This window comes from Lepidochelys kempii, chromosome 2 (genome assembly GCF_965140285.1).
Source record: "Lepidochelys kempii isolate rLepKem1 chromosome 2, rLepKem1.hap1, whole genome shotgun sequence".
In the NCBI taxonomy this organism is placed as follows: domain Eukaryota; kingdom Metazoa; phylum Chordata; order Testudines; family Cheloniidae; genus Lepidochelys; species Lepidochelys kempii.
Window position 1 is genome coordinate 165,588,587 of NC_136381.1, and position 72,089 is coordinate 165,660,675.

Consider the following 72,089-nt stretch of genomic DNA (forward strand, 5'->3'; position numbering starts at 1 on the left):
TATGAATCTATGGCTTTCTTACAACCACACGGCTGCTTAGCCTGACTGTGCTCTTCTCGGTAGAGTATATAATTCCACGATTCTGTAAGAACTGCAGTTTCTTTCAGTGGCTGTAATAATGCAACAGGTACTTTTCTTTTTGGCAATTTAACTGGCTTCATACTGGTCTGAATCTCTATTTTATAAAAATCCTTCATTTATGTCCCTGAAACACATCTGTAGACTCCCTGTGTATCATCTCCCAGTCCCAGGTAATATCAGACAATATTCAGTCACCCTGCTATCCACTTTCATTATGTTCCGGGCTGTACTTTTATTACATTCATGGCTTGCGTGGCCCTGCTGCCCAGAAATGGTATTACTGTCTTATTTCTGGCCACAAAGTCTGTATTCCTATTTCTTCCTTGGATTTCTTCTTTTGATTTTACATTTCCCCACAGGCTTTAATGTGGTACAATTGTATATTTTCAACAGCTGGTTAGTCTCTTCCACTTGTATGTCTGGATTCACCATCCTAATCAGCATGATGTTACAATTTGTGTCATAATCTGATTGAAATCATACCACTTTTTTAAACTTATGCCCATAACTGTTCGTTTTTAAGGTGCCACCAGACTCTTTGTTCTTAAGAAACATATCTCCATACAATTGGTTTTGATGCTCAGTAGGGTCTCCCTGCACTTCATTTACTATTTTGGTCACCCACATAATGTCCTCATATTCACTGTTGCTCTCTTCAGTTACTGTGTGTTCTTGTGATGTCTTTCTTCTCTCTGGACAAACACTTGGTTGCAAAATGACTAAATTTACCACAGAGATGGCATTTTTTCCATAACCTAGAAACTTGTCTTTCAGTCTTACATGTTCCACCAGTATTTGCATGTGTCTGAACCGTTATCCGTTGATGTTGAATCTGATTTTGTTTTCTCTTATATATTGCATGGATAGGTTTCAGAGTAACAGCCATGTTAGTCTGTATTCGCAAAAAGAAAAGGAGTACTTGTAGCACCTTAGAGACTAACCAATTTATTTGAGCATGAGCTTTCGTGAGCTACAGCTCACTTCATCGGATGCATACCGTGGAAACTGCAGCAGACTTTATATATACACAGAGAATATGAAACAATACCTCCTCCCACCCCACTGTCTTGCTGGTAATAGCTTATCTAAAGTGATCATCAGGTTGGGCCATTTCCAGCACAAATCCAGGTTTTCTTACCCTCCACCCCCCACACAAATTCACTCTCCTGCTGGTGATAGCCCATCCAAAGTGACAACTCTTTACACAATGTGCATGATAATCAAGTTGGGCCATTTCCTGCACAAATCCAGGTTTTCTCACACCCCCCCCCTACCCCCATACACACACAAACTCACTCTCCTGCTGGTAATAGCTCATCCAAACTGACCACTCTCCAAGTTTAAATCCAAGTTAACCAGAACATCCGGGGGGGGGGGGGGGGTAGGAAAAAACAAGAGGAAATAGGCTACCTTGCATAATGACTTAGCCAATCCCAGTCTCTATTTAAGCCTAAATTAATAGTATCCAATTTGCAAATGAATTCCAATTCAGCAGTTTCTCGCTGGAGTCTGGATTTGAAGTTTTTTTGTTTTAAGATAGCGATCTTCATGTCTGTGATTGCGTGACCAGAGAGATTGAAGTGTTCTCCGACTGGTTTATGAATGTTATAATTCTTGACATCTGATTTGTGTCCATTTATTCTTTTACGTAGAGACTGTCCAGTTTGACCAATGTACATTGCAGAGGGGCATTGCTGGCACATGATGGCATATATCACATTGGTGGATGTGCAGGTGAACGAGCCTCTGATAGTGTGGCTGATGTTATTAGGCCCTGTGATGGTGTCCCCTGAATAGATATGTGGGCACAATTGGCAACGGGCTTTGTTGCAAGGATAAGTTCCTGGGTTAGTGGTTCTGTTGTGTGGTATGTGGTTGTTGGTGAGTATTTGCTTCAGGTTGCGGGGCTGTCTGTAGGCAAGGACTGGCCTGTCTCCCAAGATTTGTGAGAGTGTTGGGTCATCCTTTAGGATAGGTTGTAGATCCTTAATAATGCGTTGGAGGGGTTTTAGTTGGGGGCTGAAGGTGACGGCTAGTGGCGTTCTGTTATTTTCTTTGTTAGGCCTGTCCTGTAGTAGGTAACTTCTGGGAACTCTTCTGGCTCTATCAATCTGTTTCTTTACTTCTGCAGGTGGGTATTGTAGTTGTAAGAAAGCTTGACAGAGATCTTGTAGGTGTTTGTCTCTGTCTGAGGGGTTGGAGCAAATGCGGTTGTATCGCAGAGCTTGGCTGTAGACGATGGATCGTGTGGTGTGGTCAGGGTGAAAGCTGGAGGCATGCAGGTAGGAATAGCGGTCAGTAGGTTTCCGGTATAGGGTGGTGTTTATGTGACCATTGTTTATTAGCACTGTAGTGTCCAGGAAGTGGATCTCTTGTGTGGACTGGACCAGGCTGAGGTTGGTGGTGGGAGAACACTTCAATCTCTCTGGTCACGCAATCACAGACATGAAGGTCGCTATCTTAAAACAAAAAAAACTTCAAATCCAGACTCCAGCGAGAAACTGCTGAATTGGAATTCATTTGCAAATTGGATACTATTAATTTAGGCTTAAATAGAGACTGGGAGTGGCTAAGTCATTATGCAAGGTAGCCTATTTCCTCTTGTTTTTTCCTACCCCTCCCCCCCCCCGGATGTTCTGGTTAACTTGGATTTGAACTTGGAGAGTGGTCAGTTTGGATGAGCTATTACCAGCAGGAGAGTGAATTTGTGTGGGGGGGTGGAGGGGATGTGAGAAAACCTGGATTTGTGCTGGAAATGGCCCAACCTGATGATCACTTTAGATAAGCTATTACCAGCAGGACAGTGGGGTGGGAGGAGGTATTGTTTCATATTCTCTGTGTATATATAAAGTCTGCTGCAGTTTCCACGGTATGCATCCGATGAAGTGAGCTGTAGCTCACGAAAGCTCATGCTCAAATAAATTGGTTAGTCTCTAAGGTGCCACAAGTACTCCTTTTCTTATTGCATGGATTGTTTCTGCTAACTGCCCTTCCAGAACCCTAATGTTCTCTTTCAGTAACTCTGCAGCCTTACATATATCTCCAAGCATTTTACAAAAGTAAAGTCAGCATCCCCCAGCAACCTGCATGCTATCCAGTCTTTTATCAATGAATCCGTAATATTTCCAAAATTGCCACTGGTTGCTAGTACTTTTAGACTCCCACCGCTTGATATTGAGTAAAGAAATTATCTTTACACTGTTTTGTTCTTCCTGTGGATACAGGGAGTAGCAAAAACAGCCCACTATTGCTTCTAATGTGCATTGAGCTTGGGGAATTTCCCCACAGAGCCTCATGTCTCTCCTTCTTTCTCCAATCGGGTAATAAAACAGTTGTATTTTCACAACATTCTCTTTATCTGCTATAACAAGATCTACATAAAGGTTAAATTCCTCTTTCCAACTCTTCCATGCCTGCACTGAATTCTTAGCATGCAAGTTTAATGTCTCTGAGGCTTCAACCCCTCCATTTTCTGTTATCCGCCTTGCACACACAGAAGTATTGTGCTCTCTCCAGTGCAGCTGTGAATGGTCTCTTCTGCTATCTAGGATTTGATTACCACTGCTACTGGTTATGCTCAGTGTCTGGATCATTTGCCATATAAGATCTCATTCTGACACAAGGTTAATTAACAAACTTCAGCTTTATTGTGGCTGTCCACAACAGGACTTCTTCAGCCTCATGGCTGTTCCTCAGGAGGTGTTCCTTCAGAAGAGTTCCGGAGAAAACAGTTGGCTGTCTGAAAGTGTCTGCTAGCAATTTCATATTGTTACAGAAAAAGTTAAATCCCATTAGTTAAAACAACTAGTCATTACTGTCTACAGACACTTCTGCTTTATTAAAGGAATACTGGGCATTGTTTCCTACCCCCCTCACTTTCCCTGATTTATTTCAGAGCATGTATTTGACAGGCTAGAAGAATTTTCTTGCCCCTTTTTTGTATGTTTTGGGTTTTCAGGCACTGGCCTAATCACAAAGGAATGTCTCCAAGATGAATACCTTCAATTTACACTTGGATGGAATGTTTTTAGAAAAATAGAATAGAGAATGTCAGAGGAAAACATTTTAGAGCAATTTGATTAATTTCTTTGGGTTTTTGGTTTTTGTTTTGCTCACATGATTGAGTGGTTGTATCACTCTACAGTTTGAATGTGGTCTAGGGAAAAGGTCATTGAGTAGGGCTCAGGAAATATTTGTTTTAATTCCGCCATTACCACTGTCCTTCTCACTGACTCTGGGCAAGTCACTTTCCTTCCCATTGCGCATCTGTCTTTGCTGTTTAGATAGCCATAAACTCTCCAGAGCAGGGATGGTCTCTTTGTTAGTGTAGCACTTAGCACAATGGGGTCCCAATCTCAGTCACCGCCTCTTGACACTACTGAAATACAAAGTAGTAATACAATAAAAACAAGTTGCAGAAACGAGCCATTTGAGAAATTGTTAAGGGATAAGGTTATTAATTAGAACCATGCAAAATTTTGAAAAATAAAAAACCAAGAAGTTACTGACACTCACTTGGTTTGGGGTTTCACCAAAAACTCAAATATCAGACCAGGTTCATAGAAAGAATCAGAAGGTGTTTGAACCCGAACCAGTTTCAGGTTGGCTCCACTCTCCGTTTCATCACGGACTGAATAGTTTACTCAAAACCATCCAAACTGTCTCACTGCTCTCGTCTGTTTCCTCATGGATTTCATTCTGATCTCATTTGAACTGGTTTTACAGTTATGAGGGCTGGAGTCGCTACTGCATTGCATTCAGTGTGGTCTTTTACATCTGTGCAAAGTGAGCCAGACAGACCCTTGACCCTGTTATGGCCCATTTGTCAGTCCAGTAATAGAGGCTGGGATGCCAGCTTGACCAGCTATCTGGGCCTTCTCCTCCCCCTTTGTGGGGAATCCCTTGCTGGTGTATACCCACCTTCTTCCAGCTCCTCAGTATGCTGTACAACTTACACATTGATGTAAAGGGGACTAATTCTTCTGACCTCCACCACTTTTTTTACATAAGTGTAACTCCCTTGAATTAGACAGGGTTACTCCTGATTACATTCTTGTGAGATCAGAATCAAGGCCATGAAGTCTAACTGAGCTTAAAGAGTCTGACAAACATCAACTTCAAATCTCTAAATCTGGCCTTCTTTCTTACTCCCAAGACCCCTCACCCTAAAGAGACAGGGAGTAAGATTCCAGAGTCACCAGTAGGAAGTTCTAGGGGCTGTTACCAGGTGGACAGACTAGATGATCACAATGGTCCCTTCTGGCCTTGGAGTCTATGAATCTATTATAAGGATTTTTCCCCTCCTTGAAACATTACCTGTTTAATAAAACCCCTGCCTGACATGACATACACAGCCTCAGAAACAACTCTGACATCATAATCAAAAAGGCTGACAAAGGAGGTGCTGTTGTCATCATGAATAGGTCGGAATATGAACAAGAGGCTGCTCGGCAGCTCTCCAACACCACTTTCTACAAGCCATTACCCTCTGATCCCACTGAGAGTTACCAAAAGCAACTACAGCATTTTCTCAAGAAACTTCCTGAAAAAGCACAAGATCAAATCCGCACAGACACACCCCTGGAACCCCGACCTGGGATATTCTATCTACTACCCAAGATCCATAAACCTGGAAATCCTGGGCTCCCCATCATCTCAGGCATTGGCACCCTGACAGCAGGATTGTCTGGCTATGTAGACTCCCTCCTCAGGCCCTACGCTACCAGCACTCCCAGCTACCTTCAAGACACCACTGACTTCCTGAGGAAACTTCAATCCATCGGTGATCTTCCTGATAACACCATCCTGGCCACTATGGATGTAGAAGCCCTCTACACCAACATTCCACACAAAGATGGACTACAAGGCGTCAAGAACACTATCCCCGATAATGTCACGGCTAACCTGGTGGCTGAACTTTGTGACTTTGTCCTTACCCATAACTACTTCACATTTGGGGACAATGTATACCTTCAGATCAGCGGCACTGCTATGGGTACCCGCAGGGCCCCACAGTATGCCAACATTTTTATGGCTGATTTAGAACAACGCTTCCTCAGCTCTCGTCCCCTAAAGCCCCTACTCTACTTGCGCTATATTGATGACATCTTCATCATCTGGACCCATGGAAAAGAAGCCCTTGAGGAATTCCACCATGATTTCAACAATTTCCATCCCACCACCAACCTCAGCCTGGTCCAGTCCACACAAGAGATCCACTTCCTGGACACTACAGTGCTAATAAACAATGGTCACATAAACACCACCCTATACCGGAAACCTACTGACCGCTATTCCTACCTGCATGCCTCCAGCTTTCACCCTGACCACACCACACGATCCATCGTCTACAGCCAAGCTCTGCGATACAACCACATTTGCTCCAACCCCTCAGACAGAGACAAACACCTACAAGATCTCTGTCAAGCTTTCTTACAACTACAATACCCACCTGCAGAAGTAAAGAAACAGATTGATAGAGCCAGAAGAGTTCCCAGAAGTTACCTACTACAGGACAGGCCTAACAAAGAAAATAACAGAACGCCACTAGCCGTCACCTTCAGCCCCCAACTAAAACCCCTCCAACGCATTATTAAGGATCTACAACCTATCCTAAAGGATGACCCAACACTCTCACAAATCTTGGGAGACAGGCCAGTCCTTGCCTACAGACAGCCCCGCAACCTGAAGCAAATACTCACCAACAACCACATACCACACAACAGAACCACTAACCCAGGAACTTATCCTTGCAACAAAGCCCGTTGCCAATTGTGCCCACATATCTATTCAGGGGACACCATCACAGGGCCTAATAACATCAGCCACACTATCAGAGGCTCATTCACCTGCACATCCACCAATGTGATATATGCCATCATGTGCCAGCAATGCCCCTCTGCCATGTACATTGGTCAAACTGGACAGTCTCTACGTAAAAGAATAAATGGACACAAATCAGATGTCAAGAATTATAACATTCATAAACCAGTCGGAGAACACTTCAATCTCTCTGGTCACGCAATCACAGACATGAAGGTCGCTATCTTAAAACAAAAAAACTTCAAATCCAGACTCCAGCGAGAAACTGCTGAATTGGAATTCATTTGCAAATTGGATACTATTAATTTAGGCTTAAATAGAGACTTGGAGTGGCTAAGTCATTATGCAGGGTAGCCTGTTTCCTCTTGTTTTTTCCTAACCCCCCCCCCCCCCCCCCAGATGTTCTGGTTTAACTTGGATTTAAACTTGAAGAGTGGTCAGTTTGGATGAGCTATTACCAGCAGGAGAGTGAGTTTGTGTGTGTATGGGGGTGGGGGGGATGTGAGAAAACCTGGATTTGTGCAGGAAATGGCCCAACTTGATTGTCATGCACATTGTGTAAAGAGTTGTCACTTTGGATGGGCTATCACCAGCAGGAGAGTGAAATTGTGGGGGGGGGTGGAGGGTGAGAAAACCTGGATTTGTGCTGGAAATGGCCCACCTGATGATCACTTTAGATAAGCTATTACCAGCAGGACAGTGGGGTGGGAGCAGGTATTGGTTCATATTCTCTCTGTATATATAAAGTCTGCTGCAGTTTCCACGATATGCATCTGAGGAAGTGAGCTGTAGCTCACGAAAGCTTATGCTCTAATAAATTGGTTAGGATCTAAGGTGCCACAAGTACTCCTTTTCTTACAGCTTACATAATTATTTTGATGTGATATCATGCTAGGTACAATTGTCCTTTACATCATTTGTTCTGCTGCTCCTGCAACAATACAAAGAGTACATGTAATTACTTTGAAATTTCCTGTTTAGCTAAAGAACACAGATATGAGTACACAGAACAATAACTGCTTGTTCGTTCTTAATATATTGTAATTTAATGAAGAAAATCAATGGTCTTGTGTGAAAATAATTTACTCATTAATCTTAGCCACAGTAACCTAAGTACAATATTTAGATCAAATTGCAGAATGGATAAAGCCAGTGGCAGCACAATATTTCGAATACTGATATCCAATCTGCATTTATTTTTGAGCATAATGTTCTTCAGAGCCTCATATGGGCTTTAGAAAAGGGAGAGTTACAAAGGCAGAAAGCTTTGCAAGCACATATGGTAAATGTATACTCTGACTAAGACAGGGAGAGTAAGGAAATGAGCTGAAACTCACTAGCTTATTAGAGCTAGCAAGTGAAATGCTGCTATTCTTTTAGTAAGTTCCCAGGGCAAAACTGAAACATTTATGTAAGTTTTCAAAAGCATGCTAAATTTCCTCTGGGTAAAATTCAAGGCGCTCAACCTTTTGTGAACAAAACTGAAACTGAAGTAAATGGGAACTCCAGCGATGGAGGGCATTAGGATCAAGCCCTTTAAAAATTAGTGTGGGTTCAGTGTGCTTAATTTAAGCTAGGTGAGTTTCCATCAAGACAGCCCAGAATTATAGGTATGTCCTCAGTGTAATTGGCTAGACCTAAGCTAGTTTGGGAAACCATAGTAATGAAACTGGCAGTATGGACATACATATGGACTAGCCCCCTACCCTTCACCCCCACCCTCACCCAGGACCCTAGGTATGTACTCGAGCTGCAATCACAACTCCTGATTGGACTGTAGACAACCTGTAACTGGGATAACCTACACATTCCTTATCGGACTCTTAATTTATTGGTCAAATCCTCAGCTGGTGTAAATCAGCATCATTTCATTGACTTATTCCACTCTCTATTTTCAGTATGTACATGCGCACATACACTCTCACACACCAGTTACGTGTCATTTGAATGAAATCAGTAGAACTGCACCAGCACAAAACTTGTATAATGTATTGGAAAATCAGGCCTAAAGCACCTGTAGATAGAGAATAAAATAAAATTAAGAATTGTCTGATCATGTACCCAGTGCCATAGAGCAAGACTTTTATCTTTTTCTGGCATTTTTTTGTTTTTCCATGTGATACATTCAAATAAAATACCCAAAAAATCTTTCTGGTAAATACTTGTACCATACTTTTTCCCTTGAATGAAACATCGGATGACAGCAACATCAATGGAGCTTCTTCTGTGTGTCATGTAGAGTGTTTTCACCATGGACTTGATGCAAACAAATCAACAAAAATCTTAAGTATTTAGAAATCGCTCCTTGAATAGTTACCCTATTCCTTGAAATATTGAGTAGCTAACCAGTCAGTGTGCCCAGAATGGGGCATGGGTCCCATGGAAAAGAAGTGATCACATCATAAATTATATTGAACATGTATAAGAGGACATAGGCAACCATAACTATGGTATTATCTTTGAGTGCTTGACTTTACAACCGTTATCATTCTTTCAACATAGTTGTTTCGGTTTTTTAATCTGACTTCCAAGATTAAAAAGAGAGCAAACTAGAAAACAAGAATTCCATTATGTGCAATCATATTGAGACCCACATGGGTCATTGATAGAGTTTATCAGAAAACTGATTTCCCCGCTAAGACAGAGGTTCTCCACTTTTCCAGACTACTGTACCCCTTTCAAGAGTCTGAAGCCTGAGCCCCGCCACCCAGGACTGAGGCATGTAACTTAGATTCACATGGCCCCCTGTGGTGTGGGGCACCAGACAATTCCCTTGCTTGCCACCCCATAATGCCAGCCCTTCATTTGCAACCACCCCCAAACCCATCCCAAGGGGGATCACGACCCCATGTTGATCAACATTGATTTAGTTGATGTACCCCCAAAAGACTTCTGCTTACCCCCAGGGGTATGCATACCCCTGGTTGAGAACCACTGTTTTAGACAAATTGTGAATGAATATCTCACCTGATTATTGGAACAATTACACAGATCTTAATTAAGATGACATTTTAATGTTAAATAGTCAATAAGAAAGTAGAACCTATATAATTATGACAGCAAAAATATAGATAGGGTAGGCTTAATTAAGTGGTGTTATAATAGACTATAAGAAGGGCTATATTCTAATTTTAGATCAGCATGCTCATTCGTCATCAAGATACCATCGGAGAGGATTATATACCCATTCTTCTCATCCAGGGATTCATCATTCTTGGATGCACCATCTCATCTTTGCAGGTATGTGTAAATGCAATGTACAGCTATATGGCAATCCCTGTTTGCTTTAACTAATATTAAATCATTAATTTTAATCTGGGTTTCATTACACAATGTAGCAATTGCATGCATATAAAAATTGAAAATCTTTTCAAACTTACTCCGAAAAACTGGATTAACTACTTCATTGGCTTCTTGTTGCAACACATAATTAACTTGTTTATTTCCAAACAGACCTTCCTGTACTGAACAATCCTAAAATAGATCTTTTTATTCCCAAAGTGTTTCATTCCTATCATTTTCTAGGGGACTAGAGAATATGAATGTGGTAAAGTCCTAAATTAGCCATATCTTGAACTTGTTGCTGATAAGTATTATCTTATCCACAAGGAGTACTGAAATGAATGTGGCTACCCTTGGTATTCTTGCAGTAGGAAAATTCTCTTATATTCCAGCTAAGAAACTTTAAAGCCACCAGAAAATGCATAAACGGAACCTTATTAGTCAACATTCCAGGGATTGAAGTGTAGATAAGTCCACTATTGGAACCTGTGTCCATTTGAGGACATTGATTCAGTTAGTTATAATCATATTCAACTAAAGGTAACTTGACCTTTACCCAAAATTGAATATTTATTTTGACAAGGTCTGGATGCCTAGTTTGAATCTCAGTCTTATGATTTCCTTCTCTCAATCTCTAATTGATTTAAAAGAGCATTCCACCTTTAACAGAATTTGCACATTGCTTTTGATCCTCCCAAGTACCACAGGAAATATCATTAGTCAGAACTTTTGCCCTTTCCCCTGACACATTTTGCAACCTTTCCCCTTAGTCATTGAAAAGAAGGAAAATTCTTTTCCAGTCTGCAAAAGGCAGTTCTGTTACTTCCATTATTTTGGAATGGAAGCTAAGTCTTCCACAAATTCTTCTAATTAGTTTGGAAGTATCACCCACCTTTTGACCTATGGTAGTGAACACTGGTAAAGGGAGTGATTCTTCCCCCCTGCTCTCCCCCACCCCCCTCCCAGGTTTCCAAATCATAGACTTTAAGGTCAGAAGAGACCGTTATGGTTGTCTAGCCTGACAACGCAGGCCACAGGATCTCACCCATCCACTCTTGTAACAAACCCCTGACCTATGTCTCAGCTATTGAAGTCCTCAAATCGTGGTTTAAAGACTTCAAGGTGCAGAGAATCCTCCAGCAAGTGACCCAGGCCCCATGCTACAGAGGAAGGCAAAAAAAACCCAGGGACTCTGCCAATCTGCCCTGGAGGAAAATTCCTTCCCAACCCCAAATATGGTGATCAGCTAAACCCTGAGCATGTGGGCAAGACTCACCAGCCAGACACCCAGGAAAGAAATCTCTGAAATAACTCAGATCCCACCCTAGTTAGCACCCATCACAGGCCATTGGGCATATTGTAATGTGTCTTTTTCAGAAATCCGTAGTGTATTGTGCATATCTCTGCAGCACAAATTTGTCAAATCTATCAAATCCCAATTTTACCCTAGGAAGCATGATGTGTAACCAAAATGGTCCATTACTCCAAGTTATAAAGGAAATTTTGGTTATTAAATGTCCCTTAGGTTTCGTGTATCTTATCAAGTACCCCATCTTAATATAGTCATTCTGATCTTGATGCTGCAAGAGACCATTGTCTGTTCCAAACTATGGAAATAATAGTCTATGAAGATACTCCTTTAACTGAAAATCTGCAACAAGTCCAAAACCACTGTTCTGACTTGCAGAGTACATTTTTTTTTCTGCTTCCTCCAGTTGTGGTTCAGTTTCTGAAGCTGGAGGCTACAAATTAGTCCATACACTAAGACTATTCAGCAGGAAGAGCAGGAGTGCCATCTGTTGCCGCATTTTGTACTGTGGCTGGTTCCTCCATAATTCCATTGGCACACTCTGGTTTGTGTACTTGCAACAAAAAAAATACACTCAATCTCTCCGCTTCTTTCCTTTGTACGTCTGAATCTTATATAAAGAGAAATTCAATTTATGAATATGGTAGGGACCATTATTTTATGACATAGGTTATGTGGTGGTTTAGCAACTGTCCATATGCCTATGTCCCATGTGTTCCCTCTAACCCTTAACAAAATAGGCTTAGCCTTTTTCCTGGCTTTCCCCAGTCTGCCTGCTTCTTGCAGATGCACCTGATGTAGGTGATCCTGCAGTAATTGCAGGTAAGTGTCCATTTTTACTCCCTCAATTTATGTTGGACTTCCTTGCCACATTAAGTGTTCAGAATGCCTTGTTTTCCTTCCAGTCATAGCTTTAAATTGGGAACAACCAGTAGAGGCTACTTGCAAATCCATGAGACTCACTGGCATCAATGCATCCCAGTTTTCCCCATTTGGTTCCATTAGTTTCCTCAACGTTATTTTAATGGTACAGTTTTAATGGTAATGGCCCAGGTGACTGAGGATGGTATGGGATGTGATGTTTGACTCTGAACAGAGCCATATAGGATTTCAAAAACTATCTTCAGTGAAGAAGGACCCCAGTCTGATTCCACCTGCACCAGTAATCCCCAGCAAGAAAACACATGTTCTACCAAGACTTTATCCATGGCTAGCGCTGTATTGGTTTGCTTGCAAATCCACCTTTTTAATAGCAGGCAAAGCAGTGTTAATAATGACCGGTGTGGCTGTGGTGGGTGCCCCTAGGGATTCCACTTGGAACTGGGATACCACTGAACTTGCCTGTTCCACCAGCCTGAGCTCCCTTATACTGTCCTGCTGAGCCAGGCCTTCATGCCTCCTGCAGCACATTCTGCAGCTGGGTGTGTCCCTACCTGTGTAAGACCAATACTGAGATCAGCTCCACATAGGAAAAGCTCAACTAGGGAACTACCCAACACTCAAGTGCACACCCCCTCTGGACTGTAAACCCAAAATTGTATTGTCTTGCGCTGCTCAGAGAACTGTACCATGTAAACTCATAAAATTCTTCCCCTCCCTCAGTGTGAAGGAAGATATGCACAGCTTTTTGCCCCCTGAGTTACGAATTCCACAGACTGGGTTTAGAGAAAACAAAAACAAGTTTATTAACTACAAATGATAGATTAAGTGATTATAAGGGTTAGCAAACACATCAAAGCAGGCTATCAAATGAAACACGCAAACTAAGCTTAAGATACTAAAGAAATAGTAATTTCTCCCCCCTAACTGTTTTAGGCAGATTGCGGAGTTTCTTGAAGGCAAGCTGCTCTTGCTTTCAGCTTAAAACTCCAGGCATTTTTCACAGTCCAGACACCTTCCCAGCCTGAGCTCAGTCCTTTTCCCCCCACCTTGGTCTTTGTTTCTTATGTTCACAGCAGTCACCTTGGGTGGGGATTCAGTGAAGAACAACCCCGATTGTTCCTCCCCAGCCTTAAATAAGCTTTTCATTTGGCAGGAATCCTTTGTTTTCCAGTGTGGTCCCCCCTCAACACAGTGGGAAAAATAGTGGTATTCTATCATAGAGTCAAGTACCAGGTGACATGATCACATGACCCTGCATTGTCAAAGCAGCCATGAGTCAACGTTTATTTGTAGTGTCCAGAGGAAGGCTTTCCAGGAAGATGATAAACATCTTCCAAGACCTATTGTTCTCTCTAATGGCCCATCCAGACTGATTGCATCCTGTCTGGTGGGCATTCCCCAGGTGCAAACATTTTCGTAGTACAGATGTATAGTCAATATTCCTAATTTCAGATACAAAAATGATACATGCATCCAAATAGGATAATTGTATTCAGCAAACCATAACCTTTCCAATGATATCTCACATGTCTTATCTTGCACAAAACATAAGTTATGCTATAATCAAATCATAACTATCTTTATGGAGTGTAGCATCACAATGGTCATGTTATGTTCTAAATCCACATTGAGGACAACTGACTTTTTGGACATTTTTTATGAAAAATGTTTTTTGAAGTGTGGAAAAAATGTGTATCATTTGAAAGTTTCAATTTTTCATCAAAATGAAATGAAAAATATTTTTTCATATAAAAATCTGAACATCTCCACAAGTTAACATAACCGAGTTATGTTTGGGCTAAATTGTGGCCCGGCTAGTTCAGTGGTGGAGATGAGTAAAAGGGCACACTGTACCCCCTTACACTCCCACACAAGCTACCTGCATTACAGGTAACAGCATTGAAGGAGGGGCCCAGACAGTGACAACACTCCACCCCCTCCCTCAACCCATCAACTGGAGTAATGGAGGGTAGACCCAGCACAGTTCACTCTCCTAGGAGATTTTGAGGAACCTTCTCTGAGTCTGTCTCCCTGCTCCTGGGGCAGGATAGGAATGCACTGCCCCTTATGCTGAGCTTGTGGCAAAGCTACGATTGAGCCCTAAGTGTACAGTCTAGTTTTATATTTTATTCTTCTATCAAGACTGTCACCTATTTAACTTAAAGATGGCACTAGACTTTTTCTATATAGTTAGGTTTCATTACCAACATTTACTCTAGCAAACATGCAGCACTGATGAACAAGCATCTTCTTTGCTCTGGAAGAGTTACATCTATGGATTTGTCTACACTGTGCTGCAGTGCAGACTACAATATAGTAGACTCCAACTATTATAACCACGACTATCTTAATGCCATTTGGTACCTTTCAGTTTGCACCAGCAGTGTCCACTTAGGGCAACACTTTGGTGCATGTTGCAGTTCACACCGTTATAGTCTGCCTTGAGACCCAGCATAGAGATATACCCTTTCTTAAACATAGGCTGTCTGCTTTCATTTGGTTGTGCCTAATAGGATGAGCCTGAAGCTCTATTAGCTGCTTTTTAGTACTCTAGAACAATTGCCTAATAGGCCAAAGGCCTGAGGTCTCTAGGCCTTGGTCTGAAAACTAAATTATAATTTTAAATATCAAATTGTCAAGTGAAAGAAAAAAATCAACATTTGTAACCATTATTTAGAAATTGTTTGACTATCTCTAGGTAACTAGGGAGTTAAGCACCTAAGCCATATTTTAGCATGCCTTTAAATATTATAAGATGGTTTTAAAATGGGTCTCTAAATTTAGGCTTTTAGATGCTTAGAGGCCTAAAAATCACTGATTTTAATAAAATACCTAGCTCTTATATCATGCTTTTCATCAGTGTCTCAACGTGCTTCACATAGGAGGTCAGTATCATTAACCCCAAAAGGTGACAAAGCTGCCACTCAGAGGATTTAAGGACCACATCTTCAAAGGTATTTAGACTCTTAACTTCTATTGATTTTCAGTAGAAGTTAGGCACCTAAATTCCTTTAAGGACCTGGGCCTAAGAGCCTGTCTTTAGGATCTAGGCATCTACAGTTGGATTTTCAGAAGTGCTCTGGGTTGGTTTAACTTCCATTCCACTGAAGTCAGTTTTATCATCGACTTCAATAGAAGCAGTTATGCCAACATTGTTCTTTAAAAGTTTGATCTAAGTTACAAAACAAACCATAAAATGCCTAAAAAAATTTTGGACACTTTGGACTCTAGCACACAGGGCAAACTATTAATTATCCTGACCCAGCCCTGAATATTTACACTACTTTGTGGGGTATTTTACCCTTAGTAGCCAAATACATACCTGCTATAACTCCAGGAAAACCAGTGGAGTTTGAATGGAAATATATATTATATACATTTGGGGGTGGGGGGAGTCAATGACCTTTTGATAAATTTGTAATCCTGAAACATTCTTGTTTTCAACAAGATTTGGTTGGAGCACAAAGTCAGAATCGTAAAGATTTTTCCTATTCCCACACTTATCTCCTTTCCATTTCTGTTTGGAACTTGCGTTTCCATTGCTTCAAGCAGAAGCTGTGTTTGACTTTGGGGAGCACTTTCCAATACTAGATTTTTATGAATGTCAGTTCAGACCCTGAGGCCCAGTCCTGATGCTCTTATTCAGGCAAAACACGCATTGACCTCAATAGGAGTTGGGGTGCTCATTCTGCGGAAAAGGACCTAGGGGTGACAGTGGATGAGAAGCTGGATATGAGTCAGCAGTGTGCCCTTGTTGCCAAGAAGGCCAATGGCATTTTGGGATGTATACGTAGGGGCATAGCGAGCAGATCGAGGGACGTGATCGTTCCCCTCTATTTGACATTGGTGAGGCCTCATCTGGAGTACTGTGTCCAGTTTTGGGCCCCACACTACAAGAAGGATGTGGATAAATTGGAGAGAGTCCAGCAAAGGGCAACAAAAATGATTAGGGGTCTAGAACACATGACTTATGAGGAGAGGCAGAGGGAGCTGGGATTGTTTAGTCTGCAGAAGAGAAGAATGAGGGGGGATTTGATAGCTGCTTTCAACTACCTGAAAGGGGGTTCCAAAGAGGATGGCTCTAGACTGTTCTCAATGGTAGCAGATGACAGAACGAGGAGTAATGGTCTCAAGTTGCAGTGGGGGAGGTTTAGATTGGATATTAGGAAAAACTTTTTCAATATGAGGGTGGTGAAACACTGGAATGCGTTACCTAGGGAGGTGGTAGAATCTCCTTCCTTAGAGGTTTTTAAGGTCAGGCTTGACAAAGCCCTGGCTGGGATGATTTAACTGGGAATTGGTCCTGCTTCGACCAGGGGGTTGGACTAGATGACCTTCTGGGGTCCCTTTCAACCCTGATATTCTATGATTCTATGTTGAATTTGGCGGTAACTGTTTCCCAAACAACAAACAAGGACAATTACAATCCTTGATATAAATAATATATGACATATGGAATTCCCTCCCCCAAATTCAATTGATAACAAATTTGCTTTCAGGCTTGATTCCCTAGCCTGCCCAGGCTCTGCCCAGGTGCAGTGGAGAAGGGCAGATGTCAGTCAGTTGCATAGGGAAGTTCACCAAGGACAATCTGCACCCATTGTAAATTCACTCTGTTCTGTGTGGCACAAAGCAAAGTTGGTGGTGTGGAGAATCCACAACTGTCTTCAATTTAAAGCCATGAGTGGCTGTGTGGAGAGAACTTTAAACTGCCTTTTGGGGGAAGTTTTTTCAGTCTGAGAATCTTGAATGACCTAGGCAATTAGTGGGCTGCTTTTCAAAAGATTTGATTGCCCACAAATCCTTTTGAAGGGAATGGAAGCTGCAGATACTCTGCACCTTGGAAATGCATGCCATTAAAAGGGCATCTTACTTTTTGTTGAGTGCACTGTGTTCTTGCTTCATGAATGACTACGCAAAATTAATGTTCAGAATGAGATTATAGTTGGTTTAGTGTCATTTGGGATTTATAATTCCCACCTGTTCTTTCAAAAGATTTTTGGTTTTTAGACTTGTCGTTCCTCCCCATGTAAAGAGGAACCCACAGAGCAGCTCACAGTGGAGTGTGGAGCTCTGATCTCTAGTGTTCAGCTCCAGTGAATTGATATTTGCTGATATTGAAAACTTGTCATTGTAATATTATTTAAGCATTTAGAAACTCTCAGGTCTCTTCTGGTAAACCCACACCCAAACCACATGCACTCAATAGCATTGACTTATGTTCCCACTAAAGCATATGCAATTTCAAAAATATGGATAAAAAGAGAACATCTCCTTTTACAAACCTAAATCCTTATCTCTGTAGCTTAAACTCAAGTGGCAGTAGGTTTCAGTATACAAAACTGTACTTTGAACACAATATCATTGGAAAAAGGACCATAGCTCCAAAAGATATGAAACATCCAAAAACAGCTAAACTTTCTACTAAGGGTAAAAAGACAATGGGAACACAAGTGATTAAACGTCTGTGAAAAAATTGAAGGGGACATTTTAGGATTAATTGAAAATGATGCTTTTATGGCTTCATGTACAACCAGGATAAATCCGGATGTAGCCCACTTAAGTCAATGGAATTACACTGCTGTAAAACTGAGAAGATTTAGGCATAGAGTTGTCAAATCAAATTAAGGCTTGAGGGGTTTTGTTTTTACATCTAGAACTTTTAAAAGTCTATAATGGACTTGACAGGTCTGTATTTAGATGCAGAGACTTTCACTTCTTTATTGGCTCAGCTATTGTCTGAGACTGCTTGGTGAGCTATGTGGAATAAGTCAATGATCTCATTGTGGGTTCCAGTAGATCAGTGTTCATGATCACAATAATTTATGAACAGTCTCACTGCTGGTAGTCTTAGCAGAGAGACCAGGTGCTAAATATGAGGGTGAACTATAATGCCAGCCCTAGAGTTGGTCCTCACAGATCAGGGTTGAGGCACCAAGGCTGAACAATATGGGGAAAGATTGTGCTGCTGCTGTCTGTGCATTATCAATTCCATAGCAGATGTCAGCCCCAGGACTGACAACCTGGCACTTTCTTGAGCACTAAATTCAAATAAAATAAGTGGATACATAGAGTATTGCTGCAATGATACAACTTCACAGTATACTAACTCTTTTACCACCTGCTGAAAAATATAAGTGTGTATGATTGCAAATGACTAAATATGGGCCTCTTATTCCCATAAATATTAGGACAGTACATAGACACTTGGGCTGTGCATTAATATTTTAGCACACCATGTGTCTTGGGTATAAATTCAAGCATAGCACTCCACCTCACAATCATGGAGGGAAATCTTTCCCTTAAGTAACCAGTGGACCCACCACAAACTGCATCTTCTCTAACCTTCTCAGAAGTACCTTCATCACCAGAAAGTGCTTGATAGAACATTATACCAGAATCAGAGTGACTAATGTTATGATAACTGTTCAACCTCTAAAGTGGTAGTTCTAGAAAAGGCATAATAAACACCAAGTTGTATTGATAGGTAATAAGGGAAGTTGTCAGATATTGTTCAATATTACATTTCGTGACCATTTATTTCAGCGCAACAGAGATCCGGAGGAAAAGTTTATAAATGGTAAAGTCAGGGTTTTTTCCCCCTCTGCCTGATTGCTGCTTGGAAAAACTAAGTTGCCAAGTCTGTCAGTGCATAGTCTATTTACTTCAAGGCACATTAGCATCCTATACCAAACACCAACAGATTCATACAGATGTGGGCCTTAATTGCAAAGTTAAGATCTGGATCTGGTGTTTTAGTTCAGGCCCACTGCCATAAATGTGCTGAAGACCTTAAATCGCTATTGATTTGATGGTTTTCTGGATCTCTTAGGAGGTACTCAGCACCTTCCAAACCAGGTTTCATTCTGAGGCACTTAAAGGTTTTATCTTTAGATAAACACTTCAGACTGTACAGCTGTATAGCATTCCTATAGCACAGTGGCAGCAGTGTGGTAATGCTGTGTGTCACAAAATATCCTGTGTTCTAGAAAATTCATACCAATGTCACGGTTTTTACTTGATATTTCCATTAAATTAAGTTACCTTGACAATACAATTTTTTTACAAGAGTTAATAGCTTACAAACCTTCCTAACCTGCTTTATTTTTTTAAACAATGGAAAAAATGCTGTCTGATTCATTGCAATGTTGTTTGCCACCATGGCATTTTCACTTTTCAATCATCCTTCATCACAGTAATTTGCTTGCCTTGACTCATTTACATTTTTATAGATTTTAAATATGTTCAATCCTTGCTCAGATATTTGATACTGAGATTACCTCCAGTGATAAGGTTGCAATTTGAACTCAGTCAGGTGGGAGGTGATGTGGGTCTCCAAGAGTCTCACTGGACCTTTTTCCTCCATATTTTTCAAGAATGCAATCAATGTCCCTGACATTCTGCTAAATCTACCATGATACATATTCCGATCACACAACCCAAACAGCTAAGCCAAATTATACAAACATTGCACTATTCCTGGAACTTTCATTCTACCTCCAATGCCTCCTATGACAACTGCAGTGTGTCTAAAAGTCTGTTTGGGATTGAAGGAACTAACTAGATTGAACAGCGCATGGCGTAATGTAACTGTTCACTTCTTCTATTCTCCCTGTTTTTTCATCTATCTTGCTGAGCTTCATTTGTTTGGCAACAGTGAGCCCATTTTAAACAGCAGATGTAAATGACTAATGCACAATTTTCTCTCCCATTTTCTGATGCCAAATCTGTTTTGCAGCTCTGGTCTAGTTCTGAGGACAAAGATTCCCATCCCTGCATTTTTTTTCAAGATGCTTTTTCTCTGTACAGCTTTGTAAATCCTTCATAATGTAGTATTAGATACTAGCTTGTGTGTGTAACGCTGACTCTCTCTACACTGTTGGTTGCAGCATCTGGAAATACCAGACAGCTATGGCATATTTATCCTACAGCTAAATTCCATTCTATTCTAATGACATTCCAGCAGTGTGTCAGGTTCAGTTCTACACCACCAAAATCAATGGAAGTTTGGTCATTGACTTCAGTGGAAGCAGGATCAGGCCCATTGCATGATTTGATACATATTCACTATGTAGCAAATGAACCACTAACTTCTTTCAAAATTGTTGGGAGTTAATGCACTGGTGAATCAGGCCCATTTAATGTGAATATCATTTCATTGAAATCATTAGAGTTACACATGGACAACAGACTGTAAAATAACCTGTAGTAATGGAGGAATGAATCAGGCCTATTGTTCATGTGATAGTGGCTTTCTGTAACTACCAGTGATATCATTGAATGGAAACAAGTAGAGGAACTATATGTCAGTTGTTTTCTTCTAGCTAATATCCCAGCTGCCCAATTTAATAAAAAATAAATAACACTTATCAATAGATCTTAAAGAACCTTACAAAGCTCAGCTAGGGAAACTGAGTTACAGAAGCTCTCCCAGCAGGCTAGGGGCTGAGGAATAGAGCCTAGGTCTTCTGAGTCCCAATTTAGTGCTGTAACCACTAGGAAACACTGCCTCCTCAATTAGCAGTTAAGGGATACCTTTTAGCCTGTAACTTTACCATATTATGTATATGTACACATCTAAGAGCAAAGCATTTACATTAATTAAAAGCTCAGTAAGAAATGATGATGACTTGCAAGTCAATTTCCAAGAAATGTTCTTCCGTATTATAAATGCAAATAATAAGCCATTATTATTACATCAATACTCAAAGAATAATGCACTCCGCCATGCACATTTGTACTTAGCAATGTGAATGCTAACCATTATTGCAATACCAGTATTAAAATTGGTACTGGGCTCTTTGCTAAAATTTCAAACTCAAGGGCAGTATCCAAGTTTTTGTATAGTACATAGGAGCTTAGTCATGAAACCATTTGAAAGTTAATAAGAATAGATTTCAGAGTAACAGCCGTGTTAGTCTGTATTCTCAAAAAGAAAAGGAGTACTTGTAGCACCTTAGAGACTAACCAATTTATTTGAGCATAAGCTTTCGTGAGCTACAGCATCCAATGAAGTGAGCTGTAGCTCACGAAAGCTTATGCTCAAATAAATTGGTTAGTCTCTAAAGTGCCACAAGTACTCCTTTTCTTAATAAGAATAGAATCTACCATCAATCCTCAGGTGTTGAACTGAAAATTTACTCCATGCTGTCAGAAATAATAAACAAAATATACAACAAATGTTTCTGGATAGATTTTTTTTCTGAACCAGCTTACTTATGACCTTGGACATTTATTCTAATATTTTCTGAAGAGAGACTTTCAGAGCATAGAAAATTATTTACTTTGAAGAGGCTCAGTATCACTGAAGATATCAAGCTCGGGGGAAAAAAAAACATAATTAAACATAGTTCATCACAATGCCTCCAAAAGTTTCTGGGCATGCAACCTATGAACGCTTCCTGCTATATCCCTTTATGTGGTGCAGTTTACTACCTCATAGTTGCCAGCCAGACTACCACACCCTTAGGGTGATGATCAGTTCTAGGCTGTGATTCAGCAAGGTATTTAAGCTTAAAGCATGTGCATAGTCCCATTCTACTCATGTGTTTAAGGTAGGCATGGGTTTAGGAATCTAGTTGAACTGAAAATAGAGGGAGTAGGGAGGGGACAGACCCTCCCCTCCCCCCCATGAAAGTAAGGGCTGGAAATTTGCCATTCCTGCACCTTCCTTAGGATGTGAAAGGTGGGAAGGGAGGCTCCAGATGACCTCCCACTGTGCACCTGGGTAAAAGCCAGGCAGATCATGACCCAAAGTTAGGGGGAGAGACTGCAATGAAACTTATGGCACAAGGGTAGGATGGCCAGCCTAATGTCAATGACAAAAGCTGGAAGCATCCATGCTAATATGTATATTATGGCAGGAAGCCCAGCTCTAGATGACAGATTGATTGACTATTTGTGTTGTTGCAGCCATGTTGGTCCCAGGATATGACAGAGATAAGTGGGTGAGATAATAGCTTTTATTAGTCAATCAATCTGAGAAAGACAAGGTGGGTGAGGTAATATCTTTTAATAGACCAACTTCTGCTGGTGAAAGAGAGAAGTGTTCGAGCTCCACAGCGGTCACCTGAAGAAGAGCTCTGTGGAGCTCCAAAGCTTGTCTCTTTCACCAGTAGAAGATAGATATTACCTCACCCACCTTGTGTCTCTCAGATTGATTTGCTACCAGAGTGATCTGAAAAGGGATTATATTGTTTATTAAAAATAAAACCCTATCCTGTCTGTTGCTAATATTTTATATTTCTCTAGCACTTTCGATCTGAAAATTAAAAAGACTCCTTGTAAGAAATGAGAAACTCAGACACAAATATGTAACCTGATTTGCCCAGGCAAATGAATAGAAGGTGTCTGGAAGAGCCAGATATAGAACTCCAATCTCCTAACTCCCAGTTCTGTCATTTAAACACACTGGGTCAGATCTTCTACTTGGGCAAGTCCATTAAATTCAGTGGAGCTTTGTTGCTTTGTGCCAGCACAGGATCTGGCCAAAGATGTTATCTTTGACTAATCATTCTCTATAGGTTATTTCTTTGTTAAAGAAACGATAATGCTTATTTTTCAGATTTTATACATGGTTCTAAAAATATTTTCAGAGATGATGAATGCCAATCAATTCATAAGAAAACAACCATGCTTTTAAAAAATCTTATAATTTTTGGGATATCTGGAAACTCAATTTTTCTACTAGTGTTCTGCTTTCATTGGGAAATACATTGGGTCATGTTTTTCAGAGTGCAGCTCACAGAAAATTGCAAGATGGTACATAACAAGGAGTTAACTAATTAACATTAACATTTTATTACTCACTAATGGCTTGAGTAAGGTAACATGAGGGTGAGATAAATTTAGAATAATGAAATCGCTAAATTAAGATAAAATGCAAGGCAGGTATTTTACTCTATGAATATTTCTTCTTTTATTGATCCCTCTTGTTCAAATCTAAGACCTTTTCAGCAGCACATTATGAGAGTGGTGTTTTCACAGGAACATAGGAGAACCATGCAAGGTAGACTGACACATCAAGTTTATACTGTCATTCCAGAAGTATAATCAACAGCTCAAGGAGATGTATTTTATGTATTTAGCACTGGTGTGACAAGGGCATGCCTCTTGAGCTGAAACACCTGTGTTGCTGTTGGCCTGCTGGGCCCCTTGTAACCCTTCAGTTAGTAGAAGTTGAGTTTCAATGGAGTTCTGTGCTGGGCTAGAAGTTTTATCAAGGGGCCAGTTGAAAGAGAACCCATCTCTGGTACCAAATTTTGCTGCTGCTTGTAGGGGCCCAGAATTGGAAACTAAAGTAGTTGGCAGGCCGGGGTTCCCCCACCAGCCCCTAACAAAGTGGTCCAAGTCCTGAGAACGGATCAAAACTCCCTTGGAAGCTGGAGGGAAGAGTGGAATTTAAAGGATCCAGAGATGTGGCTGAAGAGGTGAGTGCCCCACCCCCCCATCTTCAGCGACAACAAGCTTCTTTGTCCAGAGCTCCCCTCCACACCCCTCTAGCTCCAGCCAGGAACTGACCTGCTCAGGTTCTGTAGCTCCTTTTATCTGAGCCTGGCTGGCTGCTTCTGTGCAGCCTTTCTAGGAAGGCCTGGAGGATCCATCTTCACTTTTTCCTTCCTGGGGTATGATGTAGTCAGTCTGTAGGGCCTCCAGCAGGGGACCTGGTACACCCCATCACAATTGGTTGACTGTATTTTTATAGGGACAACCACACAATTTCCCATTTTCCTTCAACCCCATTTTCACTATACCCTCTCATCACTCCCAGAGTACTGGGAATCCAGGAAGATAAACAGCGTTGGGTTTACCTCATAGTCTTATTAAACATTTAATTTTATTATATTTACTGTAGGTTCCTTATTTCAGGCAAACAAGATTACACTCTATGACTTTTACATTTAAACTTTATTTTCCCCAATATGAAAGTCAGTAGATACAGAATATGGCCTAAGTCCCCCAGTCATACTGAGTTGTATTTGTTGCAACATCAAAGGTTGCAGAAAGCATCCAGGAGGGCCATGGAGGCTGCTTGGATCTGACGCTATTTCACTACTTCAAATATGGTAGGCCTGAGTCTTTTCTCACTGACACTGGTTTCACAGTTACATCTGTTTGATCTCAGTGGAGTTACTCAGATTTATACCAGGGTAACCTACATAAAGTCAGGGCTAGCATATTTAAACAGCATATAGGTTTAGGAAAATGGCCAGGGAATCCGAGCTTTTTTTTTTTTTCTATCCTCAAAAAAGAATCAGGTTTGCTTTCAGTTTTGTGGATGATTCTTCTTTTTCTCCCAGATGATTGAACTATACATTATTCAAAATGTCCTAAATTCTTTCAGGTCAACTATTATTTTTATGGCTATCACCTTCAAAGTCCTATAGAATTTAACAGGGAACTTTCCTATAGAATTTGTAACCAACTTATTCAATTCTATAGCAGGGATATCATTATCTATGATATTCTGTAGGTTTCTAAAATAAATTCTACAAATCCTATAGTCTTCATTCCTATTAAATTCTGTAGAACTTTGTCATAAGGCTATATACGGTATATAGTACCTAAAGAGTGCTTAAACATTTATGGAATGTTTAAATGGTATGGATTCCACCCTAGGAGCTTATATGGGGCTAGAGAGTATCTTGCTATGGCAAGATCATCTGATGGCTTTGGTGGTCATACATGCATTGTAATAGATCAGGTGGTTGTTTATTTTTTTTTATTGTACATTTTTTAGTTAAGTTTTTTTTTTTAATGCCAATCATGGGGGATTGAAATGAGGGGAGGGGATAGATTGTAGGAGATGGGAAGAAAGAAGGGGAAATTGAGGTAAGGGAAGGAAGGGCAAGGCAGAAAGAGGGAGACCCACAGTAGGTGAGGAGAATGAGGGTGGGTAGCTGAGGAGCTCTGAAAGTAAGAGAGAGGCAAGTAAGGGAGGTATTAACCACCAATGTTAAAATAGTATATATAAAACTCTGAAGTTATGGTACAAAACTTGAGAGAAAATCCAGAAGTTGTTGGGTTGTGCTGGTCCAGCTGTTAAAGGGGCTGGCTAGAAAGGCAAGAAGCTCCAGGGACCAGAGGTCCTTTTTATATCATTTTGATGCACCCCCTTCCCGCTGCTCCATTTGGGGCAAGGGGAAGACTGCTGGTCCTAGCACCTTGAACAACTCCTGCAGGGACTGATGAGGGGCAAGGGAGGCTGTCAGAACCTGCCTTTACTCCTCACACCACCTTTGCCTTCTATAGCTGGTGGTGGTCAGAGATATTCATATTGGGCTAGTGTTCAGTGGTACTGGGCACCCAGAACCCGAAAAGAGCTCAATGCGAGCTACATGTGCGGTTAAGCTAATTATTATATAGAACAATCATCTCCTTTATGAAAGTACACTAGAAACGTTTGAAACAGCACAATGGTAATGCGCACAAGGGAAATGTTAGTTCACACCAGTAGGGGCTACATGGACCAGTTAACACACCATATGTTGGTACAGTTTAGAAATCGGAGCCCTCTCGAGCACATTGCCGGGCCGTGCAGACAAGCCATTAGTTTGCATGCTTAGAGTGCAGCACAGGCATAGGAACATATTGTTTTTAATACTTCACTGTCAAAAGGCCACAGCAATTTAAAAATACTAAACCATAGCTAAATTTTGTATCAGAGGTTTATTATAGCCAGTCCCTGGTTTACAGTGGCACCGGGCCCATGCTCAGAAGGGGCCCTGGCCTGCTCCGCTTGCACTGTGCCCCAAGATCCCACCAGCCCTCTGGCTTCCCCCCACCCTGCCCACCACTTGTTCCTTTTGGCCTGCCAGCTGGCTGAGGACTCCTCTCTGGCCCCTGGCTGGACCCCAGTGCGCTTCTGGCTCTGGGCAATCTCTGCTTCCCACCACCTTTGGGGCCCCACCTGGAGCAGATCTGCCTGGGACTGGTGCAGAAGCCTGGCCAGTCTTGGTCGGTTTGGGGGGGGGAGGGGCTTGGCTGGGCCCCTCCAGGCAAATGGGTTCTGAGGGAGCCCAGCCAGGGCAGGCCCTGGGCTGGCTGATCATGGCACTCCAGAGGGGCTGGAGCGATTCCCCACCCCGAGACCAGCCCTGGCTGTGCTGCCCGCTCAGCCCAGCAGACAGTCACCTCCCCCTAGGCCTGGTGAGTGCAGTCGGGAGGCAGGGCGTGGGGGAGTGGATCTCTGGGGGAGTCTGGCGGGGGGAGGGGGATGCTGGGCTGTGAGGGGGCAGGGAAGATGTGTGTGTTGGGGCACTAGGGAGTGGGGGTTCTGTGTGGGGTGCTGGGCAGTTGTGGTGGAGCTGTGGGCAGGGGGCGCTGTGCATTTGTGCAGCGGGTGTGGGGGGGGTACTGGGCATAGTGGGTCCGGAGGGGCTCTGGCCATAGGGAGTTGGGGAGGGGGGCTATGTGGTGCAGCATGGGCCCGCCCCGAGGGGAAGGGGCACTCTGGCAGCACAGAGCCACTGTGCGTCTGGCAACTGCTGGTTTGTAAATAGTGCCCTTGCACTGGGCTGGGCAGAGTGGGGCCGCCCCTGCCATGCCATGCCATGCCCCTGGCTGGCCCCTCGCTCTGGGGACTGACCTCCCCGCACCATGTTCCATTGCCTCCATGGGGACCCACAAATATGTTTGGAGCCGGGCCCACAAAAGGTTAATCCGGCCCTGGGTTATAGCCATAGTGCTCTCAGTTGCAGGATACTGGAAGATTATAGCATCTGACAACTTTATACTCCCTCAGTTTCAAATGCATAACTAAAACTGAGAACAGGAGCAAATAGACATTATGAACCATAGATCTTATGCACCTGCACCAGGAAACTGCAACATATTGAAGGATAGGTTCAACAATGAACAGGCCACATAGAGTCTGCGCCCATTCAGCCACACCAGTTCAAGCTGCAATGGTGCAGTTCTCTAGGAGAGGTGCAGCCAGACTGTCATAAGGAGTGATCCACATCTTACTGAAAACAGTGACAAACTCTGGAAATGTCTGCCAGCAGTTAATGCACAGATTGCTTTTAAAAATGCATTTCTGATCCATTTAGTGTTAAAGTATTTAAAAGACAAGTTACAGAGATTGCTTTTTTTTTTTTTTTTTTAAGAGTGGCTTTATATTTTATACTGCTTGGTCTTCATTTCTAGGTGAAGAAAAAACTTAGAGCCAGACTTTTCAAGGTATTTAGGTGGCTAAAGATACAGATACATGCCTAGTGGGATTTCTAAAAGTGCCTAGGCACTAACTCCCATGGCACTTTTGAGAAGGGTGCGCATCTTCATCTTAAGGTGCCTAAATACCTTTAAAAGTCTGGCCATTAGTCCTGTTGCATGCGGTGTAATTTCCTATGTCATCTTACTTATTGCAGACAGGACTTGACAACTTAAGTGTTCACATCAGGAAGATTTTGAAAGAACTCACTTCTTCCCAATTAAAACAATGTTAGCAGAGCTCTTGTCTGAAAAGACTGTGACACAGTCATTCTTGGGAAGTTTTATCTTGAAATAATTTTATGTATTATAATATCTTCTTCAATAGCTGCCCTAAGGTCTTTTTCAGTTCAAATAGCTATAATCAGTCATGGGAGACAGACATACTCAGACACATAATTGCACTCAATGATTTACTAAATGTAACTTCTGAAACTGATTAACATTACAGATTAACTTCTAAATTATTTAGTAATTACCATTCAAAATATTTAACTGCATCCAGCTTAGTTTTAGGAACAGCAAAACATTTTTTTAAGGAATAATTGATCAGAGTACATAAGGATTTTGATTTTAGAAATTAATTCATTAGCAGTTGGCTAGTTTTTACTACGAGAATTTTTCCTAATTTAACCTTGAACCTGCAAACACTTATACACATGTTTATCTCTAAGCACATGTGTAGTCGCATTGACTTGAGTAACAAATGCTGCAACTGGATTTCCACAGAGCTTAATGTTTTTTTTATTATATAGTATCTGGTCTGTGTCCTTTCAGGGTCCTCCTATTTCATAGTTGTGAAAAGTTATGTACATAATGGAGATAAAAATCAGAACTATAACAGGCAGAGGAATGAGGGGGATTTTCAGTGTGACATCAATTTGTAGGGTCTTACTACAGAATGTCCACTGATTACCACTCTAGTGATTGGCACCTAATGAAGGTGGGATAATTAGTAGAGTTTGTAGGTGTCACTATCCAGAAGTGTTTACACTTTAAACTAATTAATTCTTCTTTGTTCCTATACTAGTGGAGCAGGGGAGACAATTGCTTCAGCAATGCCATTTGGAATATTTGTCCAAGCATGGACATTACTGATATATGTGACCAGATCATGGCCCCATTCTCTAGAAAATAAGAGCTGTCCTTCATTTTCAGGCTGCAAGTAACCCCAAGTCTCTTCTAGAATGCTCAGGAGAATCAGTGCTTAGGTAACCTGCACGGGGTGGAAGGAAGAACAGGGAGGTCCATGAAAAATGAGAAAAATTACTAACACATTCCACAGAAAGCAAAAATATTTTCCAATACTGTAGTAAAGATAACAGTTTGTATATGATAAAAAGCCAGGACTCCTTTGGGGTTTTATTTCTCTTTCTTGTCTGTGATATCCTACTGGTTATCATAGAAACTACAGACAGCTCCAGGAGCCTAATCACCTCAAATTTCCAAAACATTAAGCCTTTGACTGCCTGGGAAATGTTTAAATTCCCAAAGTTCTAGTACACTTCTCTCTAAACAGTTGGCACACTAGTTAATAGATATTATAATGTCCAAAATGAATCCAAACAAAGCTTAGGAGCACATCCCATAATTCTAGGGAATCTGTGCATAGTCCATAGGCCTTAGACCATTACAGTCTTTCGCCTGGAGGCAGGCTAAAATAGCAGGTGTGTTTCATGTCAATGCTGTCGCTACGCGTTTTTAGGTCCACCCAATGGGCTCTTCAGATCATGCCCACTAATGTGTTTCAGCAAATAGGAAAGTCTGAGAATGAACAGCAGTGTTCACTGGAAAGGTAATGTCCACTGGAAAATCAGGGAAGTGTTAAACTTAACAACTTTGGTTCATTTCTAAATTACTGCTTAAGTTCTACTCATTTCATATAATTTAAGCTATGCCTATAGGAGACAGTGTAGACTAGAGGATAGAACCCTGGACTGGAAATCAGGAGACCTGGGCCTTAAGCTTGGCTCTGCCCCGGCCTGCTGGGTGACTTTGGGCAAGTCACTTCACCTCTCTGTGCCTCAGTTTCCCCATCTGTAAAACGGACATAATGATATTGACCTACTTTGTAAAGTGTTTCTGGTCTATGGATGAAAAACACTATAGAAGAGCTGGGTACTATTATTGTGTTACAGCAAACTACAAAAATCAAAAACACATTTTTGCCTTTGCATTACATGACTGTTTCAAACTTGCTCAGTAAAACTAGGTGTTCATTATCTTCAGATTTAATGGAGTAAGTAGTTGTATACAAAGCAGGGTTAATGTACCCAATTAATACAATAACTAACCATAAAATCATTTATTAAAAGCCCTAAGGTCTTAAGTTAATTTGTCTGAGCCTGCCATTTTTTGGGTTGTACTGCATCTTCCTTTCATTGGGACTGCATACCAAGATTCAAAAGAGAATAATCTTTAAAAAAGGAATGAGGGAAATTTCAGTTTTACAGGTGATTGGTTTATTTAGTAGTGAACATACACCAACCAATTCTATCAGCAATGTGAATTCAAATAATACCAGGTCTGTTGCCAAATGGCAAAAATGTTAGTCTTTGGTAGCTGAACAAAGAAAACTTGATGTGGAAGTGTTGCGCCAAGAACAGACCCAGGGGTTCCAGAGTAGCCCTTCTGTTGCTTATTTCCTGTTCCCCAAATGTTAACCTATTAATCTGAAAGAAGGGGGCCCACTCTAGAGAAATTGACAGGGTTTACCAAGGATCTCCCCCTGCCATTCAGGAAACTCCCCAGAACAGACTAGCTCGGTTCACCTCTTGGAGGACATGGATACAGCCCTCTGCTCAAAGGATTGACACCCAGGCAGTCCTTCTCCAAAACAAAATATTCTCTTTATTTAGTGTAACCAACCTTTCCTAATACAATTAATCAAAACCTAAATTAAAACATAAAAATAAATCCTTTAGTACAGGTAGATAAGCTAAAGTACCCAATACTGTTGGAATGGCTTAGGTGATTATGTTCTGTACATGGTGATCAATCATATGGAGGACTGCAATTTTAATAAACCCTAAACTTTATTTATAGTAATAAACATACACACCACAGACACTCATCGTTATTAGCTCAAGCACACACATTCATTAACCCTACTTCTATTCTATATCCTATACTATAGCTAGCATACTTACTCTCCGTGGTCTTCTTTCCTTCTGCTCTGTCCCAGTAGCCTGCAGCTGCTGCTGTTTCTATTCTGCAGTTGCTTCTTCTGCTTCCTTCTAACGTCTTCTCCTGCTCCTAACTTGACTAACTTTTGCCTGCTTGCTCTCTGCCTTAAATAGAGTTTTCAGCCTGTTCTAATTGGCCTGTTTCCCAATCCTAGCATTAGCATACCTATCCTCCAATCATCTTTAAACCCCCTGATTGGTCCATATTTACAAGCCAATCACAACTGATCAATCTAACTGTCAGAGCTCTTATACAACAAGTTTTAGTATTATGGGCTGTTTACAATTATGATATGGTACCCTCACATAGTTTTGGCCTGAGCATGCCTGACTGACCCCTTCCTGCAGTGTTGGAGTGATCTTTACCTGACCTCAGTCTGCACTTGTCCACCTGCCAATATACCAGCTATAGACTGAGCTTAAACTTCCATCTCATTCTACTTGGCTGTGTACCAATACTTTACGCAAACCAAATTAACAAACTTTCCAACTGTAAACAATTATCTCATCCTTTTAATATAGTCTCCAGTAGTTAACTTATGCATCTTAATATTAAGCTCTACTGTTGCCACCCTATTTCTTGCCAATTTAGTTAATTTTATTTTAGTTGTCCCCCTATTTTCAGTCAGTGGTGGCAAAGCAATGTTTCCAGCACTTTGCTTAGGAAACAGAATAGAGCAGCTCAGTCTTTCACATCACAAGCATTTTCCAAGATCCATTCAGGCTCGTTTGTTTACAAAAACTAACCATTCTTTTATTAAGGTTTCTTACCAGCCATCGGCCACAGCACACAATGATACGAGGAGTATCCTCTGATACTAGGGGTGTTGCAAGTCAAACTTTGCAATCTTCAATATCACAAAGTTTTTTTTTATCAAATGTGGATTTTCTGGACATGCCTATTGTAAATATTGGACCTTTATGCATGTGTTTAATTGAGGCAGTAGGTACACATCCAGAGATTCTTGCCACTGGAGGAGGTTATCATTTTGATCTCAGTAGAATCTTGCCAGGTGCCTAAATTTAAAACAGGTTTGAATGTAAAGATACTCTATTTCCATGAATGAAATGTCTACAAGGGAGGTAATTTACTGTTGAAGGGAGTTTACAAAGAGGAGACTCCACCAATCTATGTTAAAAGGCAGATGCAACTGGATTAGATGTGGGGAATTAGCAGTAGCAATATCCAAGTAATCACATCCATGAATACTGAACAATAAATTCAGTGGAATCAGGTCAGCTCTGATCTTAGCTTTTTCACTTATTTTTACAAAATGCTCACTGGTTAAACACATAATTGATTGCATGTCTTATTTCCAAGCTTTGTGACTCAGAGTATTCAGCAAGTCCTACAAAAACTTTCCTGAGTCCTTCCTTACTTTTTTATATCTGCTGGACATTTCCTTAATATCTTTAAATCTTTCCTCTATTGCCTTGTCCTGTTTGTTCATTTTAATTTAGATGTATCCTATTTACTCCTCAATATTTGTTTCCTCTGATGATGGGGATTTGAAATGTGCATTTGTATACTTCCCTCTGCTGCAAGCTATATTAGCATAATGCTAGGATGGTGTCCCTCACACCAACAGGAATTCCCTGACTGATCTTGTGGGATTGAATAGAACTATTCGCAGAATGGTCATTTATACATTTCCTAACTGTAACAATTCAGCAGTAATCTTTTCTTTTATTTGAATCATACACCAGGAACATCATTCCTTATACTCCATCTTATATTTCCACCTAACCTTTTGTAACTTCAGGGTTTACCGACACAGACATATGGATATTAATTTAGTCTCTGTCATTAGGTATCCAGGCATATACTTCAAAATTAACCCTGACATAGGTTCTACAGCTGCAAGGTCTGGGTTGGTTCTGAATCATCGTCAAGTGGCTGTCAGTGTAAATACTGCTCCCAAAACTAGAGGTTTCTAAAAATAATATATCAAATTAATATCCTGATCACTTAACTCTTCTTGTTACAGCTGTTGTACCAATTCTCAAAAAATCTTAATCTTGCTGTGATTCTTTTCTAGGATAATGACCTCAATTCTTTATTCATTGGGTCACTCTCCAATTTCCTACTCAATATCAGCATCATAATAGGTGGAACCTTTCAATTTATTTGCATGCATTCACTTGAGGAGAACAGGATTTGCAGATTTTAATCCGGTACACCACCAATTACATTTTTTCCTATGATTTCTCCGATTTCATAGGGATATTTCCAATGACATCAGAACTTTCATGAGCCTGTCCTCTTTGTGTTATAATTAAAGTAAAAACATAAAATCTATCATTTTCCTTAGATGAGACTTTCTGGTCATAATAAGCTTTGTATTCTTTTGCTGGCCTTTCCATAATTTTGGTGAACAAAGGAAAACACTGCTTGCAAATGTTATTTTTGAAGTAGACATCATACTTTCTGTATGTATCTGATACAGTATGTGATATGGGGAGATTGGTCTAACTTCCTGTAATGACCTTGAAAGTCCTGTTAGGTATAAAGCAAATGGTCCAAAGGACTATAGGGAAATCTTGCATCTCATTTTCTTTGATGGTTGTGCAGATTTCCTAAAATTGGTAATAATCTGTTCATTTGCCTTTTCTATTAGCCAAGTGACTGTCAATTATATGCAATGTGTAGATTGTTTTTAAAAATTCCCAATGTATTGCACACATCTGGCATGACCTCAGAAGTGAAGGCTGAACTTCCATCTGACTTTGTTCTCAAAGATAAACACCTGTGACTGAAAATATGATTCACCAACAAATGCTATGTTTTAAACTGTGTATTTGGTGTGGGAATATATTCCAACCTTCTGGTAAATAAACTGGTGACAGCGTGTATTTATACTATTTCTTTGTGTCTACTTGCCTTATCCTCAAAGTTGCGGAACCCATTGTACCTCCAGGTGAGTAGACATACCACAAAGCTGTTCTGTGTGTAGCTCTAATCTGTACACAAAACAAAATAAGTCATGTTAGATTTTTACAACTTTGTCCTCTATAACCAAGTATCTATTCTTTCTGCATATTGGCTTCTAACACTATTAGTTGGTATATTTGCAATATTTCAGGATGGGTTTCCCAAAACACATCTATTGCTACATATTTCATTCCTTCCTAGTGGAAAGAACATCCTTCTGAATGCAGTGCAGATAAACTTTCATATGCAATATCATCATAGTATGCTAATGATGACATTCCTGCAGCAAAGGTAGACTCTCTATCTTCTCTACAATTGCCTCCTTCAACTTGCTAGCACAGGGGTGGCCAAATTTACTAATCCACATATGATACTCTTCAGAAGTTCAAGAGCCAGATGCACCTGATCGGGGCTTCTGCCCTGCGGCAGGGTACTGGGGCCCAGGGCTTCATCCCCATGGCTGGGAGGCACCTGCTGGTGCTCGGGGCTTCAGCAAGAGCGGGGATGAAGTCCTGATCTCTGACAGGCACCTCCTGTGGAGCTGAAGCCCCTAGACCTCCTCCCCACTGGGCAGAGGCCCCTAGCCCCACCACCCTACCCCAGGGCAGAAGTTCTGAGCTCCCCGCACCCCAGTCTGGTAGGTGGAGAATGGGGAAGTGTGGGGGGCTCTATGAGCCACACTTTAACTGTAAAAGATCTGCGTATGGCTCACGAGCCACAATTTGACCACTCCTTCTCCAGCAGTTTCCTGATACTGATGAAGTTCTGTCATTTCTTGAGACCTAAAAACTTCTTGTTTGGTACATAATGTATGTCCTCATTCATACCATCCAAATATAACATCCATGCAGGAAGTCTCAGCTTTACCCTCGCTTACTCGCTTAGTCTTCAGGTATGCAATGGAATAATGGTTAATCTGTCGTGTGTTGTCCACTAACAATGTATTTCAAATATTCTAAAACCTACATAGAAGCTAGCAGCACTCTCTCAGGGTTGGAGTATTTCTTTCAGTATTTCTTGGAGTGCTCACCCAAAACTGACAGTCTGTGTCACTGTTACCTCTTATTCCCTGTGAACACTTGGAACCCTAGAGCTTGGAATATTAACCTCAAAGAGGGAAAGATTCTACTACTTCCTGCACTCTCTCTCTCTGACACTTTCAGCTGAGATTTTACAACAAAGTTTAAGAAAGTGTTTTCTTTGCATCTTGTTTTCAGAGCTAAAGTTTCCTCCCCCCCCCAAAAAAAAAATCCTATCAGGGAATAAGCTGTTCATTCCAAATGAAGAAGTTCAGTATTATCTAGGACTTTTGGACATATCTGTTACTACAGAACCATGAACTCTTTTTTTTTTTTAAAGTTTCCACTTTGCATCTTGTTAAAGTCACAACGTAACTCTGAGCAGCTGTTCTATTTAGTTTAGTACTGTGTACAACTTACCAAAGGGCAAGGATGAAAACAAAGCTCCAAAGAGGAAGTTAAGTAAAATTCAAAACAATTTCACAAAGCAAACCAAACCAAGGACAAGCCACATTTCAATGGAGGTGTTAAAACCACACTGATTAAAAAGGCACATGTTTTAATCATTTCAGCTCCTTGTTCAGGCACAAATTTGTGTGGTTAAAGAATTATATAGGTATTATTTACAGCCTTCAGCAATAGTGTTGTGGTAAAGTTCCTTTAATTGGTCTCCAGACTAATTTCTCAATGATCACAGGATGTACACTTTCTACTTTATTAAACTAAGCACTTCAAGGAAAATTTAACCCACAAAATCAGCTTTGTTTCCTACACATATTTCATCATAGTAATAGGTTCATGATTATTATATTTAAGGTTCCAACAAAATGCTCTCAGTTCATATACAAAACTCTGATTTTGTGAAGTCAGTTTCTTTAGCCAAACACCAATAAAAGACTGGGTAGGGGGGAGAAATCTGAAAAAAGAAGATTTTTGTGTTACACTCAGATGAGACTGTAGAGTTGTTACATCAGGCCGAATGTGGCACTCTCTCAGTTAGCACTCTTGTCCATGGATATGCAGGTCAGGTTAAAGACCAGGAAGCTGGAGGCAAAGTCACTTTGCTAGGTGAAGTTTTCCTTTTTTCTTAGCAAAGGATCAGCAGAGACAGCATCAAACAAGCAGGCTGTGGCCACAGGATGGCTAGAATATGCTCTTAAAACCCATGGAACCCAGAGCCCAAGTTTGGAAAAGGCTAAGAACCTCTTAGATTCACAAAGTAGTGTGGAAAATAAGTAAAGGGAAGGGACAGGCACCAACAAACAAGATGACAAAAGCCACCCCTACAACCTGCCTAGGCGTCCTCTTGTGTTTTCTCACTTCGTTGTCCATGGTTTTCCATCAACCGTCATGACAACCATGCAAGGATCCAGGAGTCTTTCAACCAAAGTCCTCAATAATCTAAGACTTTGTCTGGAAAATGTCTATGATTTCAGAGTCCTGGTATTTGTAACTTTAAACAGTTTGTGCACCTGCCAATAGAAGGGGTAGGATCCCCAAATAATTCTAAACAGAGCTCCCTACTTTGTCAGATTTTTTCAGTACAATTCTGGTCAAAAGAGTAAAGAATACCCCAAATTCCAGGCAAATTGTCCAGTGTCTATGAGCCTTAAACCATTACAATCTCTTTCCTGGAGGCAGGCTATGTTAGCAGGTGGGTTCCATTGTCACAGTAATCCCACCCTGTTAGCAGATATTGATCCAGCTGGGAAGACATTAGGGTCTAATTGTAAACCCCTCATTCACAATTCATGAGCAGTTACTCAGAAGAGTAGTTCAATTGACTTCACTGGGATCATCCCTGTGAGTAAGCATTTCACATGGCTAGAATTGTTTTTTTTTTTTTTTCTGATTCACTGGTGCACATGCCTTGATATCCCATGAGGATATAGGAGATTTGAAAGTGTCTATCTAGAACAGGTTTCAGAGTAGCAGCTGTGTTAGTCTGTATTCGCAAAAAACTAGCATGTAGACTCCAATGAGAGACTGCTGAATTGGAATTAATTTGCAAACTGGATACAATTAACTTAGGCTTGAATAAAGACTGGGAGTGGATGGGTCATTACACAAAGTAAAACTATTTCCCCATGTTTATTCCTGCCCCTCCCCACCCCCCACTGTTCCTCAGATGTTCTTGTCAACTGCTGGAAATGGCCCACCTTGATTATCACTACAAAAGGTTTCCCCCTCCCCCTCCACTCTCCTGCTGAATAGCTCACCTTACGTGATCACTCTCATTACAGTGTGCATGGTAACACCCATTCTTTTATGCTCTCTCTGTATATAAATCTTCCCGCTGTATTTTCTACTGAATGCATCCGATGAAGTGAGTTGTAGCTCACGGAAGCTTACGCTCAAATAAATTTGTTAATCTCTAAGGTGCCACAAGTACTTCTTTTCTTTTATCTAGAATAGGGAGAACCTAGCATGTGGGTTGAGCAGGCCTCACTGAGAAGCCCAAGGAGCAGTCAGGTCTGGGCAGAAGCCTTGTGTTTCCAATTTCAGTTTATTGAGTGCGAGAGGGATAAGTTTTGACTCACGGCTGTTTGTGTTGACTGTGTTTAAAACTGGCTGAGAGAGACATCTGCTCACCGATACCATACTGAATAGAATGGAGTACATAATATCCTCTGGTTTGCTAGTGGGGCAGAATAATTTATTTCTCCATGGCATGCAGTACTTACTAATGTTTCAGCCCCAATCTGTAGCAGTGGCTCTTTCTACCTTCCACATGAGAGAATGACAGTATTTGAGATTTGTGGAGGTTTGTACATACCTAAAAACATTTGGATGTTTTAGTCTAGTTCAAACATTTGTCAAACAATTACAGCCTAGTCTGGCTGTTTGTTGGAGGGCTTATTCTCTTTGAAATATTGAATTTAGGGCCCAATGCTGAAGAACACTGAGCACTTCCTGAAAGATGCTGAGTGCCTTCCCATTGCATTGAAATCAATAGAAATCTTACAAGACTGAGTCCTGAGTGAACTGTAATAAACAAGCTGTTTTATTTCATGACTTGCATATCGAACCCGAGTCTTAAAATTTAATTAGCATTTGAAATGTTGGCATATTATTAGCAAAGTCTGGTTTTAATTAGATAGCATATATTTTCCAGCTGATGAGTGAGCAGGAAGATTTATGCACATAATTTTAATTAATACTAATAGGAACTACATACATAAGGCCCCTCTTCTTCCATGGGAAATTGAGCCAATATTTCTTGTAGCACGTGCTGATCACTAAAATAATAATATACAATGGTCATACAACCAATAACCAAATCTAATCTAATATAATGATCTGAGTACAGATATCAAAAATGGTGTTAGCGCAACGGAACAGTTGAGAAATCAAGCATTCAAATATCAAGGAATCACAATAGTTAAGGTTGAACATTCAGTGTTAAATACAAGTTACACTATTAAAAGTGACTGTAAAAATGGAACTATGGGGTTCCATGTTTATTATCTGTCCATAATCACATTTAAGTTTACAAGGTAAATGATGGTATCCCTGAGGCTGCATTTTGCCATGCCTGGAGGTTCAAGAGAAAAACTCAAGAGAGACAAAACAGAACTCTGAGCAACTCTAACCCAAAAGTTTGGGGACCGATAGAAAAGAATGCAACACTAGTTTTGTAAGATATCTCAACTTCCTAAAATGCCCTGCCTGAGAAGCTGAAGACTCTAGGTATCATAAAAAGGTCACTGCAGCATTTGAAAAAGTGAAGTGATACAGGACAAAAAAAGGTTCTGTAAGTACCTTGGGGCAGAAATTTTCTTTTACTATGTGTTTGTACAGTGCCCACCATCATGACATCCCAATTTTGATTAGAAGCTGGGACACTACCAGTCGAGTTGTGTGAAAACAGATGTTTGTTTGCTTGCAATTCTGAAAAATTGGTTGGGGAGGGGGGGAATACATTATTTTGGGTCAGGCCAAAAATATTTTTTTTTAAGAATGTTGCATTTTTGTTATTATGTGGGATTATTTTTTTTCAGCATCAACAATTTGGCAAAAACAATGTGAATTTGTGGAACATTTCAGTATTGCTGAATCTGCATCTTATGCCCAAAAAGTTTCAAACAAAACATTTTGCACAGCTCTTAACTACCATCATAGTAAATTATAAGCATTCAACCATGCTGTTGTCTATATTAAGAAATATACTTTTAAATGTCCTACCATTGATAACACATTCTAAAAATGATGCCAATCCTAGTGTAGAAAGTCAGTCAACAGCTAACCACCGCATCTAAAGCTTCTGAGACCAAGTCTATGCAATATGATGTTTATTGTACTGTCACAGACCTGGTCTACACTAGGACTTTAGGTTGAATTTAGCAGCGTTAAATCGATGTAAACCTGCACCCGTTCACATGATGAAGCCCTTTATTTCGACTTAAAGGGCTCTTAAAATTGATTTCCTTACTCCACCCCTGATAAGTGGATTAGCGCTTAAATCGGCCTTGCCGGGTTGAATTTGGGGTATTGTGGACACAATTCGACGGTATTGGCCTTCGGGAGCTATCCCAGAGTGCTCCGTTGTAACCGCTCTGGACAGCACTCTCAACTCAGATGCACTGGCCAGGTAGACAGGAAAAGAACTGCGAACTTTTGAATCTCATTTCCTGTTTGTCCAGCGTGGCAAGCTGCAGGTGACCATGCAGAGCTCATCAGCAGAGGTGACCATGATGGAGTTCCAGAATCGCAAAAGAGCTCCAGCATGGACTGAACGGGAGGTACGGGATCTGATCGCTGTATGGGGAGAGGAATCCATGCTATCAGAACTCTGTTCCAGTTTTCGAAATGCCAAAACCTTTGTCAAAATCTCCCAGGGCATGAAGGACAGAGGCCATAACAGGGACCCAAAGCAGTGCCGCGTGAAACTTAAGGAGCTGAGGCAAGCCTACCAGAAAACCAAAGAGGCGAACGGCCGCTCCGGGTCAGAGCCCCAAACATGCCGCTTCTATGATGAGCTGCATGCCATTTTAGGGGGTTCAGCCACCACTACCCCAGCCGTGTTTTTTGACTCCTTCAATGGAGATTGAGGCAACACGGAAGCAGGTTTTGGGGACGAAGAAGATGATGATGATGAGGAGGTTGTAGATAGCTCACAGCAAGCAGGCAGAGAAACCGCTTTTTCTGACAGCCAGGAACTGTTTCTCACCCTAGACCTGGAGCCAGTACCCCCCGAACCCACCCAAGGCTGCCTCCTGGACCCAGCAGGCGGAGAAAGGACCTCTGGTGAGTGTACCTTTTAAAATACTATACATGGTTTAAAAGCAAGCATGTGAAAGGATTACTTTGCCCTGGCATTCGCGGCTCTCCTGGATCTACTCCCAAAGCCTTTGCAAAAGGCTTCTGGGGAGGGCAGCCTTATTGCGTCCTTCATGGTAGGACACTTTACCACTCCAGGCCAGTAACACGTACTCGGGAATCATTGTACAACAAAGCATTGCAGTGTATGTTTGCTGGCGTTCAAACAACATCCATTCTTTATCTCTCTGTGTTATCCTCAGGAGCTATCATTCATGGTCACCTGGTTGAAATAGGGTGCTTTTCTTCAGGGGACACTCAGAGGAGCCCGTTCCTGCTGGGCTGTTTGCCTGTGGCTGAACAGAAATGTTCCCCACTGTTAGCCACGGGGAGGGTTGAGGGGGTAGCCATGCGGTGGGGGGAGGAAAAATGCGACCTTGTAACGAAAGCACATGTGCTATGTATGTAATGTTAACAGCAAGGTTTACCCTGAAAGAGTGTAGCCACTGTTTTATAAAATGTGTCTTTTTAAATACCGCTGTCCCTTTTTTTTTCTCCACCAGCTGCATGTGTTTCAATGATCACAGGATCTTCTCCTTCCCAGAGGCTAGTGAAGATTAGAAAGAAAAAAAAAAATGCACTCGTGATGAAATGTTCCCTGAGCTCATGCTGTCCTCCCACACTGACAGAGCACAGACGAATGCGTGGAGGCAAATAATGTCAGAGTGCAGGAAAGCACAAAATGACCGGGAGGAGAGGTGGCGGGCTGAAGAGAGTAAGTGGCGGGCTGAAGACAGGGCTGAAGCTCAAATGTGGCGGCAGCGTGATGAGAGGAGGCAGGATTCAATGCTGAGGCTGATGGAGGACCAAATCAATATGCTCCAGTGTATGGCTGAGCTGCAGCAAAGGCAGCTGGAGCACAGACTTCCATTACAGCCCCTGTGTAACCAACCGCCCTCCTCCCCAATTTCCATAGCCTCCACACCCACACGGCGAAGAACGCGGTGGGGGAGCCACCGGCCAACGAGCCACTCTGCCACAGAGGATTACCCCAAAAAAAAAGAAGGCTGGCATTCAATAAATTTTAAAGTTGTAAACTTTTAAAGTGCTGTGTGGCATTTTCCTTCCCTCCTCCACCACCCTTTCTGGGCTACCTTGGTAGTCATCCCCCTATTTGTGTGATGAATGAATAAAGAATGCATGAATGTGAAGCAACAATGACTTTATTGCCTCTGCAAGCAATGATCGAAGGGAGGAGGGGAGAGTGGTTAGCTTACAGGGAAGTAGAGTGAACCAAGGGGCGGGGGGTTTCATCAAGGAGAAACAAAGAGAACTTTCACACCGTAGCCTGGCCAGTCATGAAACTGGTTTTCAAAGCTTCTCTGATGCGTACTGCACCCTCCTGTGCTCTTCTAACTGCCCTGGTATCTGGCTGCGTGTAAGCAGCAGCCAGGTGATTTGCCTCAACCTCCCACCCCACCATAAACGTCTCCGCCTTACTCTCACAGATATTGTGGAGCACACAGCAAGCAGTAATAACAGTGGGAATATTGTTTTTGCTTCGCGAACCAGCTGAGCGGCGGAGAACCAGCTGAGCAGCGGGGACAGCAGAGCAGCACACAGCAGGAGTTTGCCTGGGACTGGTAAGTATCCGAGTCTGTGTTTGTTTGCTTGCTGAGGAAGTATCCGAGCGTGTGTTTGCTGGGGGGGCAGTGTGAGAGCCTGAGTGAGTGTCTGATTGGCTGCTAGCCTGCAGGGGGCGGGCAGTAGGGTGTCTGTTTGTGACAGGGAAGCCTGGCTGTTTAAAAATAGCCAGAGCTTCCGAACCAGCTGAGCGGCGGAGAACCAGCTGAGCAGCGGGGACAGCAGAGCAGCACACAGCAGGAGTTTGCCTGGGAGTTCGCCTGGAGGGAGCCCAGTGAGGCTTACGTCTTGCAAACTGCTCTGAGGAAGCTCATAGTAGGAAGGTGATATGGAAGCGGGGGGGTTCAGCTGTTGTGACCTGCACTGGATGTGCCATGTTTGTCTTTCTTCCACAGGACAGAAGCGACTTTGTCTGTACAAAGTGCAAGCTGGTCTCCATATTGGAAGAGAAGATTGAAGGTCTGGAGCAACAGATAACAACCCTGCGTTGCATACGGGAAACCGAGGATTTCCTGGACGAAACTCAGGATAGGCTTCTAGGGGCACAAAGCTCTACAGATATAGAGCAGGTTGCACAGAGGAGCCAAGAGACCAGTGAAGAAGCTTGGCAACATGTGACCTCCAGAAGAGGTAAGCGGAATGTCCGGGTTCCAGTAACACAGACACAGGTAACTAACCGCTTTCATGTTCTCTCCACAGGTATCGTTGCGGAGAGTGGACCAGATGATATGTCTGGGGCGAGAAAGCAGAAGGAGACTCCGCTGGTTGGAAGGCATGAGATGCGCTGTCCTGAGGTTGGGGGTTCCACGACCACCACCCCCAAGAGGAGAAGGCGGGTGGTGGTGGTCGGGGACTCTCTCCTCCGGGGGACTGAGTCATCTATCTGCCGCCCTGACCGGGAAAACCGAGAAGTCTGCTGCTTGCCAGGGGCTAAGATTCGTGATGTGACGGAGAGACTGCCGAGACTCATCAAGCCCTCGGATCGCTACCCCTTCCTGCTTCTCCACGTGGGCACCAATGATACTGCCAAGAATGACCTTGAGCGGATCACTGCGGACTATGTGGCTCTAGGAAGAAGAATAAAGGAGTTGGAGGCGCAAGTGGTGTTCTCGTCGATCCTTCCCGTGGAAGGAAAAGGCCTAGGTAGGGAGCGTCGAATCGTGGAAGTCAACGAATGGCTACGCAGATGGTGTCGGAGAGAAGGCTTTGGTTTCTTTGACCATGGGATGGTGTTCCATGAAGGAGGAGTGCTGGGTAGAGACGGGCTCCATCTTACGAAGAGTGGGAAGAGCATCTTTGCCAGCAGGCTGGCTAACCTAGTGAGGAGGGCTTTAAACTAGGTTCACCGGGGGAAGGAGACCAAAGCCCTGAGGTAAGTGGGAAAGCGGGATACCGGGAGGAAGCACAGGCAGGAATGTCTGTGAGGGGAGGGCTCCTGCCTCATACTGGCAATGAGGGGCGATCAACAGGTTATCTCAAGTGCTTATATACAAATGCACAAAGCCTTGGAAACAAGCAGGGAGAACTGGAGGTCCTGGTGATGTCAAGGAACTATGACGTGATCGGAATAACAGAGACTTGGTGGGATAACTCATATGACTGGAGTACTGTCATGGATGGTTATAAACTGTTCAGGAAGGACAGGCAGGGCAGAAAAGGTGGGGGAGTAGCACTGTATGTAAGGGAGCAGTATGACTGCTCAGAGCTCCGGTACGAAACTGCAGAAAAACCTGAGTGTCTCTGGATTAAGTTTAGAAGTGTGTGCAACAAGAGTGATGTAGTGGTGGGAGTCTGCTATAGACCACCGGACCAGGGGGATGAGGTGGATGAGGCTTTCTTCCGGCAGCTCACGGAAGCTACTAGATCGCATGCCCTGATTCTCATGGGTGACTTTAATTTTCCTGATATCTGCTGGGAGAGCAATACAGCGGTGCATAGACAATCCAGGAAGTTTTTGGAAAGCGTAGGGGACAATTTCCTGGCGCAAGTGCTAGAGGAGCCAACTAGGGGGGGTGCTTTTCTTGACCTGCTTCTCACAAACCGGGTAGAATTAGTGGGGGAAGCAAAAGTGGATGGGAATCTGGGAGGCAGTGACCATGAGTTGGTTGAGTTCAGGATCCTGACGCAGGGAAGAAAGGTAAGCAGCAGGATACGGACCCTGGACTTCAGGAAAGCAGACTTCGACTCCCTCAGGGAACGGATGGCCAGGATCCCCTGGGGGACTAACTTGAAGGGGAAAGGAGTCCAGGAGAGCTGGCTGTATTTCAAGGAATCCCTGTTGAGGTTACAGGGACAAACCATCCCGATGAGTCGAAAGAATAGTAAATATGGCAGGCGACCAACTTGGCTTAATGGTGAAATCCTAGCGGATCTTAAACATAAAAAAGAAGCTTACAAGAAGTGGAAGGTTGGACATATGACCAGGGAAGAGTATAAAAATATTGCTCGGGCATGTAGGAATGTTATCAGGAGGGCCAAATCGCACCTGGAGCTGCAGCTAGCCAGAGATGTCAAGAGTAACAAGAAGGGTTTCTTCAGGTATGTTGGCAACAAGAAGAAAGCCAAGGAATGTGTGGGCCCCTTACTGAATGAGGGAGGCAACCTAGTGACAGAGGATGTGGAAAAAGCTAATGTACTCAATGCTTTTTTTGCCTCTGTTTTCACTAACAAGGTCAGCTCCCAGACTGCTGCGCTGGGCATCACAAAATGCGGAAGAGATGGCCAGCCCTCTGTGGAGATAGAGGCGGTTAGGGACTATTTAGAAAAGCTGGACGTGCACAAGTCCATGGGGCTGGACGAGTTGCATCCGAGAGTGCTGAAGGAATTGGCGGCTGTGATTGCAGAGCCACTGGCCATTATCTTTGAAAACTCGTGGCGAACCGGGGAAGTCCCGGATGACTGGAAAAAGGCTAATGTAGTGCCAATCTTTAAAAAAGGGAAGAAGGAAGATCCTGGGAACTACAGGCCAGTCAGCCTCACCTCCGTCCCTGGAAAAATCATGGAGCAGGTCCTCAAAGAATCAATCCTGAAGCACTTGCATGAGAGGAAAGTGATCAGGAACAGCCAGCATGGATTCACCAAGGGAAGGTCATGCCTGACTAATCTAATCGCCTTTTATGATGAGATTACTGGTTCTGTGGATGAAGGGAAAGCAGTGGATGTATTGTTTCTTGACTTTAGCAAAGCTTTTGACACGGTCTCCCATAGTATTCTTGTCAGCAAGTTAAGGAAGTATGGGCTGGATGAATGCACTATAAGGTGGGTAGAAAGCTGGCTAAATTGTCGGGCTCAACGGGTAGTGATCAATGGCTCCATGTCTAGTTGGCAGCTGGTATCAAGTGGAGTGCCCCAAGGGTCGGTCCTGGGGCCGGTTTAATTCAATATCTTCATAAATGATCTGGAGGATGGTGTGGATTGCACTCTCAGCAAATTTGCGGATGATACTAAACTGGGAGGAGTGGTAGATACGCTGGAGGGGAGGGATAGGATACAGAAGGACCTAGACCAATTGGAAGATTGGGCCAAAAGGAATCTGATGAGGTTCAATAAGGATAAGTGCAGGGTCCTGCACTTAGGACGTAAGAACCCAATGCACAGCTACAGACTAGGGACCGAATGGCTAGGCAGCAGTTCTGCAGAAAAGGACCTAGGGGTGACAGTGGACGAGAAGCTGGATATGAGTCAGCAGTGTGCCCTTGTTGCCAAGAAGGCCAATGGCATTTTGGGATGTATAAGTAGGGGCATAGCGAGCAGATCGAGGGACGTGATCGTTCCCCTCTATTCGACATTGGTGAGGCCTCATCTGGAGTACTGTGTCCAGTTTTGGGCCCCACACTTCAAGAAGGATGTGGATAAATTGGAGAGAGTCCAGCGAAGTGCAACAAAAATGATTAGGGGACTGGAACACATGAGTTATGAGGAGAGGCTGAGGGAGCTGGGATTGTTTAACCTGCAGAAGAGAAGAATGAGGGGGGATTTGATAGCTGCTTTCAACTACCTGAAAGGGGGTTCCAAAGAGGATGGCTCTAGACTGTTCTCAATGGTAGCAGATGACAGAACGAGGAGTAATGGTCTCAAGTTGCAGTGGGGGAGGTTTAGATTGGATATTAGGAAAAACTTTTTCACTAAGAGGGTGGTGAAACACTGGAATGCGTTACCTAGGGAGGTGGTAGAATCTCCTTCCTTAGAGGTTTTTAAGGTCAGGCTTGACAAAGCCCTGGCTGGGATGATTTAACTGGGAATTGGTCCTGCTTTGAGCAGGGGGTTGGACTAGATGACCTTCTGGGGTCCCTTCCAACCCTGATATTCTATGATTCTATGAGGTCTAAGCGAGTCAGTAAACTGCGCCAGCGCACCTTTAAACGTCCAAATGCACATTCTACCACCATTCTGCACTTGCTCAGCCTGTAGTTGAACAGCTCCTGACTACTGTCCAGGCTGCCTGTGTACGGCTTCATGAGCCATAGCATTAAAGGGTAGGCTGGGTCCCCAAGGATACATATAGGCATTTCAACGTCCCCAACAGTTATTTTCTGGTCTGGGAATAAAGTCCCTTCGTGCAACTTTTGAAACAGACCAGAATTCCTGAAGATGCAAGCGTCATGTACCTTTCCCGGCCATCCCACGTTGATGTTGGTGAAACGTCCCTTGTGATCCACCAGAGCTTGCAGCACTATTGAAAAGTACCCCTTGCGGTTTATGTACTCGCCGGCTTGGTGTTCCGGTGCCAAGATAGGGATATGGGTTCCGTCTATGGCCCCACCACAGTTAGGGAATCCCATTGCAGCAAAGCCATCCACTATGACCTGCACATTTCCCAGGGTCATTACCCTTGATATCAGCAGATCTTTGATTGCATGGGCTACTTGCATCACAGCAGCCCCCACAGTAGATTTGCCCACTCCAAATTGATTCCCAACTGACCGGTAGCTGTCTGGCGTTGCAAGCTTCCACAGGGCTATCACCACTCGCTTCTCAGCTGTGAGGGCTGCTCTCATCTTGGTATTCATGCGCTTCAGGGCAGGGGAAATCAAGTCACAAAGTTCCATGAAGGTGCCCTTACGCATGCAAAAGTTTCGCAGCCACGGGGAATCGTCCCAGACCTGCAACACTATGTGGTCCCACCTGTCTGTGCTTGTTTCCCGAGCCCAGAATTGGCGTTCCACAGCATGAACCTGCCCCATTAGCATCATGATGCATGCATTGGCAGGGCCCATGCTTTCAGAGAAATCTGTGTCTATGTCCTGATCACTCACGTGATTGCGCTGACGTCGCCTCCTTGCCTGGTATCACTCTGCCAGGTTCTGGTGCTGCATATACTGCTGGATAATGCGTGTGGTGTTTAATGTGCTCCTAATTTCCAAAGTGAGCTGAGCGGCCTCCATGCTTGCCTTGGTATGGCATCCGCACAGAAAAAAGGCGCGGAACGATTGTCTGCCGTTGCTCTGGCAGAGGGAGGGGCGACTGACGACACGACTTACAGGGTTGGCTTCAGGGAGCTAAAATCAACAAAGTGGGTGGCTTTACATCAAGGATTATTTCAGGCAGGACCTCATGGAGGGTTCCAATAAGAAATGGTGCACCTACGTTATTGTTCTTATTGGAACAAGGAGGTTAGTCTGGCCTCTGATTGATACATTGCTAGATTTACCTCGCTGCACCTTCTCTGTGAGTGACTACAGTGTGATCTAGAGGAATGAGTCCCCTAGACGGGGGCGGGGGGGAAGCAAATGAGTACAAAACAAATCTGGTCTATTTCTTGTTTTGATCCACTCCATCTATCTTTTACATCTTTGGCTGGCAGCAGACGGTGCAGAAGGACTGCATGCCATCCACATCTCATAGCTGCCCGGCAGAAGATGGTACAATACGACTGCTAGCCATCCTCATCTCTAGCCTGCCTGGCAGAAGATGGTACAGTATGACTGCTGGCAATCCGTATCGCCTGCTTGCTCACCATAAGACGGTTCAATAGGACTGACTGCAGGACTAAAGAGAAAGACCTGGTCAAGTCACTCCAAATTTAGTCCCTGCACCCATGTTTGCCCAGGTGCTCCTGGCCAACGTGGCCAGGAGCACCTAGGACATGACGATGACAGCTACCAGTCATATTGCATCGTCTGCTGCCACAAGGCAATGGGTTGCAGTACCACGTCTGCCAGCACCCAGGAGACATACGGTGACGGTTACCTGAGCAGGCTCCATGCTTTCCGTGGTATGGCATCTGCACAGGTAACTCAGGAAAAAAGGCGCAAAATGATTGTCTGCCCTTGCTTTCACAGAGGGAGGGAGGGAACGGGGGCCTGACGATATGTACCCAGAACCACACGCAACAATGTTTTAGCCCCATCAGGCATTGGGATCTCAACCCAGAATTCCAATGGGCAGCGGAGACTGCAGGAACTGTGGGATAGCCACCCACAGTGCAACGCTCCAGAAGTCGACGCTTGCCTCGGTACTGTGGAAGCACTCCGCCGAGTTAATGCACTTAATGCACTTAGAGCATTTTCTGTGGGGACACACACACTTGAATATATAAACCCGATTTCTAAAAAAACGACTTCTATAAATTCAACCTAATTCCATAGTGTAGACATACCCACACTCTCAATGTTAGCGCTCCTACCCTTGGTAACACTGGTGAAACTTTGTAACACTAGTAGAGCTGAACTAGTGTTAGTAACATTGGGAACATTTAGTGCCTGTAGTAAACAAGATCCATGAGAATGAAGCTGAGGTGGTTCGGGCCATTGAGATAAGAATAAAACTATGTCTACAGTTGAGACAGTTTATTTTTTAAAATATTCAGGCCCCAAAGTCACCAAATGGAGACTTTTATCTTCTTCAGCCAGTCCAACATTAGCCTTCTACTGTCATTTGGTTAATCTTTTATAATGGTTTATTTTCATTCTTCAGAGATAATGGCATTCCAGGGAGTTTTGTGGACAATTTGTTCCACTTTAATATGTAAAAACATATTTTTTAAAAGTGTTCACAATGACATATGACTTAATAATGCCATCATGGGTGAGGTTGTGCCCTCAGTCACTGCTGAAGTCAGTGGGGTTACACAGGTGTAACAGAGCACTGAATGCAGCCTAATTTATCATGGCAAAGGCAAGAGGCCACAGTGTAAGAAATCGTAGGCTTTGAAAGTCTGTAATTCATATGAACCAGATCCTCCTGCCAAGACCAAAGCCAGGTTAAATGAGACAATTTCAATACTGGTGTAAGCAGATAGAACTCTATTGTCCGCAACAGAGTTGCAACCATTTAGCCTAAGCCTGAATTTTCCTCGGCCGGCTTGGTGCAGGCAAGTTCTGTGCAGAAGTCAGGGATGGAATCCTCCCCATGATTCCACAGAGCTCTTAGGAAGCATTTCTTTGGCCACCCCTTAGGTTGTAGTAGTCCTTGGTTGTTGATCCCCCACCCTCATGCTGAGGATTTTGGCCTGTGGCTCCATCTACTCTCATAAATAATAACAAGATGCCACTTCTCCCTTGGTCTGTCCCCACCCTACTCACCTCTTACCCTGTGTGGTGGTATGGAGACACCTCCATTAAGACAGCTTGAGGTGCTAGAAATGGAGGGGGGATTCTCTCTCTCTCTCTCTCTCTCTCTCTCTCTCTCTCACACACACACACACACACACATATTAAACAGAGGGGACCATGCTCCCCCTTTCCAGAACCTGAACTTGTCTGGGGCACAATGGGGGTGTGTGAGGCCCAGCCCAACCTCACCCTCTGGCCCTTGACTGGAGCTGGCTAGCACAAGGGCAGAGCCTCTTCTCTCCTGACATGACAGGTGGATAGCTGGACCAAATCTGAGTGTTTGGCATTGTGATGTCATGCACAGGGTCGCAACACCACTCAAATTTGGCCCATTTTTGGTTGCTTCCCCCTGTCCCCATACAGACACTTCTGCAGTCCTTCCAGCACCTTGGGATATGCAGTTCTCCTGCTCCTCATGCCCTTTGCAGTGGAACAGCAGAAGCTCTGCTGATTGGTGTGTCCTACAGAGGCTGTGGGGGAACATGTTCCTGCACAAGGCTGTATCAGATATCCAAGTATTACCATATATCATGGTATAATTCATCAGCAAGCTAAATGATCTGCAGCATGAATGGGTGGACATGCTTTGGGCTTTTTTCCTCTTTTTATTTTTCTTTACTTTTTTTGGGTGGAATTCCTCTTTGCACAGAGAAGGTGCTAGAGATATTGGGGAAGAGATTATGCTTTCAGTGTAGCCATTGCAAGGCAGCTCAAATGGGATTGTGAATCTGATGCAAAACAAAGTAATCAGCAATGCATTGATTTTGTTATTTTTAACTTCTTTCCTCACCACACTAAACTCCAAATAGACAATTTTTCAACCTTACATCTTTTTTATTGCCTGTGATTAAAATCTGAATAAGCAGGTAGTTTGCCCTGATAAGAGTTTTCTGCTGCAGTAAGGGAAGCCCCAGTGAGCTTGCTTCATTAACTGTTAAATGTAAGCTGCAGAATGTTCTTTGTCATTGTCACTCCTCTGGAAAGGAGATATTTCATCTGTCTGTGGAAGGGACATGAACAGTATGGGCCTCTGCTAACCATAGTTAAGCACTGTTCATAATGTAGTTATGTCATAGGGTCCACTCACTGCTGAGGTTGCCTGCTCCTGGCTGCTCTATGGATTAGCTCCTGCCTGGTGCTGCACACTCCTCTGGTGGTCTATCCACCCATGATCCTCTTTCATCCTGAAGCTTCTTTCGCTCCATAAGCTGCAACTTCATCTTCACAAATGAAACAAGCTTACTCAAACAGAGGGATGTCATTTGAGGCTTAATCCGAACACATACACTCAGCCTTTCATTAACATTTCGAAGCACAGAAGAGCAGCTTTTGTGTCCACAAGCGAAACGCAGAAAAGCAGCTTTTGTGATCAAAATAATCATCCCAATAAGCACTAATTAGCACCTTTGGACTCAATTATGGCCCTGCTGAAGTCAAGGCCTAAAATACATCCATTTTAATTTGCGTAGGATTGGGCTTTTGATCAATAATGTCAGAGGAGTCAAAGGAGACTAGACTACCTTCTCCTATCTAGAGTCTTCTCTACAGTCTACCATTGCTATCATCAGTTCAGCTCTACCAGTACCAACAGTTGCAATGTTGGGATCCCTAGTGGTTTAGCTGTTACTGGCATTTTAAGGACCAGGAATAACATTTTCAGTAAGTGCTGAAGGCACCGAAGTCACAATGACTTTTGTGAATTACTGGCAATATCCTGTAATATCTTGAACAAATCTTAAGGAATAAAGATATACCCCCTTGGTTGGCAGTGGGGGAGGGAGGTTGAAGGACTGCTCTTGCCAGAATCCAGGTTAGGGTTGGGGTGAACTCTGCTATGCTAATTAGCATGTATGCAGGTTCTTTTATTGTTTTGAATATGTTTTCTCTGTAGTACTTTTTACCTTAAGAATAAAGTAGGCTTGCATAGGAAGTGTGGTGTGTACCTTATAACTGTAGGAATTACACCTGTTAACCATATCTGAAGAGAAAACAAGCAGGCAGGGGTAACATAATGGAGGCAGGAACTGTGCAGCCTGGAAACACCCTGGTGGGAAGGGAGAGAGACGCATGTCTCCACCCTGAAAGGCAACAGCTGGAGAGCTGGAAGCCAAGACTGGGTGCCCTTGCTGGACACTGAGGGGCAATACATTGCAATTTCCCTGAACTGTGACACACCTAAGTCTCAACTACTTTCAGTGAGACTTACGTTCCTAAAGTTCAAACCTCAAAGATCTTTTGAGGATCAGGGGACCAAGTCATCTGAATCACTCAGGCCCAGATCCTCAAAGGTATTTAGGTCCTTAGCTCTCACTGATTTAAAAGGAAGTTAAGCATCTAAATACCATTGAGGATTTGGGCCTTAGGTCTTGCAATTCTGAGTGGAACAATGCCTAAATACTTTTTTTTAAAAATGGGCCTAAATCTCATTGAAAGTCAAAGGGATGTTAGGCTCCTGAAGGCCAGATTTTTAAAGGTATGTAGTGGCCTAAAGATGCACTTTTGAAAATTTTACCCAGGTCAATTGGATGGGCTGTGAGCAGGCTGGGTAATACAATGCTTAAAAATGCTGGTAGTAGCCAATGCCTATCTACATGAGGCAGTGCTTAATTTGTAATGAGAGAGGTGCCAGAGCTCAAGCAATTTTTTTACATTCATAACTGATGCAGCAAGCCCAGAGGTGCCAGGGCTATGAACTGCTGAGCCTAGAAGTACCGGGGCTCCGGTACTGGCAAGCCCTGGCACAAATTAAGCACTGATATGAGGTCTCCCAACTTTACTACTTGAGTTGAGCTGAACCCAAGGGCAAAAATGTACAATATTTCCCTAGTGGGTGCAAGGTTTAGAGATGCCCTCTCTAAAACATATTAGCAAAATGGGATAGAGAAGTCTGGACTGCTGCCACCAATGTTGTACCTGTTCTTTGAATAAGTAAAAGGCTATAGTAAATCTCCAGCACTAGGGATAAAAACAAAATCTTTTTTTTTAAGTTTAGCTTTTTAAAAACATCTTTTAAAATGTAGTGTGGCATATTTCCAAAAGTTTAAAATATTCACTTCTTCCTTCTACCGATGCTGGATTGAATTACTCAACGGAAGCCTCATCAATGGGTAATAAATGCTGTCATTCTCTCTACTCCTTTGGAAGAAACAATAATTAAAAGTTTTTGCTTAAGGTTCTGATTCACACAACAAAAAGATTCATGGTCTATTAAAATACATGCATTAAGGCAGTATTTCAACAGGCTCTGCCCTCTTTTCTTTAATTGCATAACCTTGGGAGTTTTGAGAGAGAGAAAATTTTGTGCTGAAATCACTACTAGTATACTGTACAGACTCAACAATTAAAAGATACTTTATTACACTGTGTTTATAATAGCTGGGTGAGCTATTTACAGCAAATAATTTATATAACAGATTTAGGCATATTCTTTCTCTTGGTGAATTGTCCACAAACAGACAATTTGATATTTGTGGATTTGCCCATTATTTGGAAATGTCTGATGAACGCTTCTTTGGGACAGCTTGTGCCATTTTGGAACAGGTGTGAACTGGGAATGCCATGGAGCTGCGCTATTCCACACAGCTTCACAATTCTTCCTGGAGCTTGCAGAGCACTGCTTGCCTGCTGCTCTGTGATTGGCTAGCTCTGCAGGTTGATGCACAGCAGGGGAGGGCCTACTTCCTTCCTGTTTCTTTCCACCTCCTCCTTGAGAAGTGATATGAGCACCCAGGGAATCTAGGAGGAAGGAGTCCCAGATCTCCCCCAAGGACAAAATACTATAGGTAGAAAACTCGATAGGCAGAAAAGCTTTGATGGGATCCCGTAAAAAAGTTGTGGATTCCACAGAGCTGCTCTATGCCTCCCACTCCACATCTTCCTCTCCTCCATGCATGATAGCTGAGGGTATGATTGACACAATAATTAGCTACATTCAGCAAATCTACATAAATTACCTGAATGTGTAAATTTATGTGGTTTATAACTAAAATATGGGCAAAACTCTCTTCTCTGATCCTCAGCATGGGTCTCTATTATGTGTTCTGCACTACTTTAGCATGCAGAACCACTCTTGTCAGGACTGTGAGTTCCACCCAGTGAATGAGCACAGGGTATGCAACAGAGAAACAAAGGGTAAGTGGCCTGATTTTCAGAAGTGCTCAGCATCTGCACATCCCACTAAGCTCAATCAGAGTAGGGATTTTTTATCAACTTTGAAAATCAGGCCACTTGTCGAGGTACTTCAGGTGGGATTTAGGAGCCTAATTTTAGCCACCCATTTCTGATAATTTTGGCCAATTTATTTTTGCATAAATTACTTACCGTATTTAGCTTTTGAAATACTATCTTGTGGGCTAAAGTTTTAAGAGTAACTCACATTTTTAAGATTTACGATATTTGGATAGGAGCTTTTTAACATTAAATAGATTATCAGAGACTATATATATTTTTTTATTTTATATAGTGCCTTTCAGTGCCAAGGCTATTCAGAACCATTGACAGTATCGTGACTTAGAAGCTGATAGTATAGCCAAATACAGCAGCTTTTATACCTGTAGTAATAGTTCAGCTTTAGACATAAAGAAAATCTAAAGTATTGATTATCTTCAGAAGGAATGAACACTACTTAAAACACCAGCAGTATCCCCGACTTATTTCAAAATGTGCTAAAGAATCTTTAACTCACACAGCAATAATGACAAAGGGTCACATTTTAGAGGGCTGGCCTTACCATGAGGCAAACTGAGGCGGCTGCCTCAGGTGCCAGCCTGTGGGCGGGGCGCCACTAGGACCCAGAGTGTAGAAAATTGTGTCTGCTGCTGGTGCATATGTATTCTCTCTGCTCGAGATACACAGACATGGTGGAATGCTGTGCTGGAGGAAGGAAGGCACAAGAGACATAACAGGCAGGCAGGAGAAAAGGTGAGAGGGAATAACAGAAAGCAGCAGGAGCTGCAGGGAGAGAGAGGAGGAGGAGCCTTGTATGTAACTCTCTAACACCCCCAGGAGCCCGGACTGATTAACACCAGCTTCTCAGGGAGCTTCCTGTTTCCTGCTGCTTCCCTGAACCCACTTGAGGCGAACAGGCAGTCAACTGAAGTAGTAGGAGCCAGTTAGGCCCTTAGGATGCTGATATCTTCCCTCACTCAGGCCCTGCTACCAGCCTGCTTATTTGTCCCCCTCAGCTGAGTGTTGACAGCCACTATAACTGGCACAGAACAGCAGTCATGAGTGAAAGAAGAAAACACCCCTCTGGGGCAGCATTCAGAAAAAGAAAGAAAGCAAAGGAAGCTTTTCTATCTAAGCAGAAAGGAGCTCTCCTGAGATACATAGACATGCATACATATCTCCTGAGATACACAGATACATGTTCATGGTGAGCTCTTCGGCCCCAGTGAGGATGTGAGTGGTGAGGAGATGCCTGATCTTCCAGTTAGTCAGAGTGCAGGTGACCTGGCAGCTACTGCAGCATCCATATCTCCATCTCAAATGGATGTAACCATGCACGTTCCTGATGAAAAGTGTAGATCAGAGAAGAGTGTGGTGGAGGTGCAAGAAACAGCTGCTGCTGAGTTTAGTTCCTTAAGTCTAGATGATCCAGGACTGTGTCCCACTTGAGCAGTAGCCTGAGGGACTTCATGGGCCACAGCAAGTGAAAAACATCATGTTCCCCAAATACAATGAAAATAGAAGTTTCCGTCCAACACATTACTGGTGTGAAATCCCCAATGGTGACAAAGTGGAGAGGCCATGGCTTTATTTACTCAAAAACCCAGAATGCTGCATACTGTTTTTGTTGCAAACTCTTCCAATCTAATGTTCCAGCCACATTGGGTTCTACAGGAACAAAGGACTGGGAAAAATCTGGTTAGAAATCTGGCATGCCATGAGAAGGCAGCAAATCACCAGAGAGCTTGAGATGAGACTAAGGCTAAAGGCCACCATAGATTATCAGAATCAAGAGAAGATTGCATCAGAGTCTCTTTACTGGCAAAATGTTCTGAAAAGACTCATTGCCATTGTGAGAATGCTTGCTACCCAAAGCCTAGCACTGTGTTGCACTTCAGATCACCTGTATGTGCCAAACAATGGAAACTTCCTTAAAACTGTGGAGCTGATGGCTGAGTTTGATGCTGTACTCCAGGAGCATCTAAGAGTCGCCACCGAAGAAATGTACACACATCACTACCTTGGAAAAACAATTCAAAACGAAATCATACAGTTACTGGCAACAAAAGTCAAACAGAAGATTGTGGCAGATATGAAGTCAGCAAGATATTACTCTTATTCTGGACTGCACACCTGACATCAGCCATACAGAACAAATGACTTTAATGGTGTGTTTTGTAACAACAGAACCTAGTGAAAATGTCCCTGCAATGATGACTGTCAGAGAGCATTTTCTAGAATTTATTGAGATTGATGATGTGGTATGACAAATGTGCTTTTTAATAAAGCTGGAAGATACAGGAATTGCGAAAGCTGAAATGAGAGGTCATGGCTACGATAATTGTGCCAACATGAGAGGAAAGAACAGGGGAGTGCAGACACGGATCCAAGAGTTAAACCCTCAAGCTTTTTTTGTCCCATGCAGTTCTAATTCATTGAACTTGGTGGTCAGTGATGCAGCATCAGCTGCTAGTGAGACTGCTGAATTTTGTAATGTAACGCAGAGAAAAATACATAGATGCTTTGCATCAACTCATTGATGGCAAATTTTGAAGCAACATCTGGGAACATCCTCTCTGACACTGAAACCACTGAGTGCCATACGATGGGAAAGTCGAGTGGAAGCAATAAAGTCTATCAAACACCAAATTGGGAAGATAGATGATGCCATAGTTGCCATTATGGAGGATAATGCTATGACAGGAACTGTTCGTGGGAGAACAGTGGCAGAGGGAAATGGAATCACCAGAAACATACATAACTTCACATTTCTTTGTGGCTTAGTGTTTGGCATGACATACTGTTTGAAATAAAAGTTGTAAGCAAGAGACTCCAAGGGTTGACCTTGATATATCTGGAGCAATGGAACAACTGGACAAAGCAAAGTCATACCTACAGTCTTTCCGGTCAGATGAGGGATTTCAAAACATTCTGAAGAGTGCACAGAAATTGGCAGAGGAACTTCACACTGAAGCTATTTTCCCACTGATTCAATAATACAAGAGTCACCGAAGAAGACGACATTCTGATTATGAGGCATGGGATAATCCCATAAGAGACCCCAAACAACAATTCAAAGTTGAATTCTTGAACCAGGTGCTAGATTGTGCAATACAGTCAGTTGAAGAAGGTTTCATGCAGCTCAAGGAACACAGCAGTATATTTGGGATGTTGTATGATATTCCAAAACTCCTCACTATACCTGAAGAAGACCTACACTAGCAATGCAGGGCACTAGAGACAGTGTTGACACAAGATAACATGTGTGATATTGATGCGAGTGATTTAGGTGGTGAACTGAAAGCCCTTTCAAGATACATTTCAGCAGGATCAACTCCAAAGGCATTTCTGGAATATGTGTGCACAAATAAGATGGCCACCCTCTTTCCAAATGCTTTTGTTGCTCTGTGCATGCTTCTAACACTTCCTGTAACAGTTGCCAATGGAGAACACAGCTTCTCCAAGCTGAAGTTAATAAAAACACATCTACTCTCCGCAATGACACAGGAGAGGCTGGTCGGCCTTGCAACCATTTCAATAGAGCATGAGCTGGCCCAGACTGTGGACCTTCAGCAGGAAGCAGTTCCAATCTTTGCAACCAAGCAGGCACGGAAAGCACCACTTTGATTATTCAAACAGATAAAAATGCCAATATTTACTATGCAGACAAGAAAAGTTACATTTGCTGTTCAGGCGTCTGAAAGTTAAGTGTTCTTTAATTTTTTTGAACAAGGCATTTTAAATTGTTTGTTCTCCTTTATTGGGGTAGGTACAGAGCAGTACCATGAGAGGAGGAGAACAGAAAAAAGGCAGAATTGAGACCTTTCAAAGTTTTGGCACAAGCGAGGGAGCATGGGGGCGTCATTTGAGCTCCCCGCCTCAGGTGCCAAAATGTTGTGGGCTGGCCCCAACATTTACCAACATGTATGAACAATGACACACAGAAGAACATAGCACTGCCCAGTAGTCTTAACAATGTGTATAAGCTCAAATTCTGGGCCTTGTAGATAAGTCCTGAGTTATATGGTAGAGTAGTATGCTCTACAGGGATGTGATTTCTAAAGCACACTAACATGTTGCATATTAATTGGTCCATGTAGACCCTGCTGGTGCACACTAAAGATTCTCTTGTATCAGGGCCGGATTAAAGTTATGAGGGACCTAAGGCTAATGATAGTGAAGGGCCTAAGTGTGAATTACATATTGCAAAAGAAATTATGAAGTCATCATTTATCTACATACATATTTACACATTATCTATGTAAAATTAACAAGTTTATTCTACTCTCACTACACTCAATTCTTCAAACAGATACTTCTGAGTCAGAAGTAACATGAAGGATGCTATGCTATCCTTCTCTTAGGCTTCCTTCCTCCTAGGTAGTGGAGTGCTTATCTTCATGAGGATGAACACTGCAACATTTCCCATCCTGCTCACCTCTCTCCACCTTGTGCTTCTACCCTCAGTTCTCCACATGGCACAGTGCAAAACCAAGCCCTGCAGGTGTTTCCTCCAAGCTATGGGACTCTACATCACATGCCCTGTCTCACTCTGACTGCAGTCTGGGAGGCAGCCAGCTTTTATTGTGTAAAAGAAAACCACTCAGGTGTAAAATTTACTGAAGTAGAGGAAGCAGTAGTGGGGAAACTACATTGGGTGGCATTGTAGTTTAGGCTGTCTTGCTCTGAAAGCTGCCTCCCAGTGTTGCACTGGCTGAGGACAATTTAATTACTGTTTTGACATTGAACCCAAATATTATTTGTGGGATGATATCTGGTTTGTGTAGTTAATCTCCAGGGATTCACCACATCAGGCCATTCTGTCACCAATCTCTTCCACAATTAGAATCATAGAATAGAATCATAGGACTGGAAGGGACCTTGAGAGGTCATCTAGTCCAGTCCCCTGCACTCACGGCAGGACTAAGTATTATCTAGTCTAGAATGTGTGATCAGCAGGTCTGACATGAGGTTTTTTAAGCATGTGTTCTGTGTGCACCAGTTCCCTATGGTTTAATTTTATTTGTTTTAAACTTTCCGTAAGAAAAAGGTAACAGCTAGAAGTGACACAGATCTTTAGATGGTTGCCCAGTCATAATATTTAGCACTTCTGTACTATGTTAGCTTTTCAAAATCACTGTACAAGCATTAAACAAGCTTAATCTAAAGCCTTTCAGCTTTTGAATGACTAGGAGTTGACAAAACAGAGCTATTCCCTGTTGTATTCTCTGACCCCCTGAACAAAATGACTTCACTGAAAAATCAACATCTTAAAAGAACCATTAATGATCTTTCAAAAGAACAGTCCAACTAAGACTGCTGTAGTGACACCCTTGTTACATCAGGTCTGATGTTTGTTTAAGGCTGGTGTTCCTGTTTTATTTGCATGTGTAAATCAAGCAGACCTTGCTTATTTTTTCCCCCTTAAAGTGCTCAGAGTTTAGGGGAGGCAAGTGAATGAGATTCTGCTCATACCAGCTATGAAAAAGCAGAAGGGACCAAAATCTATTCTTGTGCAAAAATCTGTTCTCCCTGAAGTCAATAAAGCTGCACAAGTGTAACTGTCAGCAGGAATTGGCCTGTGTTCTCATTCCCTGGACTAACTTCAGGTTTATTTAGGTTTAAGTTTTTGGAATGACACTCCAAAGAAATCAAGTGTGAGGTACTTTTATGATGGATTGAACTGCTAGAGTACCAGCAAATGGACAGAACCCGCCTTTTGCTTATTTCACCAATCTTTCTATCATAGCCTGTTCAGGGAAAGTCCGTGGCAGGTCAGACCGGTTTGTTTACCTGCCACATCCGCAGGTTTGGCCAATCACGGCTCCCACTGGCCTCAGTTTGCTGCACCAGGCCAATGGGGACTGCGGGAAGCGGCGCGGGCCAAGGGACTTGCTGGCCGCCATTCCCGCAGCTCCTATTGGTCTGGAGCGGCGAACTGCGGCCAGTGGGAGCTGCAATCAGCCAAACCTGCAGACACGGCAGGTGAACAAACTAGCCCAGCCCACCAAGGGCTTTCCCTGAACAAGCGGCGGACCAGCTTTGAGAACCACTGCCATAGAGCACGTTATGCCATCATATAAGTAAGCCCTCTCAGATTGGAGAGTGGTGCCAATTGAACCATACTGGTTTTAGATAATGTTTTTATATTATTGTCACTCTTTTGGAGTAATCTACACATCTGCAGTTGCTTTATAATATTCTATTTGCCTTGGAATCTGCAAATCTCTTAAATCAGAGACAATGAGTTACATTTGAATGTGACCTTTATTTACTGGTGAACAATGTTCAAATTAATATATTCACAATAGAAAGTTTAGAATGTAAGCTCCAAAACAGTCTGCCTACTTCATGCCTTGTCACAACCCATTCTATGGCTGGTTCAAAATGTCTTGCTCTATCTACTAATCCATAACAAAGTAACAAGAGATCAAAACATTCCAAAGGTGGTTTTCTAAAGACATTAGAATTTAAATAGGAATTTAAAACATATGTAAATCCTGAAGGGAACATTCAACTATCAGCATCCAGCTTATTTACCCTCATGATTCCATGGAGAGGAACAATATAAAAGTGTATGTGTGTGTGTGTGTAACACTGAAAATCACCTCATAATCTGATGTAAGTGTTTGACACCTTGCCTTTTACACCCCAGTGGAAAACTAAAGATTTAGATGCTAAAGGCACATTAGAGGACTGACTGATTTGAGAAGACTTTGGCAGCTGACAGGATCTGTGGATCAGAAAGGCCAGGGCACAAAACAAGATTAAACTAGCTAAAGTAACAGAGAAACAAGAAAACTTCTACAAATACATTAGAACTTAGGCGCCATCTTCCTCTCTGCCAGGTGGGTGCTCAAACCCCCCCCCCCCAACCCCTGGGCCCGCCTCTGCCCAGCCTCTTCCTGCCCCTGCACCACCCTTACCCCACCCCCCATTCCATTCCTTTCCCAAAGTCCCCACCCCACCCTGCCTTTTCCCACCCCAGGCTTGCCCCCTTCCCACCCTCTTCCCTCAAGTCCCTGCCCCTGCCCTGCCTCTTCTCCGCCTCCTCCCCTGAGCACACCATGTCCCGTTCCTCCCAGAAAGTCCTAAGTGCCGCCAAACAGCTGTTAGGTGGCGGGGTGTGTGTGTATAGCGGGAAACGCTGTGAGGGACGGGGAGGAGCGGGAACACGGTGTGCAGACGGATGTGAGGAGGGGGAAGCTTGGCTTCCAGTGGGTGCAGAGCACGAGCTAATTTTTCCCCATGGGCACTCCAGCCCCGGAGGACCCACGGAGTTGGTGCCTATGCACTAGAAGCAAGAGGAAAACCAAGGACAGTGTAGGCCTGTTACTCAATGAGGGGTGAAAAACATTAACAGAAAATGTGAAAATGGCAGAAGTACTAAATGACTTTTTTGTTTCAATTTTCACCAAAAAGGTTAGTAGCAATTAGATGTATAACAGAGTGAATGCCAATGAAAAGGAGGTAAGATTAGAGGTTAAAATAGGGAAAGAACAAGTTAACAAATACTTAGATACCTTAGATGTCTTCAAGTCACCAGAGCCTGATGAAATACATCCAAAAATACTCAAGAGATGAGGCGATATGAGCCATTAGCAATTATCTTTGAAAAGTCATGGAAGATGGGAGTGATTCCCAGAGGACTGGAAAAGGGAAAATATAGTGCCTATCCATAAAAAGGGAAATAAGGACAACACAGGAAATTACAGACCAGTCAGCTTAATTTCAGTGCCCAGAAATATAATGGAGCAAATACTTAAGCAATCAATTTGCAAACACCTAGAAGGTAATAAAGTGATAAGTGACAGTCAACATGGATTTGCCAAAAAACAAATTACGTCAGACCAACCTAGTAGCTTTCTTTAACAGGTAACAAGACTTGTGGATGGGTGGGAAGCAATAGATGTGGTATAATCTTGACTTTAGTAAGGCTTTTGATACTGTCTCATGTGACCTTCACATAAAGAAACTAGGGAAATACAGCCTAGATGGAGTTACTATAAACTGGGTGCATACATGGTTGAAAAACCATTCCCAGAGAGTAATTATCAGTGGTTCACAATCAAGCTGGACGGGCATAGCAAGTGCGGTCCCTCAAGGATCAGTTCTGGGTTTGGTTCTGTTCAATATCTTCATCTGTGATTTAGATAATGGCATAGAGAGTACACTTATAAAGTTTACAAATGATACCAAGCTAGGAAGGGTTGCAAGTGCTTTGAAGGATAGGATTATAATTCAGAATGATCTGGACAAACTGGAGAAATGGTCTGAAGTAAATAGGATGAAATTCAATAAGGACAAATGCAAAGTACACCTTTTAGAAAGGAACAATCAGTTGCACACATACAAAATGGGAAATGACTGCCTAGGAAGGAGTACTGCAGAAAGGGATCTAGTGGTCATAGTGGCTCACAAGCTAAATATCAGTCAACAGTGTAACACTGTGGCAAAAAAAACAAACAAACACCGTAACATTATTCTGGGATGTATTAGCAGGAGTGTTGTAAGAAAGACACGAGAAGTAATTCTTCTGCTCTACTCCACACCACTTAGGTCTCAACTGGAGTACTGACCCCAGTTCTGGGTGCCACATTTCAGGAAAGATGTGGACAAATTGGAGAAAGTCCAGAGAAGAGCAACAAAAATGATTCAAGGTCTAGAAACATGACCTATGAAGGAAGATTGAAAAAAAATGGGTTGCTTTTGTCAGGAGAAGAGAAAACTGAGGGGGGGGGGGCACGATAACAGTTTTCAAGTACATAAAAGTTTGTTACAAGGAGGAGGGAGGTAAATTGTTTTCATTAACCTCTGAGGATAGGACAAGAAGCAAGGGGCTTAAATTGCAGCAAGGGCAGTTTAGTTCGGATATTAGAAAGAACTTCCTAGCTGTCAAGGTAGATAAGTACTGGAATAAACTGCTTAGGGAGGTTATGGGATCTCTATCATTGGAGATTTTTTAAGAGCAGGTTAGATAAACTCCTGCCAGGTGTTGTCTAGATAATACTGACTCCTGCCATGAGTGCAGAGGCCTGGACTGGATGACTCTCAATGTCCTTTCCAGTCCTAATGATTCTATGATAATGCAGAATTACACCAAACTATACAAGGTTTTTTGTTTTGTTTTTCCCCATTACTGAATGCTTTTTAGGGAATGGGCACACAACCATCTTTTCAGAGCATGGTCTCCCGAATCCATTATCCCTCCTGCCTGACTGATTTGTGGGTTTACACTCGCTAAATACAGGAGATCATTTTTAAATAAATACAAAAATTCCTCTAGGCTCCATTACTTTCCCAGGATTAACAAAAGTATAAAAGTGATAATTCACAAATGTATGATAGGTATGTCTGTTTAAATCTCTGTGTGTCTATCTATCCATCTCATTTCAGTGGGAGCTTCGGGATGCCTCAACACTTTTGAAAATCAGAGTACAGTAAACCTCATAATTACCAAAAGCAGAGTTATGAACTGACCGCTAAACCACACACCTCATCTGGAGCCAGAACTACACAATGAGGCAGCAGCAGAGACACTTCCCCTCACCCCCAAAAGCAAATACAGTACAATACTGTGTTAAAAGTAAACGTCTAATAAAATAAAGAGAAAGTAAAAAAAAAAATGGACAAGATAAGGAAACTTTCTGTACTTGTTTCATTTAAATTAAGAAGGTTAAAATGCAGTTCTTCTGCAAAGTAAAGTTTCCAAGATCTATTAAGTCATTGTTCATTTGTAAACTTTTGAAAGAACAACCATAATGTTCTGTTCAGAGTTACAAACGTTTCAGAGTTATGAACAAGCTCCATTCCCAAGGTGTTTGGAACTCTGAGGTTCAACTGTACTTATTTAAGTCCCAGTCATTCAAACACTTCCATATGTCCTTAACTTTAAGCATGGGAGCAGTTCCAAGGAATCTAATGAAACTATTCATTTGCTTAATATCAAGCGTCTGAATAATGTTTGCAGGACTGTGCCTGGGGTGCGTAAATATGGACTTAAGAGGCTACATTTAGACACTCAGTTTAGAAAATGTTGGACACATTATAATGCCTCTTAGTTGTTAAATGTGGGATACATCAGATAGTTATTACAATCTACATTATTTATCCCTTCTTGATTTTTATATTAAGGCATCCTTGTGTAGTCAAATTTCCCTGTCTAGGGGAAAAAAATACTTACTGACTTCTGACCCACAATTATAGTTAATACTGTATATATTCTTCCTAACATAGAAGACGAGCCACTCAATTGTCTTCTGACTTACATAACATACCAAAATATTGTTTTGTTTTTAAATTAGAATCAGTATTTGAAATTCATACAATTGGTATTGTTTTCCCCTACTGTATTTCTATGCAGTACACATCTTGAATATTTGGAAGAGCAGCTAGTGTTTTAAGCTTACACTGTAAAGTTATTTGTATAATTTGTGTGTGGGTTTTTTTTTTGGGGGGGGCTGAGGGGTATCAATAGACATTTAAAATAGAAAAAAAGAAAAGACTGGGTATTGCACTAAAGCATCAACACTGATAGAAACCTGATATGCAAAGCTTGTTTGTATGCCTTGCTGAACTTGAGGCTTAGTTGTTATAATCACAGTAACATTTGAAGAGATTTTAGCTCCCTGTAAGGTCTTTCATGGGGGAAAGTGGGGGTGGTGCAGGGGGAGATTAACAGAATAGCATCCTTTTACTCAAATTCTAACAATTGTCTACAACAGTGGTTCCCAAACTTGTTCCGCTGCTTGTGCGGGGAAAGCCCCTGGCAGGACAGGACAGTTTGTTTACTTGCCATGTCCACAGGTTCAGCTCATCATGGCTCCCACTGGCCGTGGTTCGCTACTCCAGGGCAATGGGAGCTGCTGGAAGCGGTGCGGGACTAGGGACATACTGGCCGCCACTTCCAGCAGCTCCCATTGGCCTGGAGCAGTGAACCGCGGCCAGTGGGAGCCACGCTCGGCCGAACCTGCAGACGCGGCAGGTAAACAAACCGGCCCGGCCCGCCAGGGGCTTTCCCTGAACAAGTGGCGGAACAAGTTTGGGAACCACTGGTCTAGAAAACATAAAGCAGAACAGCAGCATCTTATTTCCTGGGCTATATGAAGAGCACTGGGAATGCTTGTCTTAGTGATGTCTTGCATTGCTTCCTATTTAGATACTTTTCACTGGAGCTCAAAGGCATATACAGTTTGCCACTTACTGGAAAATGAGACTGGATGAAATCCAGAATAAATTTTTTGTTTCTAAATGTAAAAGTACAATAGAATAGATAGCATGATAAGGACCTTCGAACATGAGTAAATTGTTTTAGTTGGTCCTTGATGTAAAGGGACACCTTGTTAAAATACATTTAGTAATATTCTTTGTAGTCAGCTCTACAGTTTACTCATCAGAAATAGCACAGAGCAGAACCTTGTTATGTTACTATCTTTAACTATTAAAATAGAGAAAAGAATAAGAATTGAATAAAAAAGCTAGTTTGGTAACTAAATCTTCTAGTTGTTTATCCTGATAGAATATTTATATGGCTGTCGTCACCATAGTATCTTAAATAAGCTTCATTTTCCCTATTCATTGTAAAGAAGCACAGTTCTAACCTTTCCACAGTAAAAACAAAATAGTGGACCCACAAATGAAAAGTATCCCAAAGAAAATGGCAACAAGTAACAGGGCTGGGCCTCATTTTGGTTTCCACATTCTTAATATAATAATACAGATAGTTTGTTGGCCTAATGGTTGACCCGATTGTGCTAGGAGCTTACTCCTCCAGAATTCCCTATGGAAATACACCTCTGGAGCTGAAATTTAATTCAGCAGAACTACTTAGGGAATTTAGCACTACACAACATGAGTGGCAGAATCTGGCCCTATGTCTCTGCTGATACAAGGCCTCATGTTACAAATTCAGACTTGGTAGAAAACACACACTCTTTCAGTGCACACTCTGAGGCATGAAGGCTACTAAACAAATATACCAGCTTTCTATTGGCTGTGAGCTACTATCCTGAATTTAATCATCTATTAATATATAGGCTCTAAAAATGTGATTCCATGGAATGACTTTACAGACTCAAATAGTCAATTGTATACAGCTGATGGTCTGATGCTGTGATGTAATTTCCATAAGTGTTATATTCCAGTGGAAGAATTTGCAGCATCACTGACACTTCAAAGACTTTTCCTACTTGCTAGTCCCCATTCCTGAGCCAATACTTCCAGCACCACACTTGAGTATCACAAGTACCAAAATACAAAACTCACCAACAGTCTCTGCCTCCAAGCACTTTTCTATTCTAGCTATCTATTTATATAACCGCCTCTGTAGAATTCAGTGAGGGACCACATATTCCCCTTTAGTGGGAATGCCCCACAGCAGGGAAAATTGTTACTAACATAAATCTGTGTCACTGACGGTACAGAAATAGTACTATATCCTTTTTACATTTTGTAGATCTCCTGGAAGAGACAAGGGCATGACTTTATAACACATAAAAACGGGATCCCTCAGGAAATCCTCCCAACCCTGTAGAATGTGAGTGCACGTCAACCCATCTTTTTCCTTAGCAATCTTCCCCTGGCCCCCCTCCAGCATCAGAGCAGATGCTGCCAGTAGCTTCCACTCACTGTCACCGGGTTCTATTTCCCCCTGCAATAGGATGAGAAGCTATCTTATCAAAAAATCATTAAATGATATAGCAATTTACCATGTAAGAAATGAGACCATTTTACAGGAGCATACTGTGAAAACTGGCTCCTCATCAGCTCCACGCCTTTCTGTTTATCCACATTTCCCAAAATGGTGCCTGTTTGTTCAATGCAATGTATTCTCATGGAAGGTCTTTTGGTGGCTTTGTTTTATGTGTGCGTGGGGCATCCTTACAGCAGCCATTTCAGTGAGATTGATGCACATTTGTTGTCCCTCAATCCTGGCATCAGAACGGAGCTCACAAGACTAAATCTTTATTTTCAAATGTGGCACAAAATACAAATATTTTATCAGAAAATAACTGACCTGAAGAGGCTACTAACCTAGGGGTGTAAGGATGTTCCCAAAGTAGATTTTGGTTTAATTTGTGGTGGATCTTACTGCAGCAGTGAAACTTTATGCAAGGAATTAATTGGGAATGTTTTCCACACTGCTTGGGTAATCAATTACCAATCCTGGGCAACAGGCCAAAGTCTGCAAAGGACGAGAGTCTAATGCCCTTGGCAAGAGCCATTCATCTTTCCTCACACAAATAAGCCCCATATCCCTTAGGAAGAAGAATCAGGAAAATGGGGAACAATTGGACTAACACACTTAGCATTCAGCAGGCGGCATGAAATACAATTTATGGGTATGTCTACATAGCAACTGGGAATTGTGATTCCCAGCCCAGGTAGATTTACACACACTAGTTCTGCTCGAGTTAGCATGCTAAAAGTAGCAATGTGGCCACAGTGGAAGGATGGTGGCTTACGCTAGCCACTCAAGTACAGTCCTGCCAACCCCCTGGGTAAGCACTGTGGTGGCTAACCCAAACCGCTGCTCATGCTACGATAGCCACACTGCTACTTTTAGCATATTAGCTCAAGCAGAGCTAGTGTGTGTATATCTAGCCATGCTGGGAATCACACCTCCCAGCTGCTGTGCAGAAATACCCTATATGGGGGGGTGGGGGGAGAATTCTGGAGGCTGATGATCTTGATTCTTCTGCGGTCTGTATCCATTCATTTTTATTGGAACATTAACAATAAAGGGTGGGATTTTGAGAGGAGTCTAAGGAAACCAGGTACCCAGTCCCACGGAATTTCCCTGTTCAAACTCCAAGCCTTCTGGAGGATATGAAGACTTAGAAGAGGATGGGAGATGAAGGAAGGTTTTCACACATGCCATACTTTGATTAGTACTGTGTGTTTTCCTAGGCTCAGCTGGTCAACCCAACTCATTGGTATTCAGGAAGGAATATGACTCTGGTTCACCCACTATAAATGAAAGTTTAAATAAATAAATGTGCCCTTAGTTTTAGTCTTTTAAAGTTGTTCGCAGCATTTTTTTAATCACTTTTTTTGGTGCTGCTCCTTTCTTTCCTTGAATTATAAATGTGTAACATGAGATGGCATAAAACATAATTGATGTCTCATAATATTTTCCTGAAAAAATCTTTATTAAACAATCAGAGCTGGATTTTCCTCCATCTCCTTTGTCTGAAGAAATCTGTGTAAGTTTCATCTTATGGGACTGATAACATTGCTACAATACTGAATGAAACAAACAATCTTGCTAAATTACAGGTTTCAGAGGGGTAGCCATGTTAGTCTGTATCTTGCTAAGGTTATTTATAACTCTAAAATATATATAAATGTTATGCTTTGGTGATTTTATGGGCTTCATATTCCATGATGCCTACAGTCTGTAGAAACAGTGTGTCTCAAAGTAATGGCTAACTTGTAATCTGCGGGATGGGTTTGTTCCCTCCCACCTCCAAGGAAGTGGTTACCAAAGTGCATCTTCTTATGTGTTACAGTGCAGCTCCATTGCTTTTTCACATTCAATTTTATTTGACTTTTAAGTTATGCTATATGTTCTGCCTAGTCTCTTCATTGGCTTGATAATGGCAATTGGCATAAATTTTTAGAAAACTATAGCACTGGTCCACATAATCTCTCACTAAATCAAGAGAATAACTTTGCCCCTATGCTGTCCTTTAATTGATTTGCTATTAAATTCTAGTGACTGTTGTAATTGTGACTTGCCTCTAAAATGCCATTTGGTTTGGGTTTGTTTGTTTGGGGTTTTTTTTTTTTTTTTTGCAATTAACCTTTTGTCAGTTATGGGTCAATTTGTGATACAGTCACAGAATCTCAAAGGTATTTGGGCACCTGACTCTGAGGGAATTTGGCACCTAAATATCTTTGAGGATCTGGCTTACACTGAAAAGTACCTTGAACTATGAATAGTCCCTCTGAAATCAATAAGACTATCTATCGAGTAGGATTCTATTCACTGAGAGTACAAGTTTCACAATCTGCCTGTAGTCATAGGAAAGAAAGGCAAAGAAAGGGATTTGTATGCCACAACAAAAATACACATAAAGGATGACAATCAAAGAAATGAAAGATATCATTCCCAGATTAATACATACACAGCATATTCACATAACATAGTTCAGAAGTTGAAATGTAACTCTTCCTGAAGAAATTGTAACTGTAACTCTGGGTCTTGCAGTATCAGAATGACATCTGTAACCCTTCTGCCAGGTTGTTGACAGCCAAAAGGGCTGGGTTCAATTTTCCAGGGGTTCCTTCTGAAAACTTAACACTGGACTGACCCTTCACCCCTGGCCAAGAAACCTGGGACATTATACCTACCACCTTGGGCACCTTTTTAGGCTACCTACTTGCAAGCAGTGAGTCTGGGGTTTAAAACAAAGAGAATTTTATGCTGGAGAAGAAAGTGGTAACAACAAAATAAACCTGAACAAGTCAGCAATGAATACATTAACAATATCTGTAAGCTAAGACTCCCACCACACCAGCGTGTCTTAACAACCGTACCAATCTCAGCCCTTCTCTTGCACTCATGAGTGGCTAATGCATTCCAACCACTTCCCTTCTCCCCAGCTCCCACACTCACTGTTTGTTGTCCAGGGCTAGTGGAGTCCAAGAATTCTGGCAGGTCAGTCTCCAGCCCCTCGGGGACATGCTTCCTGGGCTGTTCTGGAGGCTCTATTACCTATCCAGTTAAAAGTGATCTCAGCTTTGATTACTGGGTAGTGAGGCCTCAGGTAAGCTGTTGCTCCCTGCAGCTTCAGCCCTCCCCTTCCTCACCACTACTTCAGCTCAGCTTTGTCTACTACATGGATCCCACTTCAACTCAATATGCCACCTCAAAGCCACCATCTGCAGTTTTAAAGCTGACTCAGTCCTGAGTCTTCAGAGAGGAATAGGTGGTCTATTGGAACCTTAATACAGACCATACCAGCAGCAAGGAACGCCTAGCAGAAGGTAGAACCCTCTTCCCCCTCACTCTCCTTTTAACCCTGTCAAGGCATCCTTACCCAATTGTGCATGACTGTGGTCTTGGTGAGGATGATCCCTGACCCCAGGCACTTTTGGTGCAATTTTTTTGTTCTTTCATTTCCCAAGAAGGACAATAGAATTATATGGCCCACAAACTCAAAACTTAACTGGGTTTTAACCAAAATGCCCTTAACCATCACATAGCTAAAATGTAAATGAGGCCTGGCCAATTCAGACAGTTTGCCTTGCTCACGTGCTGGCCCCATCCCTGTTCAAAGTTCTCAGGAAGCTCTCCCTATTCAGCAACCATTGTCAATAGTGAAATCCCTTCAGACCATAGGGTTTACACATAATTTAAAATAAGATTTGAAATAGTTCTCATTTCTTTAGTAAGAAAAAGAGCATAAAGGTTTATATGGATATACTGTAGATACATTTTTAATTTTATTTTGTTTAATATGTGTTCTTACTTTTGATATGTTATATGTACAGTTTTTTGTTTCTTTCTCTCTCTTTTCTTTTCCATATCAAAAAATAATACATGGATATAACCAGGAAGAGAAGGTATCTTCAGATAAAATAATGGATCTGGTGGAGGTATAATAGTGTTTGATGAGTCACTTTCAAATTGCACAAAAGTGCTTACTATACCCATTTGGCTGGAGACATTAAATAAAATATCTACACTGAATCCTGTTTGTATTTTCTTATTCTTCTGCTGTAGATTACAAAGCATGTGATCCGTTTTAGGTCGAAAACTATATTGGAGTGTAATGCTCAGATCCAGATTTGGTTTTGCGTCCAAATTTTTGAAACTTTTGAGGATACCAGTCAGATATGCAGTTTTGGTTCAAGCCCAACTCTATTATCAGGGAGCATTTGAGACTTCTATTTTGCGAGGCAAATTTTTTTCAACAAAATGGGCTTAATATTCCAATTTACTGAGTGCTCTAGCCCTGTTGTAGTTAAGCATACGTTTAACTTTAAGAATATAACGAGTTTCACTGAGAACCATGGCACTACTCACTTGATTAGAATCAAGCATCTGCTTGAAATACTTTGTTGGATCAAGGTCAGAGTGCTCAACTCATTTCAACCCTAAATCCCAGGTCATCAAAAGTGTTTAGGTGTCTAAAGTTAGTCTAATAAATTCATATTTAGGTACCTAAATAATTATACAGATTTTCAAAACCACTGAGCATATAACAGTTTCCACTGAAGTCCTAGCTTTGCCCACTTGTGTCCTGTGCTACTTATTCTGGCCACAGGGATTGGGTTGACAGAAAAGCCAGTAGGTTGGTTCTGCACTACCTAGCCGTGATCCTCTCATGGACAGACACTGGCTTTAGAGCCAGCCCTGAGGTTCAGGGCTCAAGAATGACGATCAAGGAATGGTGAAAAATATTCTGTCCCTGCATAAATAGTGGCTTCAAATTAAATTACAGCATTATCTCCTTCAATACAAAGTGATTATCAGCTGTGCTTCATTAATCCCAAACAAAAAATGTAGCTATTTAAGGTTGAAAACACCTGACACTGACTTCAATGTGACAAACCCGATGTAAAAGTTGTAGCTATGTTCATAAAAACAAATATTGAAAAGATAAGGAATTATATAAATGGCTGCTTGAAAATGATATGATCTTAATCAGGTGACCTGTTCCTGTGTAACCACTGCCATTTCTGCTGGCCTTACAAAAATACATTTTTACTCTGATTAGCATGTCAGAGTCAGCACAGTTACATGAAAGTGAGCTGGATTCTACTCAAGGTTGTGACACATCAACAGAACTGTTAGTGAATTTCCAATTGAAGGAAGTTTATTATTGTTAATGTATGAGCCCGAAAGAACCCAGCTGGGCTTTCAGGTTACAGGCTGAATCTACAGGGCTGACATTTTGAAAACAAAACCAAACAAAACCCACCACCAATGTCCTTTACTAGTAAACTGCAGAGCTGTGGTCTCAAAGTTATCAAGAGATAACAAACATGGAACCTTACTACGTCATTTTCACAAAGCTGGTTTTCACAATAATCCCTTCTGTAGCCTGCTAACTCTTCGTCTTCCCTTTGTTTGCTACCTTTATGTCTCTGCCTTTCATTTTTCATCAAAGCCTTCTTTTTGCCGGCTAAAAGTAGGGCTGAACCTATGTTTGTGACCCTCTTAAAATCAGGAGAAAAATGTGCTTAGCAATTTATGTATTTACTTTTTTAGTTGAGTTGAGTTGAGTTGAACCTTGAGGTTTACCTCACTGAGTGATCAGTAAAAGCTACTCTGTAATGTCAGAATGTTCTGACTTAGATGAATTAGTGTGCAGAGTAGGTGAGGCACTCTATAGAGCATGATAAATGTGATTTATCACCTACCTATGGTGTGGTAATGATAGTAATGTGGAAAATACACACCACATTCCTACTTTCAGCTTCCGTTCTCCATATGCAACATCTTTTTAGCTCCTGTTTCCATCTCTATTTCTCCATCTTTCACTGTGTGTAATTGAGAATATTCTGAATTGATTTTCCATCCCTTTAGCATGTGTCTGTCAGACTTGAGGCCCTGGGGCCAAATATGTCTGTCTAACCTGATTCCTACTGCCATGTAATCTTTCATCACCCATTATCACTGCACCTGACTTATACTGCCCACCCAAACTGAACTTGTCCCCTAAATTATTGCCAAAATATATGCCTCGGTCAAGATAACTAATTAGGAATAGATAATAACGTTGATTCAATTGA